This window comes from Salmo trutta, chromosome 34, assembly GCF_901001165.1.
Source record: "Salmo trutta chromosome 34, fSalTru1.1, whole genome shotgun sequence".
Taxonomy (NCBI): domain Eukaryota; kingdom Metazoa; phylum Chordata; class Actinopteri; order Salmoniformes; family Salmonidae; genus Salmo; species Salmo trutta.
Window position 1 is genome coordinate 29,284,613 of NC_042990.1, and position 72,089 is coordinate 29,356,701.

The following is a 72,089-nucleotide window of genomic DNA, read 5'->3' on the forward strand; positions in this document are numbered from 1 at the left end:
GAACACTGCGAAGGCGCTGTATTCTTACCTTAATTCACCAACTTTACGTGCGAGGAAAGGATGGGTAAGGTGGAGCAACCTGTCGGGTTCCAGGTGGAACAACTTCTACTTAATTTTTTCCTGATACAAATAACACCATTCTCCACACACTGTCATTTACAAACGGATGAGGTATTGATTTGGTCTAGGTAAATGAGTAAACCATTTGGATAAGGGGATAGTAAATATATATTACAATTGTTTAGAACTATTTTACCTTGATGATCGCTCCAGATGAATGTACAACCATTCATATGTCAGGTAACTGAAACATATCAACTTTTCCACAGGGAATTTGATGAAATGCTGGCCTTATAACTTGCAGGGATGAAATGTGGAGACTCAAGCTATAGGCTTCTGTAGTTATGCGCAAATAATAGTATAGCGCCAAACCTACCGAGTTGATTTATAGAATGTTTTAATTATATGCCCCGACTTCTCACCGTATTTTTTACAATTTGTATTCTGTTAAATATTAGCCACTATCAGTAGTCACCGTCCATTTTACCCACATACATTTATAACTGTGACTTTAATGTTAGTTTCTTTGTATTTTGCATCATTCCATTCCATTGTTAGTTTACCTTTATTTCCTATGTCACGTTCATGTGGTTGTTCCAGAGGATTGCTAGCAATAGTGGATCATATAAGGCTAAAGTATTACAAGTTGTGCAATAATTTGGGACCTGTAGCCTATTTGAATCATTATGGAACGCAGACCATATGTAGTAGTTTAAACCTGGAACCTGTTTGCACGGTTCACGACCACTGAACTGTTGTCATCACAGTTCCATGACAAATACCAACATAGTCAGTGAGGATTATTAGGGTAGATTTATAGGACTACTGTTCCAACCCCTATTGGGTTTCTCACCTTCCAATATTTAATGAATTGAACAATTGAATATGGCAACTTTCAGGATGAATCAAACCACTATTTTTGATTCACCAATATATTTTGTGCATAAAAGCCATCCAAAAGTATTTTTTTAAATTTTCATAAATACTTTCCTAACCCTAAATGATGTGAGTATTTTTAAAATCTACCAATTGGTGCTGAAAAGGAGACGTGTATTTACATGGCTTTCTTTCATTAATCCCTAATATTCTGAACAGTTCTTTCCATATATTGTCTGCCGAGAAAATTCTAATTAAAAGGTACGCAAAATTTTAAGGGGTGGCTTTAGATAAATGTACTGAAAACGCCACAAGAAAATCGGTTGGTCAGCCAGTGGGAGGGTTTTCAGCTGTGTAATTACATTTATTCAGCACGCTTAAGGGAACCACACCTGCAAAGCCAATTACGCACCTACATAAGGTAAGTCTGAATAACAACTACTGACAAGTGAGTAGGAAAGGGGTGCGTAGGAAAAGTGTACATTTCCTAAGTCTGAATCGGGCCCTATATGCAATGTTTGTTACTCTTGGTTTGTGTTTATTTTGGGGGAAGTGAGGAGAGGGTTTTCAGGGTCATTAAACTATACAGTCCCTTCAGAAAGTATTCACACCCCTTGCTTTTAAAAAAAAATTGTATTACAGCCTCCATTTTAAATTGATTCAATTTAGGACACTACCCATCCTGACAACTTTTATTTATTTTTTTTTATTTCACCTTTATTTAACCAGGTAGGCAAGTTGAGAACAAGTTCTCATTTACAATTGCGACCTGGCCAAGATAAAGCAAAGCAGTTCGACAACATACAAAAACACAGAGTTACACATGGAGTAAAACAACATACAATCAATGATGCAGTAGAAAAAATAAGACTATATACAATGTGAGCAAATGATGTGAGATAATGGAGGTAAAGGCAAAAAAATGCCATGGTGGCAAAGTAAATAAAGTATGGCAAGAAAAAACACTGGAATGGTAGATTTGTAGTTTGAAGAAAGTTAAAAGTTAAAATATAAATAATATGGTGCAAAGGAGCAAAATAAATAAAATAAATAAATACAGTAGGGGAAAAGGTAGTAGTTTGGGCTCAATTAAAGATGGGCTATGTACAGGTGCAGAGATCTGTGAGCTGCTCTGACAGCTGGTGCTTAAAGCTAGTGAGGGAGATAAGTGTTTCCAGTTTTAGAGATTTTTGTAGTTCGTTCCAATCATTGGCAGCTGAGAACTGGAAGGAGAGACGACCAAAGGAGGAGTTGGCTTTAGGGGTGACCAGAGAGATATACCTGCTGGAGCGCGTGCTACAGGTGGGTGCTGCTATGGTGACCAGTGAGCGGAGATAAGGGGGGACTTTACCTAGCAGGGTCTTGTAGATGACCTGGAGCCAATGTGTTTGGCGACGATGATGAAGTGAAGGCCAGCCAACGAGAGCATACAGGTCGCAGTGGTGGGTTGTATATGGGGCTTTGGTGACAAAACGGATGGCACTGTGATAGACTGCATCCAGCTTGTTGAGTAGGGTATTGGAGGCTATTTTGTAAATGACATCGCCGAAGTCGAGGATTGGTAGGATGGTCAGTTTTACGAGGGTATGTTTGGCAGCATGAGTGAAGGATGCTTTGTTGCGAAATAGGAAGCCAATTCTAGATTTCACTTTGGATTGGAGATGATTGATGTGAGTCTGGAAGGAGAGTTTACAGTCTAACCAGACACCTAGGTATTTGTAGTTGTCCACAAATTCTAAGTTAGAACCGTCCAGAGAAGTTATGCTGGATGGGCGGGCAGGTGCAGGCAGCGATCGGTTGAAGAGCATGCATTTAGTTTTACTTGTGTTTAGGAGCAGTTGGAGACCACGGAAGGAGAGTTGAATGGCATTGAAGCTCGTCTGGAGGGTTGTTAACACAGTGTCCAAAGAAGGGCCAGAAGTATACAGAATGGTGTCGTCTGCGTAGAGGTGTGTTATAGTGTGGACACTATATAAATAATTACATGGTTATTATTGGCATTAACCTTGACCTTTCCCCTTTGATGATGTCATCACCAAGAGTGAGTTCTGTGCAATGTGATTCTACCACCGGCTGAGTGGGCTATATAGTTCTGTTATATTTGTACCGTTTGTACCTGGCAATACACCTTTAGGTTTGGGTTGAAAGTAAAGGAAAGTAATATCGAAATGCGTGTGGGCATTCCTTGTCAAGTTACTACACCTTTTTGGCGACGAGGATAAAACTTTATCAACTTGTACAGGGCGAGTTAGCTAGCTAGCTTAATGAGCGACGGAGAGCAGGTGCCACTGGACGGAAACGCCGACGGGGACAATCAGCAGCAAGTGCAAATCGCTAACGAGGATCAAGGACAGGTTGGCGTTATAATGGCAATGTTTGGGACTATCACTGAGTTTGTGGAAGAGAACGAAGACTGGACGGAATATGTGGAAAGGTTGGGACACTTTTTCAGTTGCTCCACAAAGACTGTAAATGGAAGTGGGGGCCAGCACAAGAGAAAGCTTTCAAGGAAGTGAAAGCACTACTACAATCAGCACAACTTCTGGTTCATTTTGACCAAGACAAAGAGATCATCCTGTCATGTGACGCCTCACCCTATGGCGTCGGGGCAGTACTCTCTCATCAGATGGAGGACGGGTCAGAGAGACCCATTGGATTTGCATCACGTACGCTGACGAGTGCTGAGAAGGGTTATTCACAGTTAGACAAGGAAGGTCTGGCCATAGTCTTTGCTGTGAAACGCTTCCATCAGTACCTCTACGGTAGTCATTTCACCATATGCACTGACCACAAACCACTGATGAGCCTTTTTAGTGAATCAAGATGCATTCCGCCCATGGCTTCAGCAAGGTTACAGCGTTGGGCCCTGACACTGTCGGCTTACCAGTATACGATAGTGTATAGAGCGGGGAAGGACAATGCAAATGCAGACGCGCTCAGCCGTCTCCCGCTACCAGAGATGCCTGCCACAACTGTGGTGCCTCCCGAGACAATTTTCCTAATGGAGAGATTGTCAAACTCACCTGTGAATGCCAATCAGATCAAACAGTGGACAGACCGGGATCCTATCCTGTCCCAAGTGAAAAGATTCCTGATGCAGGGTTGGCCTCCTGTCATAGAGGATGATGGACTAGGACCTTACGCAAAGCGCAAAACGGAGCTGAGTGTGCAGGATGGCTGCATACTCTGGGGGTCCAGAGTGGTTGTTCCACCCCCTGGCCGTGCACAAGTCATGGATGAGGTCCATGAGGCTCACCCGGGTGCCTCCCGGATGAAAAGTTTAGCCAGATCTTACATCTGGTGGCCTAACATGGATCAGGAGGTAGAAGACAAAGTTAAATCATGTTCTGAGTGCCAGATCAACCAGAAGATGGCGCCGCCCGCACCACTACATCTGTGGGAGTGGCCTGACCACCCATGGTCTAGGCTGCATATAGATTTTGCAGGCCCTTTCATGGGTCACATGTTCCTTGTCATGGTGGACGCACACTCCAAGTGGCTGGAGGCGCACATCATGAGCAACATCACAGCGACCACAACCATCGAAAAGCTTCGGCAGGTGTTTTCAACCCATGGTCTGCCGGACTCTCTGGTGTCCGACAACGCAACAACGTTTACCTGTGATTTGTTCCAAGAATTCATGCGGAGAAACGGGATCCGCCATGTCCGCAGCGCCCCGTTTCACCCGGCCTCAAACGGCTTAGCGGAGCGGGCGGTGCAGACACTGAAAGAGGGGCTCAAAAGGATGACTGGGGGAACCATCACTACTAAGCTCTCTCGGTTCTTGTTCCAGTACCGCATCACGCCACAAACAACAACAGGACAGGCTCCAGCGGTGATGTTAATGGGCAGAAGGCCAAAAGCTCACCTGGATCTACTGCGTCCGAACATCAGAGCACGAGTGGAACGGAAGCAGGAGAAACAAAAAGAGAGACATGACCACCACGCAAGGGAGAGACAGTTAAAACCCAATGACACTGTCTACATCCGCAACTTCACAAGCAGCCAACGCTGGTTGCCAGGTATCATTCTGAGTCAGAGTGGTCCCGTCTCCTTTGTGGTCAAACTGACTGATGGTCGAGTCATGCGCAGACACCAGGACCATCTCCGCCTGCGCTATGACAAAGACAAGACCATGTTTTCAGACGGAACAGCTGTGGGTGGTAGTATACAAGTTGAAATCCCACAGGAAACAGCATCTGAGGAACAGGGGCATTCAGTGGTTCCAGCAGAGGGTGATGGACATTCTCTCACAAACACCCAACCCGCTCCTGTGCCCTCAGACCCAGCTCCACTGGGACATGCCTTACCTGTGTCTCGTAGCACACCAGGAGTACTGCGCAGATCACAGCGTAGTCACAAGCCTCCTGAAAAACTAACTTTGTAGTTGAGACTGAGAGACTCGTGGTGTTAGTGTTTGTTTGGAGCAGCAGACCTAGTTGAAAAGAAATAAGGACCGTCATTTTATTGTTGTTGTTTTGGTTACATTTACCGTAACACCAGCAGAAGTTCTACAGTGTGGTGTAGTAAAGAGAAGAAAATACTAATGTGGTTTACTTGTTAACCTTATGTTTTCCTTACAGGGGGGGGATTTAAATTGAGGGGGGAGAAGTGTTATAGTGTGGACACTATATAAATAATTACATGGTTATTATTGGCATTAACCTTGACCTTTCCCCTTTGATGATGTCATCACCAAGAGTGAGTTCTGTGCAATGTGATTCTACCACCGGCTGAGTGGGCTATATAGTTCTGTTATATTTGTACCGTTTGTACCTGGCAATACACCTTTAGGTTTGGGTTGAAAGTAAAGGAAAGTAATATCGAAATGCGTGTGGGCATTCCTTGTCAAGTTACTACAAGGTGGATCAGAGATTCACCAGCAGCAAGAGCGACATCATTTATGTATACAGAGAAAAGAGTTGGCCCAAGAATTGAACCCTGTGGTACCCCCATAGAGACTGCCAGAGGTCCAGACAGTAGGCCCTCCGATTTGACACACTGAACTCTGTCAGAGAAGTAGTTGGTGAACCAGGCGACGCAATCGTTTGAGAAACCAAGGCTACTAAGTCTGCCGATGAGGATGTGGTGATTAACAGAGTCAAAAGCTTTGGCCAGGTCAATGAATACGGCAGCACAGTAATGTTTCTTATCGATGGCGGTTACGATGTCGTTTAGGACCTTGAGCGTGGCTGAGGTGCACCCATGACCAGCTCTGAAACCAGATTGCATAGCGGAGAGGGTGCGGTGGGATTCAAAATATTCGGTAATCTGTTTGTTGACTTGGCTTTCGAAGACCTTAGAAAGGCAGGGTAGGATGGATATAGGTCTGTAGCAACTTGGGTCAAGAGTGTCACCTCCTTTGAAGAGGGGGATGACAGCAGCTGCTTTCCAATCTATGGGAATCTCAGACGACACGAAAGAGAGGTTGAACAGGCTAGTAATAGGGGTTGCAATAATTTCGGCAGATAATTTTAGAAAGAAAGGGTCCAGATTGTCAAGCCCAGCTGATTTGTAGGGGTCCAGATTTTGCAGCTCTTTCAGAACATCAGCTGAATGGATTTGGGAGAAGGAGAAATGGGGGAGGCTTGGGCGAGTAGCTGTGGGGGGTGCAGTGCTGTTGAATGCAGTAGGGGTAGTTAGGTGGAAAGCATGGCCAGCCGTAGAAAAATGCTTATTGAAATTCTCAATTATAGTGGGCTTATCGGTGGTGACAGAGTTTCCTATCCTCAGTGCAGTGGGCAGTTGGGAGGAGGTGTTCTTATTCTCCATGGACTTTACAATGTCCCAGAACTTTTTAGAGTTGGAGTTGCACGAAGCAAATTTCTGTTTGAAAAAGCTAGCCTTGGCGTTTCTAACTGCCTGTGTGTATTGGTTTCTAACTTCCCTAAAAAGTTGCATATCGCGGGGGCAGTTCGATGCTAATGCAGAACGCCACAGGATATTTTTGTGTTGGTTAAGGGCAGTCAGGTCTGGGGAGAACCAAGGGCTATATCTGTTCCTGGTTCTAAATTTCTTGAAAGGGGCATGCTTATTTAAGATGGAGAGGAATGCATTTTTAAAAAATAACCAGGCATCCTCTACTGACGGGATGAGGTCAATATCCTTCCAGGATACCAGGGCCAGGTCGATTAGAAAGGCTTGCTCGTTGAAATGTTTCAGGGAGCGTTTGACAGTGATGAGTGGAGGTCGTTTGACCGCTGACCCATTACGGGTGCAGGCAATGAGGCAGTGATCGCTGAGATCTTGGTTGAAAACAGCAGAGGTGTAATTAGAGGGCACATTGGTTAGGATGATATCTATGAGGGTGCCAGTGTTTGCGGCTTTGGGGTTGTACCTGGTGGGTTCATTAATAATTTGTGTGAGATTGAGGGCATCAAGCTTGGATTGTAGAATGGCTGGGGTGTTAAGCATGTCCCAGTTTAGGTCGCCTAGTAGCACGAGCTCTGAAGATAGATGGGGGGCAATCAGTTCACATATGGTGTCCAGAGCACAGCTAGGGGCCGAGGGGGGTCTATAGCAGGCAGCAACGGTGAGAGACTTGTTTTTGGAGAGGTGGATTTTTAAAAGTAGAAGTTCAAATTGTTTGGGTACAGACCTGGATAGCAGGACAGAACTCTGCAAGCTATCTCTGCAGTAGATTGCAACACCGCCCCCTTTGGTTGTTCTATCTTGTCTGAAAACGTTGTAGTTAGGGATGAAGATTTCACAGTTTTTGGTGGACTTCCTAAGCCAAGATTCAGACACAGCTAGGACATCCGGGTTGGCAGAGTGTGCTAAAGCAGTGAATAAAACAAACTTAGGGAGGAGGCTTCTAATGTTAACATGCATGAAACCAAGGCTATTACGGTTACAGAAGTCATCAAAAGAGAGCGCCTGGGGAGTAGGTGTGGAGCCAGGCACTGAAGGGCCTGGATTCACCTCTACATCCCCAGCGGAGCAGAGAAGGATAAGTATGAGGGTACGGCTAAAAGCTATAAGAATTGGTCGTCTGTGACGTCCAGAATAGAGAGAAAAAGGAGCAGGTATCTGGGGGCGATAAAATAGCTTCAAGGTATAATGTACAGACAAAGGTATGGTGGGATGTGAGTACAGAGGAGGTAAACCTAGGCATTTAGTGATTATGAGAGAGATATTGTCTCTAGAAATATCATTGAAACCAGAAGATGTCATAGCATGTGTGGGTGGAGGAACTGAGAGGTTGGATAAGGTATAATGAGCAGGGCTAGAGACTCTACAGTGAAATAAGCCAATAAACACTAACCAGAACAGCAATGGACAAGGCATATTGACATTAAGAAGAGGCATGCTTAGCCGAGTGATCAGAGGGTCCAGTGAGAATCAGACAGCTAGCCGGGCCATAGGTAGCAAGCTGGTGGAAGATGGGAGGGAGGTCTGTTTTTAGCCGCCTCGTGCGTTTCCGTCTGTGGGTTAGTGGGGTTCCGTGTGGAAGGGGGGACCTGTCCAAGTTGGCAAAATAGTTAGTTATAGTGGCCCAAGAAAAGTGTCCGACAGACCTATTCAGATCGCAGCCGAAAAGACAGCTAACGATTAGCTGGCCGCAGATGGGCGATCAGGTTACGTCGCGACGGAGGGGCCAGTTGGACAACTCCCTCGGGCAGATAACGTCGGTGATCCAGTCGTGAAGACCCAATGGGGCTCCGCATCGGCAGTAAAACGGGTCAGGATAGGTGAGTTGTAGCCCAGGAGACACTTCAGCTGGCTAGCTCAGGAGTAGCCCACGAGTGGCTGACGGAATTCTTCAGCTGGCTAGCTAGCTAGCTCCGTAATAGTGTGTGTTAATTCCGAGACCGACGGAAACTTCAGGGCCAACTTGGCCCTGAAGGTTTTGGAAGTTTCATTTCTGTACCTTACTGTGAAATGTGTAGCTTCCAGAAGCTTTAAAATGAGGGCCAGATTGTCAGGATGGGTAGTGTACTGTATGAGTACACATTAATTACAAGTAAGCATCCTTCAAGATACTTCATTCTAACTAGCTAAATCCTGTGTAACAACTGGTAATTACATTGTACTTAGGCAAACATTACATGTACTGTTACTGTATGCAGCTGAGAAGAAGCGAAACACTAAGTTGGTGAATTTAGTGGAAACCTGCCCATTTGTAACATGCATGGTAACAAGTATTCATTGTTACACCCTTGTATTTACATACAATTACACAAACTGTTGTTAGTTAATTACAGTACTTGTTACATTGTAATAAGGACCCCTTCAAACTAAGTTTTACCGGAAAAGGAGGTGTGAATATTTTTTGAAGGCCTGTAGCAAAAAGTGAAACTGATTGACAGAAGTGTGTGTGCTTCAGGAGGCTGATACAGAATGTGTGTGACACTGTGTGAATGCTACTGATATCTAATAATACAATATGCCATTTAGCAGACGCTTTTATCCAAAGCAACTTACAGCAGTGCATACTGAAGTTGCAAATGCCAGCAGTCTACCAACTGAGCCACAGATGTTCTTTCTCAGCATCTCCGGGTACAGTGGAACAGAAAAACGTAGACATGTGTACATAGAATTTGAATGTGTAGAACGGCATCCACCTTCATGTAAATTATACCATAATGGAAGGACTGGCTGGCATTTTGAGTGTCCTCAGAGGGGAGAAAACTTAGGGGACATGGCCGACGTTAAACCCATATTTATTTTCTGAATTGGTTAAAGTTGGGTTAGTTTCAGATTTGGACTAGTTGGGCTGTCAATGGGATGCTGGTCAGAAACGGCACTTAGCTTATTCTCATAGCAGTCAAATTGCTATGGTCAGAAGGGCCAAGCATGTTCTACTCATCCTAACTCTATGGATGTCTATATTGGTGGCATAGGGTTAATGTAACTCAACCAGACAGTGTTAATGATTCAACTCTAACAAAAACAATTGAACAGTATTTCAAGTTCTCCTTCCATGGCACTTTGACCACCGCTTTATGGTGTTGTGTGTCACGTTACAGAATTTAAATATCTGGTTATATCCTGAGTAAAATATTACTGAACTTTTACAAAATGGTAATTTACAATCATTTGTCTTAAGTCAGTGCGACAAATCTGCCTGCACTGAGGGATGAGCATTGCTTAGATGCCACCTGTCGGAAGACAATGGTTGGCGTCTTGAAAACCTTTGTTTTTCACCTGATGTTGTAAGATAAGTTGTCTCTTGATAAATTGACATCAATATCTCCTCCAAACCATATCCATTAGATGTATTACCAGACCCAAACTAGGATGCAGTTGTAAATGAGAACATGTTCTCAACTGGCCTACCTGGTTAAAAAAAGATGAAAAAACTATATGCAAATAAACCAATTAATTTATAAACTGGCTGTGTCTTTAATACCATAAAACAGTGCTTTCAAAATCACACAGCTTTGACCCTGAACTGTTGATATCCACACATGCAAGCAGAGACAAAACCAGGGCCTGACATCAAAGAGAAGCCACAAAGTAATGGACTGGCATTTTCAAATGTCACACACACATCAGTCTGGTCATCACTTTGACTGACAACTCTCCAAACACTGAGGGGTCAGGCTCTATTCAATTTGTACAGCTGAAGAGTTGAGTTGTACTCACAACTCAGCATGTTGCTACAGACTACAATGTCCTGTTGAAAAGCAGTACAAAGCCACAATGACACAGGCATACTTTAGCAAGAGCAATGCTTTTATTGGTCTAGTTAATCTGGGTTATCCCTTGTGTGCAATGCTTTACTTGGCTACCACAGGAAGCAAGATAACTAAATACAAGGACACCGGAAATAATGAAACCTATGTTATTATTCCATAGATAAAAAATTAGAGTTAATTTCTTAAAAAAAAAAACGTTCACCTTGTAATGCAGTGCAGGTTAAAATAGCTTCTAACAACATCAAGGAGAAAGAGAGGGAGTCAGGTAATCTGTCAGAATGGTTTACAGGCACTGGTTAGGAGTACGTAGAAGTTGTCCCTAACAACTGATACAGAATCAGATCTTTTAAAATCCCCCTAATGGTAGGTGAAGGACTAGCGATTGGGAATCTGATCCTAGATCTGTTAAGAGCAACTTCTCTTGAACAGTTAAAGACCAATCAAAGAGATGACTTGTCTTACCGCGTTCATCTTTAGACACAGGCATTAGATGGACAGACAGCTCCCCCACCTGGAGAAGCAGGGTACTACCCTACCCTTCAATTACTACATACAGAGAGAAGGGAAAGGATTCCCCACACTGATAAATGCAGTATGAATTACAGCTCCTGAGGGTAGCCTGTAGTGAACTGTCTAGTTGTGCCATCTCGTGGCAAAATGGGTATTACTATTAAAGACACTTGTCTTGAAGTCAGAGGTGGGGTTGGATAACTGCTAAGTCCCAAGCATACAGGAGGGCAGGCAATAGGCATAGGAGAGATCTATAGTATTCTAGAAGGAATACAGATCAGGTTAGAGAGGGTAATGTGTCAGACATGATGAGGACAGAAAGGAGATTATAAAGTATTGGCTGCCTGACAGTAGGTAGGCTGTCATAGCCTAGTCCACATGTGCAAGTTTGATCCAGCAGTGGCACATTGGTTTCCCCCTGTGAAACAGCATATCCTCCAGGTTGGGATGAAGTAACCTCCTAAAGACTGATCTAAGGTCAGTTTTGCATTTCTCCCCCTAATGGTTAAGGTGGGGATAAGGGGATTGATAAACTGATCCTACATCTCTGGTTAGGGGTAACTCCCACCCAGATCAGTACAGTATAGTCCCTCACAGGTCCTGGGGGTTGACGATGGTGAAGTCATAGTCTTTGCTGTGAGTGCTGCCCTCGTCTGGGCTGGAGGAACCAGACGCTGCGCCCATCAGGGGGTCCTGGAACACCCCCACGCCCTCCGGCTCCACCCTGAGCGAGCCACGGAGCAGTCTGATTGGAGGGGTCCTCTCGGCCCCTCCCTCGGTGGGCTGCAGCTCTCCGTCCTGCGAGACCAGGATGTAGTCGTCCCAGTTCTTCCCCTCCGAACCCACAGACAGAGAGGACTCTGGGGGAGACGCCTGCATGGGGAGACAAGAGGCTTGTTCAACACTGCTGCTGACAGGCTGATCTACAAATCACCTTGTATCATAAATAAAGTCACCATTTACCCACAACGCATCAAAACAAATGATGCATAGGGGATGTATATGAAGTGGTGGGATATCGGAACGGGTGTGAATGGTCTCTATTTGCAAGTACCAAAGTATGCAAGGGCACACTGCAAAGAGTGCATGTATGAATACAACCATGTGTGTGTTCACCTGTTGCTCTGACGCCGTGTGCTCATGCTCTTCCTCCTCCTCTCGGTCCTTCTGTTCTCCATCACGTTCTCCATCACCGTCGCCACGCTGCGGTGTGGCCTGGAAGGGGTGTTTGTCATGATGACGGTTGGCGAGCTGTTCTACGATGGCTGCAGCGGCATTGGAGGCGTGGTCATAGTGGTCATCAGCGATGGTGATCTCCTCGTTCTCCTCAGCCTCCAGCAGGCTCTGGTTGAAACGCAGCGCTCCCTTCAGGATGTCCTTGATCTGACGGATTCATTCATAAACACACAGAGAAAGTCATGATGAACACACACACTACAAAGAACACACGAACTGACAACACATATGGTTAAATGCTAATATATAATGGCGCTGTAAGAATGGCAGCAGTTTTACAGTCTCCTAACCAATTGTGCGATTATGTGTTTTTTTTTACGTTATTTGTAACTTATTTTGTACATAATGTTTCTGCAACCGTATCTTATGGGAGAAAAGAGCTTCTGGATATCAGGACAGCGATCACTCACCTCGTTCTGGAAGAATAAGCAGACCACCGTAATCCCCGTTCACAAGAACACCAAGGTAACCTGCCTAAATGACTACCGACCCGTAGCACTCACGTCTGTAGCCATGAAGTGCTTTGAAAGGCTGGTCATGGCTCACATCACCATTATCCCAGAAACCCTAGACCCACTCCAATTTGCATACCACCCCAAGAGATCCACAGATGATGCACTCCACACTGCCCTAGACAAAAGGAACACCTATGTGAGAATGCTATTCACTGACTACAGCTCAGCGTTCAACACCATAGTGCTCATCATTAAACTAAGGACACTGGGACTAAACACCTCCCTCTGCAACTGGATCGTGGACTTCGACAGGCCGCCCCCAGGTGGTGAGGGTAGGTTACAACACATCTGCCACACTGATCCTCAACACGGGGGCTACTCGGGTGCGTGCTCAGTCCCCTACTGTACTCCCTGTTCACTCATGACTGCATGGTCATACACGACTCTAACACTATCATTAGGTTTGCCGACGACACAACAGGGGTAGGCCTGATCACCAACAACGAGACAGGATATAGGGAGGTCAGAAACCTGGCCATGTGGTGCCAGGACAACAACATCTCCCTCAACGTGATCAAGACAAAGGAGATGATTGTGGACTACAGGAAAAGGAGAACCGAGCACAACCCCATTCTCATCGACGGGGCTGCAGTGGAGAGCTTCAAGTTCCTTGGTGTCCACATCACCAACAAACTATCATGGTCCAAGCACACCAAGACAGTCGTGAAGAGGGCACGACTAAACCTTTTCCCCCTCAGGAGACTGAAAAGATATGGCATGGGTCCTCAGATCTTCAAAAGGTTCTACAGCTGCACCATCGAGAGCATCCTGACTGGTTGCATCACTGCCTGGTATGGCAACTGCTCGGCCTCCGACCACAAAGCACTAAAGAGGGTAGTGTGTGTACGGCCCAGTACATCACCGAGGCCAAGCTTCCTGCCATCCAGGACCTCTATACCATGTGGTGTCAGAGGAAGGCCCTACATTTTTTTTTTTACCAAAGACTCCAGCCACGCTAGTCGTAGACTGTTCTCTCTGCTACTGCAGGGCAAGCTGTACCGGAGTGCCAAGTCTAGGTCCAAGAGGCTTCTAAACAGCTTCTACCCCCAAGCCATAAGACTCCTGAACATCTAGTCAAATAGCTACCCAGACTATGTGCATTGTTCCCCCCCCCCCCCTCTTTACGCTGCTGCTACTCTGTGTATTATCTACGCAGTCACTAACGCTACCTACATATTACCTCGACTAACCAGTGCCCCCGCACAATGACTCTGTACCGATACCCCCTGTATATAGCCCTGCTACTGTTATTTTACTGCTGCTCTTTAATTATTTATTTGTATTTTTTACTTTACATTCATTTTTCTTAAAACTGCGTTGTTGGTTAAGGGCTTTGAAGTTATTATTTCACTGTAAGGTCTACACCTGTTGTATTCGGCACGTGACAAATATAATGTGATTTGTTATGCACAAATGCATACACACACCTGTTTGAGTCCAGCCAGTGACACCAACACCTCATCCTCTTTCTCCAGGTGCTCCTGTAGGATCACCTCCTGGATCTTACCTGAGACAGACAGACAAACATCCGATCACAGATCTAGCAGTAACACCAGCCAACCAGTTAACCAAATAAAGCCTGTTTTAACCACACAGCCAACCAGTTAACCAAATAAAGCCTGTTTTAACCACACAACTGAGTACACGTGTATACTGATTTAAAATCACTAGATTGCTCAAAACATCACTGTGGTTATAGCTTAACTCAGCCATTCTTAACTGGTGGGTCATGACTCAGTCTGAGTAAAAAAAACTCCAGTCTTAACATAAAACTATGTAGATATGGAATGCTGTTTGGGTCTTTGTGTGTCAAAATGTGAAATAAGCTTTTAATTTGACACGTCAAATAACTATATTATAGAATGTTGTGTGCGCTGAATTTGCATGTGCAAGCCAAGCGCCACCACTACGATCAGTAGCACTGTTAAAGCAGAAAAAATGAAGACATCTGCAAACAAGCACATACCGACCACAATGAGTTTTCAATACCACTTTGGTAAGAAGACATTTATTTGTTCGACTGAATGGGAAAACGTCTAAACATTTGAAATAAGATGCAGGATCAACAAGCAGGATAAAAAAAATATTTAAGCAAGGTAGTCCAACATTCTCCCAGACTTGCAACAATCCCAGAGGCTGGGGAGAACGGATGGGGATCCTGCTGCTTCAAGTCCCTACTGCTTCTGCCTGCCAGCCAGCCACATCCCAAGTAATTGCACCCGATTCAACCTAGCTTGTCAATATAAAATACAGAATAATAATGAAGCATTTTGTCAACATTGATAACAGTTTGGAAATTGTAGCCAGGCTGTCACCCTACTATGTTGACTTTGGTTTGCAGTATGATAAAGTCACTCATAAATATCTTTGATACAGATGTTATTAGCAACTTCTGGGATTGCTAGCTAGCTAGCTAGCTTTAGCTTGGTATCTCGCTAGCACCAATGCAACCACCCTGAAAATATTGACCAAAAACTGCAACCATTTTCAACATTCTTAGCAATGATTTAGGAATCCATGTGACTAAGTATTACCCAGGCAGCCACTTGTTCTCCTATTCTAAATCGAACTTCTGTTCATTAAAATAACTAGCTAGATAAGTAAATAAACAAGGTAGCCAGCTACCTAGCCCAGTTACCCCCAAACTAATGTATTAAGACTGGACCCGACACTTATGTGAAGCTAGCCACAATAAGGATTAGTCAAGTGGAATTTGCAATTCGCTTTCTAAATAAAAAGGTCCCTCTTTGAAAGTAATGCAAATGGATACAAATAGTGGAATTAAGCAATATTTGGACTAGATGATACTGAACAAGGTTGAAATGTTATGTAAATTCAACAAAAGACAATTAGTTAATTTGACAAAACAAATCTGTTGAAGTCGCACTGTTGATGTATTAGACTTCAGTATGCATTGGGGCATACTTGTATTTCACTGTCAAGCCTTACCTGTGAATCAATGAAATTGGGTATCAGTCTACTCAGTGACACCCACAGAACACAACTGTAGAGTCCACACATTTTTGCAGCGTAGCTCTTGCGAGACTGACTATGGGAAATCCCCTCCCCAGTCTACCTATTGTGGGTATTGACATTCCTATTGCACTGTACAGCCTTAACTACGAATACAGTATGCCCCCAATGCAATTCTAAAGTCTAACATATCCAGAGTGATTTGAACCGATTTGTCAAATTAACAAATTGTCTTTTGTTGCATTTATATAACATTCCAACCTTGTTTAGCACCAACTATGGCATGATTCTCTATTTGCATCACTTTCAATGAGGGACTTTTATTTTGAAGGCAAACCGCTAGCTTCACATAGGTGGGTCCGACCATCATCAACCAAATACTAAAACGGTCTTGTAAATTATGGGTATAAGTAAATAAAAGGATATTACCCCCTTCTCCCCAATTTTGTGATATCCAATTGCAATCTCGTCTCATCGCTGCAACACCCCAACGGGCTCGGTTGAGTCACGTGTCCTCCGAAACATGACCCGCCAAACCACTCTTCTTAACACCCGCCCACTTAATCCGGAAGCCAGCCACACCAATGTGTCGGAGGAAACACTGGCCACCTGACGACCAAGTCGCCCTGCAGGCACCCGGCCCGCCACAAGGAGTCGCTAGAGCGTGATGAGCCAAGTAAAGCCAACCCGGCCAAACCCTCCCCTGACCCAGACGATGCTGGGCCAATTGTGCGCCGCCCTATGGGACTCCCGGTCACGGCTGGTTGTGACACAGCCTGGGATCGAACCCGGGTCTGTAGTGACGCCTCAAGCACTGATGCACCACTCAGGAGGCCAAATTATGGGTATTTTAAATTATGAAACCTAGGTAGATAGCTAACTATAGCTACTGAAACAGATGATGTCGTTTTGCTATGTTTTTTGGGGAGAACATTGTTTGCATCCATCAGCAAGCCATCTTTGTTTCTGACCAGCACTGTCCCAGAGCTTGGGGAAGTGTGTGTCTGCCTCATGCGGCAGCGTCAGGTATGCGACTCCAAACTTCACCAGCATCATAGCATAAGTATCGGTGAATGTCTATAAAATACGAGTGAGTGTAATCAATGTGTAATAACTACGTTAAAAAAAATGTATGAACGTGTTAAATTATTATGTGACGTGCAGTCATATTCAGGTCCTGATTGGTCAACAACCTTATTTGTCGGGCCAAATGTATGTGTGTAGAAATGATAATGGACCTATATTTTTAAACAACAACCTCTGAACTATTTCCAAAGGAGTTATTAGAAGCACTATTTAGCAGATTTGGTTGATTGTGTGCAACGCTGTCAAGGCAAACGGTGGCTACTTTGAAGAATTTCAAATAACCCTCTGAATCAGAGAGGTGTGGGTAGCTGCCTTACGTCGCCGTCCATGTCGTCGGCGCCGGGGAGCAGTAGCTGTTTTTTTTTTATTTAACTTGGCAAGTCAGTGGGTTAACTGCCTTGTTCAGGGGCAGAACGACAGATTTTACCTTGTCAGCTCGGGGATTTGATCCAGCAACCTTTCGGTTACTGGCCCAACAGTCTAACCGCTAGGCTACCTGCCGTCCCTGTTTGTTGGGTGTTAACTGCTCAAGGGCAGAACAGCTGATTTTTCCACTATTGTATTGGTAGTAGGTAGACTTACCAATATGTGTGTTCATCATCTTGGCACAGTACTTGCTCATGGCCTCCAGGTCGTTGATCTGACCCTGCAGGAAGGACACCTGGGCCTCCAACTCCTCCTCCTGACAACACAGAGGGGACAGAGCGAGAGTTTAGAGGGAGAGTGAAAGAGAGAGGGTGGATCGTTAGAGAGAGGGAGAGCGAGGAGGGAAATGAGATGGCGCAATTAAGATAGGTGAGAGACTTGCAGAGACAGACTTGCAGAGACAGAGAGAGACAGAGCTAGTGAACTCACCGCCTCTTTCTTGCCCATCATGGTCTTGCTGTGGGAGCGGGAGCGAGTGATGTTGAAGAAGGAGTCCTTCTTGGTGGCCGAGAGGGGCGGAGACGAGGTGCTGGTGTCACTTTCCCTAGTGACAGGAAGGGGCGGGGATGCGGTGGTGTGACCCCGCCCTCCAGAGAGGCTCTCTATGCTGGGGGAGGAGCTAGCTGTCCTGGAGATTTGGCCTGAAAGAGAGAAACAGACACGTGGGCTGTGAGTAGCAGAGAGAGAGAAGAACAGATGGACCAGTCCAGTTGTCGACAACCTTGGTCCTGTAGAGCTGCATTTGATTAATCAAATACCTGTACCAGGGAGAACTTCCAGGTAGATACATGCTGGAACACCCGAGACAACGAAATAGATACAAATGTCCCAGCCGTTTAAACGTCTTGCTTAAATTCTACAACATGAGTCAACCATAACTCCTGTACAGAAAAGCCAAATATTACACAAAAACAAGGGAACTCACAGAAAGCAGGACAAGCCAAGAACAGAAAATGCAACACCAGCATCTCTTCAATGCATGAGTACGCTCCCACGCTCCCACCTCCAACACTTAGAGTTGCAGGTAGTTTCAGAGTGGGTGGCAAGGAATAAGTTAGTCCTAAATCTTTCTAAAATTAAAGCCTTGTGTTTAGAACAAATCATTCACTAAATCCTGTAATAAATAATGTGGAAATTGAGAATGTTGAGGTGACTAGACTGCTTGGAGTAACCCTGGATTGTAAACTGTCATGGTAAAAACATGTTGAAACAACAGTGCTAAGATGGGGAGAAGTCTGTCCATAATAAAGCACTGCTCTACCTTCTTAACACTCTCAACAAGGGTTGTCACACCTGGAAAACTGTTCAGTCGTGTGCCACAAAAAGGGACTTGGGAAAATTGCAATTAGGTCAGGACAGAGCAGCACGGCTGGCCCTTGGATGTACACAGAGAGCTAATAATAATATGCATGTCAATCTCTTCTGGCTAAAAGTGGAGGAGAGATTGACTTCACCACTACTTGAATTTAATGAGAGGTATTGACATGTTGAATGCACCGAGCTGTCTGTCTAAACTACTGGCACACAGCTCGGACACCCATGCATACCCCACAAGACATGCCACCAGAGGTCTCTTCAAAGTCCCCAAGTCCAGAACAGACTATGGGAGGTACACAATACTACATAGAGCCAGTACATGGAACTCATCAAGTAACTGACACTAGCAGTAAAATTAGATAGAAAAAATAGATCAAAATACACCTTATGTAACAGCGAGGACTGTGAAGCAACACAAACGATAACATATGCACTATACACATGGATTTATTACTGTAGATGTGTGGTAGTGGTGGAGTAGGGGCCTGAGGGCACACAGTATGTTGTGAAATCTGTCAATTATTGTCATGTTTTTTTTAAATTGTAGAAATGTCCTTAATTTTGCTGGACCCCAGGAAGAGTAGCTGCTGCCTTGGCAGGAACTAATGGGGATCCATAAATACAAAACTCTGGACTGCCACAGTACTGCTGGCTTGTAGCGTTCAGTGATTGATTAAGACAAGGGTGAATGGGTGTTTGAACAATACGGCTGATCAATAATGCCATTTATTGACCGATGAATTAGTTGATTAAGTAACCAGGAGGAAAAGAGTACAGAAAGCCAGCAGTACTGTGACAGTCAGAGATCACTGTTGAAACTAACTGGTCAAAGGGAATGCAAAAACATGCCAGCACGTCACACACACACACACACACAAGCAGGTGCTGTGGTAGCAGTTACCTTTTGTGTCAGGGAAAATGTGGGCAGGGACAGAAACCTGAGAGACTCCTCCTGAAACTACATTGAACAGACAGGAGAGAAGGCTATCGTATCACTCGTGGACACACACAGTCCATAGTTGAGTATTGCCATCATGTGCTTATTGAGTCAACCTTCTCGTGACGCAACTAAGCACCTGTATGTATGGACATGTGAGCTTCAGTGTACCTGTTCAGCGTAAAAGTGTGTGTGCTCGCGCACGTGCCTGTTTCCGACCCTCACCTTTGCTCAGGTGGACAGGCATACTCTCAGACTTGAGTAGGCGGTGGTGCTGGGAATGGGGTGGCGTCTGCAGGGGTGCATGGCCAAACAACAAGGGCTCGGCCTGGGGGTGAGGACCCGCAGTGACGGGGGAGGGGGCAGACAGGACCTCGCTATTAATTGGAGAGATGCCGCTGGAACCACCCCCTGACAGAGCAGGGGCGATGAGCTTCCTACCGAAGCTGAGCAGACTGCTGGAGACCTTGTTGATGTTGAGAGGAGCCATCTTGCCACTGGCACTGAGAGAGGAGAAAAGAGAGAAAGGGTTAGTTAGCAGAATATTGTGAAACAACAGTGTGTGTGTGTGTTGTTTGTTACCATGACTGTTCCTCATGCGTGTGTCTGCTTACCGGGTGTTGTTGACCAGGTCTGCTCCTCTGGTCTTGTAATAGTCCAGATTCTGTTGAAACTGGTAGTTGGCTGGCCGAGGATTGTTCTAAAGGAAAAGGCATCAGTGAATACAGCTCATTAAACAGTGATCAAATCAATACAAACAGTGATAAAATAGAGACGGTGTGAAAAATACTGTTGGGTGGGGGATCCCCCACATAGCCTAGTCCCAGATCTGTGCTTTAGCCAACTACTCTGACTATCATGGTCATGTCCCAACCGCCTTAAATTGATAAATATCATAAAAACACGTGATTCAGCCACTTTTCTGTTTTTCCCTTCTCCACCCATCCTCTTTTCCCTAACCCTCATCTCTTCCGCCTCGAATGTCACCCATCTCCCCCTGTACCACCCCAGGGGGAGATGGGGACGTGTCTGGACAATGCAGTCCGACCCGGGGCGGTTCTGTCACACCGGATCAGACCTCCACGTCTGTCAGGAACACCACACCATGATGGGACCAAGCAGTCACAATTTATATGGGTCAGTGGTCAAATGGAGGAGACTGGACAGGACAGCTTGTGTGTGTTCTTACCTTGGGATCTCTGAGGAACAGAGCCTTGTGTAGTAGGGTGTGGATGTCTCCTATAGGTGGGTAGTGCATTAGAAGGCCCAGACAGGTCTGGAAGTTACTCGCTATCACTGAGACACAGGAAAAAAAACAAAAAGTTAGCAAGGCTCCGTGACAGACACACTAGTTAGCAGACCGACACGCTAGCAGACAGACAGGTAGGCTAGCAGGCAGGCTGGCTGAATAGCTGGTTGACTATAGCTGACTGTCTACGGCTGACTGTCTGACAATGGATGGCAGACGACGGCTGAACGGCCGGCTGGCTGAACGACGACGGCAGGCTGGCAACGGCAGGCTGAATACAACTGGCTGAATACAACTGGCTGAATACAACTGGCTGAATAGCTGACTATGACTGGGAAACCAACCATCTATGTGACTGACATGTATTGATGTGCAGTGAGGGAGGTCCTTACAGGCGTCTCTGATGTAGAGCAGCATGGCTACGAAGACATAGTCCACCAGGTCTAGAGTGATGCTGTCAGCAAACAGGGCATCCCAGACCACCAGCAGGTCCTGCAGGGGGAACTCACGGCCAAACAGCAGACGCACCCAGCGACTAGGGACGCAAACACACACGCGTTTAAAACAGACGCAGGCAGACACACACACGCGTTTTAAAACAGACGCAGGCAGACACACACACACGCGTTTTAAAACAGACGCAGGCAGACACACACACACACGCGTTTTAAAACAGACGCAGGCAGACACACACGCGTTTTAAAACAGACGCAGGCAGACACACACACGCGTATTAAAACAGACGCAGGCAGACACACACGCGTTTTAAAACAGACGCAGGCAGACACACACGCGTACGCAGGCAGACACACACGCGTTTTAAAACAGACGCAGGCAGACACACACGCGTTTTAAAACAGACGCAGGCAGACACACACGCGTTTTAAAACAGACGCAGGCAGACACACACACACATTTAAACAGACGCAGGCAGACACACACACACACATTTAAACAGACGCAGGCAGACACACACACACACATTTAAACAGACGCAGGCAGACAGACACACACACATTTAAACAGACGCAGGCAGACACACACACACACACACACATTTAAACAGACGCAGGCAGACACACACACATTTAAACAGACGCAGGCAGACACACACACATTTAAACAGACGCAGGCAGACACACACACATTTAAACAGACGCAGGCAGACACACACACATTTAAACAGACGCAGGCAGACACACACACATTTAAACAGACGCAGGCAGACACACACACACATTTAAACAGACACTGGCAGACACACACACATTTAAACAGACGCAGGCAGACACACACATTTAAACAGACGCAGGCAGACACACACACATTTAAACAGACGCAGGCAGACACACACACATTTAAACAGACGCAGGCAGACACACACACATTTAAACAGACGCAGGCAGACACACACATTTAAACAGACGCAGGCAGACACACATTTAAACAGACGCAGGCAGACACACACATTTAAACAGACGCAGGCAGACACACACATTTAAACAGACGCAGGCAGACACACATTTAAACAGACGCAGGCAGACACACACACACACACAGACACACACACATTTAAACAGACACAGGCAGACACACACACACATTTAAAAAGACGCAGGCAGACACGCACACATTTAAACAGACGCAGGCAGACACACACTACAGAGACAATACACTACAGAGACAATACACAGACAGGTGGCAGTCCTCACATGCCGTATATCTGCGGGGCGATCTCCAGGCGGTTGACGTGCATGTGCAGCTCCACGTCGTGCTTCTTCACCAGCTGGTCCTGGATGCGGTTCACTTTGGTCACTATGGCAACGGACGGCCCCAAGTCCTGCGGACGGGCGAACGGCATGCTGGTCAGCATCTCGTCCTTCCCCTGAGGAGAACGTTCACACAACATCAACAGTGGAATAACATGAACATAATATACAACGCTGATATACGTTAGAATAGCAGCAGCAGCAGCAGCTACAATGGAGCTTCAGTAGCCAGTGAGTGTTACAACTTTTCACTTAAAGAGAATATTAACAAGAGCACTGACCCTTCTGACTTCTCTCTCGAAGCTGGAGAACCAGGGTTCTGCTGTCTCCATCAGCTGGGAGAACATGGCACTGCAGAACACAGACACAGAGGAGAACGGAGTCACATGGACTGGGTCTCAACAAGAACATGTTAATAGTCTCTGACCTGTCCATATGATTTCCACGTTTAGAATGTATTAGTATGTCAAATGCATATTTCACTCACTAGGCGTCATGTTCATGGAACATAGGATTCAGTAGAGACAGCATCTCCTCACTGTGGACCAAAGACAAAAGCATTAGATCAACACAGAAACCAATTTGGAGGAATGGACAGCATAGGGTGTAACTGAAGGGTAGGAGATAGATGTGAAGTAGGGGTGCCGGTGTGACTGACCTGGGGTAGGCGGTCTCGCTGGCATGCTGAAAGGCCTGATGGTCACAGTGCAGGACGAACACGATAGGAGCCAACAACTCATGCATTCCCTGCAGACAGAGACAGAGAGTCAGCGAGGTCAGAGTCAGCGAGAGACAGAAAGAGAACATGATTCAGCATGGCCTGTGTTTCTCTCAGCGCGATGCACGAGTTGTGTTATCAGTATTGACAGAGCATCATTAAACTTAATTAACCAGTGGCCAGCCATATGTCACTTCCTGTTAGAACATTGAGTGGGCATCAATGCTCTCTCCCTGTGTAGCACAATGTGGACAGTACACGGTCTATTCTAGGAGTTGCAACAGCATGCCTGGTGGCCCTGTCATGGTGTGCAAATCTAACATTGTGTGTAGTGGTACCTGCTTGTACAGTAACTGTTCATTCTCTCTGGCGTAACAGAACAAGATGTCTGTCAGCTTGGTCCTGACGGCCTCGTCTTGGAAGTAACGCATCTCAGGAAAGCTACAGACAGAAAAGAGGAACAAGAGAGAGGATAGAGGGAGCGAAAGAAACAAAAAAAAGAGGGGAGAGGAGAGAGAAGTGAATGGAAAGAAAAGATGGTGTTTAGATGAGAGGCATACAGTAGAAGGACATTAGTGCCATTACTTGATAACCAGAGCTGTATTTAAAGGTGTAGCAGACTCACGTTCTCATCACGTCCTGTTTGATCATCCCTCTCAGCTCTTTGTCCTGGAAGAACTTGTTCCACAGGCTCTGGACAGGAGGGAGGAGAGCACAGGGACATATGAACCAGGAAATACACCATAAACCCATTCACCATACTTATGTTACAATACATTATAACACAATATAGGGACATACAGGTAACTGCCAAAATAATGGAAACACTTAAGTACATTTGAGTACACTGTATACTGAAAGCAGGTGCTTCCACACAGGTTGGGTTCCAGAGTTAAATAAGCAATTAACATCTCATGATTAGGATCATGTATAAAAATGCTGGGCAGGCCACTATTTTGGCTACCATGGCTATGCCCTCATAGGATGACAATGCCCCGTCCACAGGGCAAGAGTGTTTACTGAATGGTTTGATGAGCATGAAAATGATGTAAACCACATGCGATGGCCCTCTCATTAATCAGATCTCAACCCAATTAAACACCTATGGGAGATTCTGGAGACGGTGCCTAAGACAGTGTTTTCAACCACCAACAAAACATTAAATTATGGAATTTCTTGTGGAAGAAGGTGTCGAATCTATGCCAAGGTGTATTGAAGCTGTTCTGGCTCGTGGTGGCCCAACACCCTATTAAGAGATTTTATGTTGGTGTTTCCTTTATTTTGGCAGTTACCTGTACATCATAATGAAGGTATGATATACGTTGATATTTACAACTGGGATACCCCCTTAGTCCTGTGATAGAGGGATATTTAGACATCCATATACCCCATTATGGATAAGGTGTATTCAGAGACACTCACGCTACACTACACTTACCCCCTCGTCCTGTGAGAGTGGATTGTTGACCACCAGGTCCTGCTGGCCTGCAGCTTTACGGGGATTGGTGATATGCTGAGACGAGAGGGGAAACAGTCAGTGACTGGCGCGCGCACGCACACACACACACACACACACACACACACACAGAAATACTTACAGTCTCTTTGATCTTCTCATACTGGGCTCGCAGCTCCTTGGTCTTGTTGAGCCATTGGCTCTTATCCTCAGGAAGGACCTCCAGGTACAACTAGAGGACAACAAACATGCTACAACTTCCTTCAGACGCAAACAAAACATTTAACACCATAGATAACACCTTTCACACAACAGAGTCATATCAGTGTTAACTTTTAATCCATTGGGCCTCCCGAATGGCGCAGCGCGTTACTACAGATCCTGGTTCGATACCGGGCTGTGTCACAGCCGGCCGCGACCAGGAGACCCATGAGGCAACGCACAATTGGCCCAGCGTCGTCCGGGTTAGGGGAGGGTTTGGCCGGCCGGGATGTCTTGTCCCATCACGCTCTAGTGACACCTGTGGCGGGCCCGGCGCAGTGCATGCTGACACGGCCAGCTGTACAGTGTTTCCTCCGACACATTGGTGCGGCTGGATTCCATGTTAAGCGTGCATTGTGTCAAGAAGCAGTGCGGCTTGGCAGGGTTTTGTTTCGGGGGACGCAGGGCTCTTGACCTTCGCCTCTCCTGAGTGCGTACGGGAGTTGCAGCGATGATACAAGACTAACTACCAATTGGATATGACAAAAATCAGGGAGAAAAAGGGGTTATAAAAATTGTATTAAAACCTTTCAATCCATTACCTAGGTCTAGATAATCAGATAAGACACAGCCATACACAGAGTATTCTGAAGAGAGAGAAACCTGAGAGCCATCTTTGTGAGTGGTTTACCTTCCAGCACACACTGCGGAATCGGCTGCTCCGCAATCGGCCGCTGATGCCCGCCTGCCGAATCCTGGCCAGATAATTACTGTTCAGGAACAAGTCATCCCATTCTTTCCTTCGGAGGGAGGGCGGGAGGGAGGAAGGTAACGGGAGAGATGAGAAGAGGTTTTAGTGAGTTTGTGCAATTTTGTTTAATCTAATGTGCAATAGGCAGAGAATTAGATCTGCATGTGACATGGACCAAAATATAAATCACACGCACACATTAAGCATGAACACACACAGCAACATGAGTTCTTACCTGTAGGAAAGGAAGGTGGACTCAGACTCTGAGTAAGACAACGTGCTACTATCCAGAGATCCTCCTGTAAAACAAACAAAGCAGTTCACACACGCAGCCACTAGAAGGCGGCATAGACACCAATTACATGGCTCAGTGAGGCTCATCTTCCACCTAATGGATGTTTGAATGCATCCTTTTCTCTGACAGATTTCAATAGGCATGTTCAATAGCATGGTTTCTACCACATTACATTTACCAATGAAATCATGTCATGGGGAAAAGGACAGGTATGTCTCAGGGTATTTCTCAAGCGTGAGTAAGACGCAGAGAAGTCACAAACCTAAATCATCATCAGAAATAATAACTAATTTGCCCTGCAGGTTCACACACACACACACACACACACACACACACTCCTGGGACCTGTCAATCAACATTAGTTACAGAAGTGTATCATGTGACGTTGCTCTGGGGACACTCACTATGAAAATTCATTAGCTAAACACGCTAACCCTTCTTTCGTCCGCAGGCGTCTTCAGTTGTGTTCATAAATCACCGTTATACAATCCACTACACTCCATACCTTTCTCCAGCAATATTTCCTTTTCTCTGTCACAGTCTTTCGTTAGCCCCACATTCAACTACCCCCCCCCCCCCCCCCCAACTCTCCTTCACTCGTCATTAAATGGCGTTTGGTTATGAATATGAAGTGTTAACTGCTTAATTAAGGCTCAAATAGTTGTTATAAAGGGTTAACATGTAACTATAGCTGTAATGAACATGTATTTGGGTTGACTCACCACGGCTGCGGTTCTTGTTGAAGTTGTGGAGAGGGTCGATGCCAGTCTCCTGCTCTCCCTCAGGCTGGAGAGGGTGGTGGGTCTCAAAGTTAGGGTGCTGCATGACCACCACACAACAGAACCTGGGATGAGAACAACAGGAGGGGTTAAAACTACCTGTGTACCACCACAGAACAAGAATTAAACGCAACACCACAGAACAAGAGTAGGATGACTGCAGCCGTAAACACCATAGAGTAAGAACAAAACTGAACACCACAGAGCAAGAGGACTCATCTGATAAAAGATACCTTAATAGAAAATGACTCAAAAGTTCAGTAAAAATTCTACTTGAGTAAAAGTATTTGGTTTAAAATATACTTAAGTATCAAATGTAACTACAAAATATACTTAAGTATCAAAAGAAAATATAAATAATTTCAAATTAATTATATTAAGCAACCCAGAGAGCAACAGTCTTGTTTATAAAATCCCCAGATAGCCAGAGGCACACTCCAACATTCAGACATCATTTACAAACGAAGGATGTATGTTTAGTGAGTCCACCAGATCAGAGGCAGGAGAGATGACTAGGGATGTTCTGTGAAGTGGACCATTTCCTGTCCTGCTAAACATTCAAAATGTAACGAGTACTTTTGGGTGTCAAGGAAAACGTTAAGTAAAAAGTACAAATACTTTAAGGAATGTAGTGAAGTAAAAGTTGTCAAATATAAAATAGTAAAGTACAGATACGCCCAAAAAACTACTTAAGCAGTATTTTAAAGTACTTTAAGTATTTTACACCACTGGGACTAAGTTGAGTAGAGCAATTAAAAACAGAACAAATATACATGTTATGTACCCAGTAGGTCCCTCAGGTCCTCTGGAACTGGCCTTTTAACTCTCCCAAAGCCTAAGACCAAGAGGCATGGAGAGGCAGCCTATAGTTATTTTGCAAGCCTATAGTACATTTTTTAGTTTTTATTTTCCTTAGTGTGCTTTTTAGTCGTTAGTTTTTATTGTTATCATTTCGTTTTTTATCCTCTTAAGCATATTGTGCAGTAAATATTTAAGTTTTTATTTTAATTCGTTTTTTCCCCCTGTGAAGCACATTGAGTTACATTCCCTGTCGGAAATGTGCTGTATAAATAAAGCTTGATTTGATCTACTAATAATATTATCCAGTTCAGCTTTAGGCCTGTGCTTTTTGTCTTTGTTCCATGTCAGTACTTACAGTCACAATGTTGTGTTTCTTCTCAGCCGATACTCAGGAAAGATGAGAGTTTGGGATATCTGAGAGAAACAAAGAGACATTCAGGACAAAAAGAGAAACGAAAAAAGCGAAGGCTTGGTATTTTTCCTCTGTATAAATAGGATCACTTGGGGGAATTCAACACAAGACAACAAGGCAACATAAGGCTAGGCAGTATAGGCTAGGCAGTATAGGCTAGGCAGTATAGGCTAGGCAGTATAGGCTAGGCAGTATAGGCTAGGCAGTATAGGCTAGGCAGTATAGGCTAGGCAGTATAGGCTAGGCAGTATAGGCTAGGCAGTATAGGCTAGGCAGTATAGGCTAGGCAGTATAGGCTAGGCAGTATAGGCTAGGCAGTATAGGCTAGGCAGTATAGGCTAGGCTTGTGCGGTATACCGTACACAACTGCTTATACAAGTTAACTATCAAAGATATGCCAAATAAACTACTCCATCTCAGGTCTCCAACTATCCACATGGTTTGCTAACCAAATGGCTAGCTTGCAAGATCAAGCTTCTTGGTTCCGACAGATACGATCAATTCCCTCCTGGATCAAGATCCCTGCTGCCTAAATGGGTTTTGTGCGTCAAATGCATGTTTGGAAAGTAATAGCGCCCCTTGTGTGCATTGCCAGTAATACCGAATACCTCATTACGGTACAGGAACGGTATGAAAGTGTGGGCACCGGCCAACCCTAGTGTAGGCTACTCAAATGTCTGTTGAGTGGCTTTGGAACATCACTGACATAGGATACACTGATTTAATAAGACAGAATGGACAAGATTTGAAAAATAACTCACGTCTCAATGTACAAAGGAAAACATTCTAATCACATACAGAGACAGTCAAGTAGCTTGTGCATAAAAACAACCTCTTCCATAGAAGAGCAGGGATAGCCCAGGGAATTCTTACCCAATATTCACTATGGCATTTCAGAGAGCTCTGTGGGAGATCTGTGACAAATGAAACATTGACACTACATGGTCCTACCAAAAGAAAATGACCAATCAAGACGTTTCACATAGCAGTACAATGACACAGACATTGAACTAGTCGACAACATGCCGTTCATCAAAAAAAGCCAATGTTTTAAAATTGTCCTCAAACCATGTTGATTTAATTAAGGTTAAACCCGTGGGCCTCCCGAGAGGCATAGCGGTCTAAGCCACTGCATCGCAGTGCTAGAGACGTCACTACAGACCCGGGTTCGACACCCAGGGATGTCCTTGTCCCGTCGCACTCTAGCGACTTCGGTCGCCAGCTGTAGTGTTTCCTCCGACACATTGGTGCGGCTGTCTTCCAGGTTAAGCGAGCAGCGTGTCATGAAACAGTGCGGCTGGGCGGGGTCTTGTTTCGGGGGACGCATGGCTCCCGACCTTCGCCTCTCCAGAGTCCGTACGGGAGTTGCAGGGATGGGACAAGACTGTAAATACCAATTGGGTATGACCAAATTGGGGAGAAAAAAAAAAAAGAGGGGTAAAAAGTACCTCCCAAAATAAAAATAACTACAAAAAAATATTTAATAACCCCGCCACCTCTCCATTACTTATCCTGGATGGGCATCTTCCATGGTTATGTATGTGTGTGTACACGTACTTGGGTTGTCACAGTACCAGTATCACAATACGACAATACCTGATTTTCCATGGCAAAAAGGAAAGCAAAGACATTTCCTTGCCATGATACCTCGGAGTATTGCGATGCTGGTATCGTGACAACCCTTGTGCGTACACATAGGCTTAGCCTACATAACACACAATTCCTTCCACCGCAGCAGCGAGAGCATTAAGCATTTTCCTTTATTAATTATGGAAATCACCCAACAAAGGCATCTCCTTAAACCCATTAACGAGGCGCATGGAACCCGGCTTTGATAAATCAACCGCGCACACGATCAAAATAGAAATCATTTTATATGCGTACTCTATGCTCCTGTTTGGCTCTGCAACATCTGTTCCTCAAAGACTAATGTCTTCAAGTCATCTGAGTTTTTTCCCTCTTTTAAAAGACAATATCCCATTAAATAATTAAAACTAATCTCCAATAATAGCTAGAGACATGCTGTGAATAGGTCAATAATAATGCACTGCATTTCATCAGGTTGAAGTGGAACAGATTCTTTTCAGAGTTAGGCATGTTTCAGAAGTGTCTGAAGGGCTCGAAACTCAGAACTACAGGTGAGGATTCTTATAGAGGAATTCTTCTTTACCGTAGTTGAATAGTTTCATTCATTATGCCTCTACTCCCAGAATCCAGAGGCTATTCCAACATTCTGAATTCCAGGAAGAGGAAACCTAAGGAATAACTGATTAATCCCTCAATCTTGTAATTCTGAACAGGATGTGAACCTCATATATAAATCACTCACTACTCAGGCTAAGGGAATGTAACAGAGTGTCTGTACTACTGAGAAGTGCTGTGTGTTGCATGTTCACGGCCATGCATGGTGGAAGGTTTCACTTCCATTCTAAAAGTTATCCTCCAGAGAGTAATCTTCTGCTCTGCAACAATGACAAACTTCTCAGCGCAATAAACACATTAAGTACTGCATAATGTATTACATATCACCGGGAGATACGTCAATAAGTCACTGAATTAATTTTTGATGATGTAATCAAATAAATACATAATGGAAGGCATTAATGAACCAATAGGTAAATTGCTTGCACTGCTATCTACAAACTTACATTCGGATGAGAAGATACTTCTGTGTATATATAGTATGTGGACATCCCTTCAAATAAGTGGATTTGGCCATTTCAGCCACACCCGCTCCTGACAGGTGTATAAAAAAAAAAAAAAAAAAAAAAAATAGAAATAAAAATTGAGCACACAGCCATGCTATCTCCATAGACAAAGATTGGCACTAGAATGGCCTTACGAAAGAGCTCAGTGACTTAGCACTGTCACAGATTGCCCCCTTTCCAACAATTCCATTTTTCTAGGAGCAACAAAGGCACAGCTGCGAAGTGGTAGGCCACACAAGCTCACAGAACGGGACCGCAGAGTGCTGAAGCGGGAGCAGGTAAAAATCGTCTTTCCTCGGTTGCAACACTCACTACCGAGTTCCAAACTGCCTCTGGAAGCAAAGTCAGCACAATAACTGTTTGTCCCGGGGACGAGCAGCCGCACACAAGCCTAAGATCACCATGTGCAATGCCAAGCGTCGGCTGGAGTGGTGTAAAGCTCGCCGCCATTTGACTCTGGAGCAGCGGAAAAGCGTTCTATGGCATGATGCTTCACCATCTGGCAGTCCAACAAACTAATCTCCACATACGTTTGGTCATGTAGTGTACTTGCCTGTGATTTAGCCTACTGTAACAAGGTCCACTGAATCCCACCTCTGTGTGGAAAAAAGGGTCCACTGGGTACCAAACGGAACAAAACAGGGAGGGACCTACCTTAACTTGTCCAATAAGAAAAGCTTGTTTTCATATTAATTTGCTGAACATTTTGCTACGTGTGCAGTAATGAATACAACCCAGGCATTTGAAGAATGCCTAGTCTGTAAGCCATTAACACAAATCATCATGACACATTTGAGTCCTCCTGCCCTGACCTGTACATGACCCCAGCCAGTAGCCTAGAAACATTATCCTAGTTGACTGAAGAGGGTACGATGAGAACACAAAGAAACAGAAGGCTAAATTAGACAAACACCTGACAAAATAAAATGAGAAATGCAAGGGAAATACATATAGCTACACCTTCATACTATCAGGGATGACTCACTTCCTCTTTACTATAAACAGATGGAGAACATCCCTTGCTGTGAAGAGGTGAAGTTAGGAGAGAGTGTGTGTGTGTGTGTGTGTGTGTGAGAGAGCGAGACGTAGGACTTGGAAGGCCCAAAACGGTTGAAAACCAATTGGGTATAAACTGAGCTAGACAGAGAGGCTGTGTAGCTTCTGCCCAGAGCCATAAAGCTCTTCTGCTTTCTGTGAGGCTTTGATTATACTGTTTTAGAACAACAGATCAGCTGAGAGGCCCTGGGCATTCTGGGTTCGGACAACAACACTGGAGACAACAGCAGTATAGCAGAATATACTGAGGAATAACAAACAGAGAAGGGTACTTCCGTGCCAGTAGAGAGGACGAGCCTGACGGCTTTCATGTGACTGAGGGTCCATTCTAGTGGATGCAGTACACTATACAGATTGCTATCAAGATGACTCCGAAACAATGAAATGGAACTTTCATGTGCATTAATAAACTTGTATTCCATACGTAAATATGAATAAAACTGTCAAATTACATGCCTAGTTGGTTTAGCAAGGGAAAAAGACAGGAACATTCCAGCTAGCCATGATTGGCTGAGATTATGGATGGGCTGGACATGCTGGGAGATGAGTTTGGATTGGTCTGCCATGCTTCTGTCTATAACATGAGCTGTTCAGCATGTATTGGCAGCCCTTTTTACTGCACTGTTTTTGAAAGATATAATGTTAGCTATTGAGAATAACAAAAGTCTTGCTACTTTTCTCAACAACATTGATGCCCTTATTTTAACAGGCGCTGTCGACAGATCAGCTGGAAAAAAGTGATGGGCTACTTTCTGCACGCGCCACAGTCAGTGTGAACCGCAGTGACTTAACAACGCTGGCCAAACAAGATGTACCTACAAACAAAAAAATAGTTCAATGGTTCCAGTCTGCCATGAAGTGTTCATCCATGTATGCTGGTAAGAGTCTAGCTACATTTTCAAAGATAAGTTTCAAATTTAGTTTAAAAAGTAATTTTCTTTCCAAGATAAAGCGTACTGTTAGCTAGCGAACATTAGCATGCTAGCTAAGGTTACTTGTATGATTTGTGTAGTAATATTATTATTCGAATCAGAAAATCACTTTTAATTACTAGTTATAGCCTAATGTTAGCTAGCTAACATTGAACCTGGTTGGTTTGCTTTCGCTACCTGCAGATTCATACTACAGCTATGACAATGTTTGTATTGGTACAGTGCCTTCAGAAAGTATTCAGACCCCTTGATATTTATTGCGCCTTATTCTAAAATGTATTAAATCGTCCCCCCCCATCAATCTACACAATCTATTCACTATCCAGGGAGTTGTTTCTGAGACTGTCATCTCCGCTTGCTCTATAGAGGTTAGGCTGAGGTTTCTGATAAGCAATTTGTGACGAATGTATTGGTAAACAAGTCCTACACTAGCTAATATCAGTCATTGTTCGGTGACTGAACAGTGAAGGATCAAAACAACATGACACTGACATAGGTCACCCGTTTCAGGAAACTAGGCGTATGTCGCAGGTCACTACATCACAGAAGAACCGTTTGAACGTAAACTTTTTTTAAATCAAAATCAGTGTATCGCGCAGTTAAAAGTGCATAAGAGTTGTTCTCCACTTTCTGGAGGATCAAGTTTTGAAATCAGTGGAATTCAAGTATGATAGCTAAGGAGATGGAGAAAACACCAGTCTCTGGATTACATCTTCAAACTAAGGGCAACCATGGCATCCGTGACAGGAGACACGTCCATCTATGATATATACGGGTAAGATAGTCTAGCTAGCTACATTTTCAGATATTACACGTTTCTAATTTGGAGAGAAAGTAGCTTCATTTCAAGTTAAAGTGTACTGTTAGCTAGCTAACGTTAGCTGGCTGGCTAGCTAGCTAATGTTACATGTATGATCTTATTATTCATATCTCAGAGCCATTTGCTTGGCTAGTTAAAGCCTAATGTTAGCTAGCTAACATTTAACCTGGTTGGTTAGCTACCTGCAGATTCATGCAGGGTAGTAACATCATGATTTGGGATTATGGCTCATTGTTTAGCTAGCTAGCTAAATGTCTTAACAAAAGACTCCACTATTCAAATAACCATTTCTGGTGCGTTCGTAAATTCAGTCTGACAATCTACTCCGATTTCAGAGCACTCTCGTCTGAGTGTGCCAGAGCGCAGAATAACTAATGAATTTACGATCACTAAACACCCGTTGAATATGACCACTGTCAGTAAACATCAGCAAAAAAGCAGAACTAAATTGTTGCCAGCAGCATGCTTACAGTCACTAACGCTCTGGATAACATGAAAACAGCCTAACCACCTCTGCTAGGGCGAGTAAAATGGTCAGAGTTTGGGTGGGAGCTAAAGCTTAACTTCTCTAGGGTAGGGGGCAGTATTTTCACGGCAGGATGAAAAACGTACCCAAATTAAACGGCCTACTACTCGGGCCCAGGAACTAGAATATGCATATTATTAGTAGATTTGGATAGAAAACACTGAAGTTTCTAAAACTGTTTGAATGATGTCTGAGTATAACAGAACTCATATGGCAGGCAAAAACCTGAGAAAAATCTAACCAGGAAGTGGGAAATCTGGTGCTTGTAGTCCTTTCAAGTCATTGCCTATCCAACACACAGTGACTTAGGGTTCATTTTGCACTTCCTAAGGCTTCCACTAGATGTCAACAGTCTTTAGAACCTAGTTTCAGGCTTTTGCAGTGAACAGAGAGCGAACAAGAAGGCCGGGAAGTTGGTGACTCAGGAAAGGACATGAGTTCATTAGCGCGCAATCACATGATGAGGTAGCTGTGTTCCAAAATGTTTTTCAAGACTGAATCGTCCGGTTGGAATATTATTGAAGTTCTAAGTTAAAAAGGCCCTAAAGATTGATGCTATACAACGTTTGACATGTTTCAACGAACGTAAATATAACTTTTTTTAAACTTTTCGTCGTGAACTTTTGGGCGCGCTTCCTACATTTGGAGTAGCTTACTGAACGCGCAAACAACAAGGAGGTATTTGGACATAAATCATGGACTTTATCAAACAAAACATTTATTGTGGACCTGGGATCCCTGGAAGTGCCTTCTGATGAAGATCAAAGGTAAGTGAATATTTATAATGCTATTTATGATGGCGGGTATCTGTATTGCCTTGTGTATGTTTCTGAGCACCGTACTCAGATTATTGCAAAGTGTGCTTTCCCCGTGAAACTTTTTTGAAATCTGTCACAGCGGTTGCATAAAGGAGATGGTTATCTAAAGTTCTTTGAATAACAGTTTAATATTTTATCAACGTTTATGATGAGTATTTTTGTAAATTGTTGTGCTGATTCACCGGCAGTATTGGAGGCAAAATATTTTCTTAACATCACGCGCCAATGTAAAATGCTGTTTTTGGATATAAATATGAACTTTATCGAACAAAACATACATGTATTGTCTAACATTGAGTCCTAGGAGTGTCATCTGGTGAAGATCGTCAAAGGTTAGTGCTTAACTTTAGCTGAATTGCTGGTATTTGTGACCCCTCTCCTGCTTGGAAAATGGCTGCGTGGTTTTTCTTGTGTTGTACCTGTCCTAACATAATCTAACTTTATGCTTTCGCGTAAAGCCTTTTTGAAATCGGACAATGTGGTTACATTAAGGAGAAGTGTACCTTTTAAAATGGTGTAAAATAGTCGTATGTTTGAAAACTTTGAATTCCGACATTTTGTTGTTTTGAATTTGGCGCTCTGATTTTTCACTGGCTGTTGAATAGTGCACCCGTGGGTGGGACGGTAGCGTCCCACCTCCCCAAGAGAGGTTAACAGGGTGTGAATGATGCTGAATGGTGTAGACAAAGAAGAGCTCTCCAGTAGGTACCAAAACATTCAAAGGCCATTTTCTCAAAAGTGAGGTTATAAGTTTATCAACATTCAAAGCAAAATTACTTTTTCATTGTTCCTCAAATGCAGTGTATGATATACCATTTTGTAGCTCTGCAACTCTGCTTTTATCCAATGTAAAAAAAAAAAACAATTTCATATGTTGCTACATAAGACCGAATCAAGGCGGTTGGTCACATATTATTGCAGTTTCTCATAAGTGTTTTGCCTCACAATACACAGATCGTTTCGTTTGAGTAGGTTATGTGCTGGCTGGCTGCTCATTTCAGTCCCTGCAGTCAGTGCACCTCGCTCAGAGATCAAAGGTTCGATACTGACAGAACGGTTCTCTCATGGTACAGACCTCTCCTGTCTGGGCGGCCTCTGGCCAAAACAACTCTTATACAACCTGACTTTGGTACTGTCACTGCACTATGCTGGGTCACGATAGTGCTGTTGGCACCTGTAACTTGGACATAATAAAAACAGGTAGACATAGGCTAGCTAGTGCTTGCCATTGTTTAAAATAAGAAGAAACATAGTTAGCAAACAGCTTTGGGACAACATCGGGAGTCTATTGTTTGGACTCCCTGATTTGTGAATCTTTCTGGTGGTTGGAGAAGGAAAATATCCCCAACCATAAAGTAGCCTGCTACACAAAAAAATCGTTGTCAACAAAGGCATATTTATAATCTCTAGGAACTCTATTTACCAGGCGTAAAGTGAAATATGATCCTCGCTATTAAATAAACGGCTGAATCAAACTGCACCGTAAAATACAGTTTTCTTTATAGAAAAGGTGATCAGACCAATTTTCACCGCAATGACTTGTCGATGTACAATATATTGGCATGATATAGCTAGCAACTAGCTCTACTAGTTAGATGTCCAGCATGGTGGTAGAAAAACAAACGTCTTTAACTAGGTAGCAACACCATGCATATTTACAATCGCTAGAAAATACTTACGTTGCTGACGTCTAGCTAGCTATATAATCTAGTCGTCAAACTGTTTTGCAGGCTTTTTGCGGGTTAGCGTTCAGGCTAGCTGCACGAGCTTGCACATAGGCCTAGCGCTACACTTCCGACATACAGCTCGGTGGCTAAAGACAAATCAATATAGCAACTTCATACAAACGCACGGGTTATTTCCAGTTATTAAAAATTCCATTGCATATTCTGTCGTTTAATGTGAGTGTGCATTTTACCTGTTCTGCTCATGCGGGGCTCCCCATTCTGTGCTGTCTTCTGATTGTAAACAGTCGCGAGTCAAGTGGATGTGTGTTGAGGCACAGTTGACAGAACATGTGACTAGGGAGATTAAGTGATTATAGCGCGTGCGCGAGATGCATAATAATCCCCAAAATAATAAATCATTAAAAAGGCAAGACGGGCTTGCAAAATAGTAACCTTGTGATATGTTTCATTTATATAATCTAACATATCCTACATCAAAACATAGCATGCATCAAATGGGCTTCACTATATTTCCTCTGTCATGTAGTGAATATGCCCATGATGATGAAGATGATGAGTGTGTGGTGGTGAACTAATGAATGAATCAATCCAATGTATTTATAAAGCCCTTTTTACATCAGCAGATGTCACAAAGTGCTATACAGAAAGCCAGCCTAAAACCCCAAACAGCAAGCAATGCAGACTAGAAGCACTCCTTAGAAAGGCAGGAACATAGGAAGAAACCTAGAGAGGAACCAGGCTCAGCGGGGTGGCCAGTTCTCTCTGGCTGTGCCGGGTGGAGATTATAAGAGTACATAGCCATTAAGGTCAGATTGTTCTTCAAGATGTTCAAACGTTCATAGATGACCAGCAGGTCAGTACCTCAGGAGTAAATGTCAGTTGGCTTTTCATAGCAGAGCATTCAGAGGTCAAGACAGCAGGTGCAGTGGGGGGGTCCGGGTCCGGGTCAAGGTAGCATGCTCGGTGAACAGGTCAGGGTTCCGTAGCCGCAGGCAGGGCAGTTAAAACTGGAGCAGCAGCACGACCAGTTGGATTGGAGACAGCCAGGAGTCATCAGGCCAGGTAGTCCTGAGGCATGGTCCTAGGGCTCAGATCCTCCGGGAGGGGAGGGAGAGAGGGGGAGAGAGAGAATCAGAGGGAGCATACATAAATTCAAACAGGACAACAAATAAGACAGGAGAATTACACCAGATATAACAGACTGACCCTAGCTCCCGGCACATAAACTATTGCAGCATAAATACGGGAGGCTGAGAAATGAGGGGGTCGGACAGGGCCAACTAGGCAGGATATAACTCCACCTACTTTGCCAAAGCACAGCCCCCACACCACTAGAGGGATATCAACAGACCACCAACTTACTACCCTGAGACACCCCTGGGCCAGACTACACTCAATCATAGGACCTACTGAAGAGAGGATTCTTCAGTAAAGTCTTATAGGTAGAGACCAAGTCTGCGTCTCTCACATGGATAGGCAGACCATTCCATAAAAATGTAGCTCTATAGGAGAAAGCTCTGCCTCGAGCTGTTTGCTTAGAAATTCTAGGGACAATAAGGAGGCCTGCGTCTTGTGACCGTAGCGTACTGTAGGTTTGTACGGCAGCACCAAATCGGAGAGATACTGTAGGTAGGAGCAAACCCATGTAATGCTTTGTAGGTTAGCAGTAAAACCTTGAAATCAGCCCTAGCCTTAACAGGAAACCAGTGTAGGGAGGCTAGCGCTGGAGTAATATGATCATATTTTGGGGTTCTAGTCAAGATTCTAGCTGAAGTTTATTTAGTGCTTTTTCCAGGTAGCCGGAGAGTAGAGCATTGCAGTAGTCTAATCTAGAAGTGACAAAAGCATGGATTAGCATTAGCATTTTTGGACAAAACTTTTCTGATTTTTGCAATGTTACAAAAATGGAAAAAAGCTGTCCTTGAAATATTCTTGATATCTTCGTCAAAAGAGAGATCAGGGTCCAGAGTAACACTGAGGTCCTTCCGTTTTATTTGAGACGACTGTACAACCATCAAGATTAATTGTCAGATCCAACAGCAGATCTTTGTTCTTGGGACCCAGAACTAGCATCTCTGTTTTATCTGAGTTTAAAAGTAAAAATTGGCCGCCATCCACTTCCTTATGTCTGAAATACAAGCTTCCAGGGTAGGCAATTTTAGGGTTTCACCATGTTTCATCAAAATGTACAGCTGTGTGTCATCCACATAGCAGTGAAAGTTGACATTGTGTTTCTGAATGACATCACTAAGAGGTAGAATATATAGTGAAAACAATAGTGGTCCTAAAACGGAACCTTGAGGTATGCCGAAATGTACAATTGATTTGTCAGAGGACAAACCATCCACAGAGACAAACTGATATCTTTCCGACAGATAAGATCTAAACCAGGCAAGAACTTGTCCGTGTAGACCAATTAGGGTTTCCAATCGCTCCAAAAGATTGTGGTGATCGATAGTGTCAAAAGCAGCACTAAGGTCTAGGAGCACGAGGACAGATGCAGAGCCTTGGTCTGACGCCATTAAAATGTAATTTACCACTTTCACGAGTGCAGTCTCAGTGATGTGGTCTAAAACCAGACGAAAGCATTTCGTATACATTATTTGTCTTCAGGAAGGCAGTTTTTCAAAAATATTTGAGAGGAATGGGAGATTCGATATAGGCTGATAGTTTTTTACATTTTCCAGGTCAAGGTTTGGCTTTTCAAGAGAGGCTTTCTTACTGCCACCTTTGGTGAGTTTGTCTCATCATGAGCTTTCTTTAAAATACTTCATTTCAAATGACAGTGTGAAGTGGCAGTGGAGGCCTGTTGGTAGGGTTAGGGTTAGTTGGTAAGCCTATGGTGCAAAACTCAGGGTGTTTATTTGCAGGAGGTGAAATCAACTCCATGAGAACTGTATACTATGTAGGCTACATACTGTATGTACAACAATAATAAAAAACAGGAAGTAGACTCCTTACTATACACAAACTCAGATAAAATGAAACAAATAATCAATAACACAAAATACAGAGCTCTAATTAACACAGGCCTCAATCATGACAGAAAGCGCAACTGTCACACCCTGATCTGTTTCACCTGTCTTGTGCTTGTCTCCACCCCCCACCAGGAGGCTCCCATTTTCCCCATTATCCCCTGTGTATTTATACCTGGGTTTTCTGTTTGTCTGTTGCCAGTTCGTCTTGTTTTGTCAGATCTTAACAGTGTGTTTCCCATTTCTCCTGTTCTCAAGTTTTTGTTTTCTAGTCTTCCCAGTTCTGACCTTTCTGCTTGTCCTGACCCTGCCTGCCATTTTGTCCCTGATTGACTCTGCCTTGGATTACGAACCTCTGCCTGCGCTCCACCTGCCCTTTGCCTGCCGCTTTGTTGTAATACATTTTCTGAGAACCAAACTATCTGCACCTTGTGTCTGTGTCTGGGTCATATCCTGAGTAGTGATAGCAACACCAGTATGGCAACCTTACCCCTGTCTGGCCACGGCAGGTGTGACAGAGTTTACACCTTCCATCAAGGCCTCACCTTGGAAGATAGCATTATGCACCAATCAACAATTAGGCTAGTATACAGTGCATTCGGAAAGTATTCAGACCACTTCACTTTTTCCACATTTTGTTATGTTCCAGCCTTATCCTAACTTGGATTTATTTATTTTTAAATCCTCATCAATCTACACACAATACCCCATAATGACAAAGTGAAAACAGGTTTTTAGAAATTTTTGCAAATGTATTCAAAATTGAAACAGAAACACCTTATTTACGTATGTATTCAGACCCTTTCAGACCCCTATAAGACTCAAAATTGAGCTCAGGTGCATCCTGTTTCCATTGATCATCCTTGAGATGTTTCTACAAGATTGGAGTCAACCTTAGGGGTGGCAGATAGCCTAGTGGTTAGAGTGTTGGACTAGTAACCGAAAGGTTGCAAGATCGAATCCCAGAGCTGACAAGGTAAAAATCTGTCGTTCTACTCCTGAACAAGGCAGTTAACCCACTGTTCCTAGGCCATCATTGAAAATAAGAATTTGTTCTTAACTGACTTGCCTAGTAAAATTGATTGAACATGATTTGGAAAGGCACACACTTGTCTATATAAAGTCCAACAGTTGACAGCATGTCAGAGCAAAAAAACAAGCCATGAGGTCGAAGGAATTGTCCGCAGAGCTTTGAGACAGGATTGTGCACAGATCTGGGGGAGGGTACCAAAACATTTCTGCAGCATTGTAGGTCCCCAAGAACACACATTCTTAAATGGAAGAAGTTTGGAATCACCAAGAATCTTCTGAGAGCTGGCCACCTGGCCAAAATGAGTAATCGGGGGAGAAGGGCCTTGGTCAAGGAGGTGACCAAGAACCTGATGAGCTCCAGAGTTTCTCTGCAGAGATGGGAAAACCTTCCAGAAGGACAACCATCTCTGCAGCACTCCATCAATCAGGCCTTTATGGTAGAGTGGCCAGACGGAAGTCACTCCTCAGTACAAGGCACATGACAGCACACTTGGAGTTTGCCAAAAGGCACTTAAAGGACTCTCAGACCATGAGAAACAGGATTATCTGGTCTGATGAAACCAAGATTGAACTCTGTAGGCCCTAATGCTAAGTGTCACATCTGGAGGAAACCTGGCACCGCTCATCATCTGGTCAATACCATCCCCACGGTAAAGCATGGTGGTGGCATCATCATGGGGATGATTTTCAGTGGCAGGGACTGGGAGACAAGTCAGGATCGAGGGAAAGATGAAAAGAGGAAAGTACTGAGAGATCCTTGATGAAAACCTGCTCCAGAGCGCTCAAGACTGACTGGGGCGAAGGTTCACTTTCCAACAGGACAACGACCCTAAGCACACAGCCAAGTCAACGCAAGAGTGGTCTCTGAATGTCCTTGAGTGGCCCGGACTTGAACCCGATCGAACATCTCTGGAGAGACCTGAAAATAGCTGTGCAGTGACGCGACACTCCCCATCCAATCTGACAGAGCTTGAGAAGATCTGCAGAGAAGAATGGGTGAAACTCCACAAATACAGGAGACTCGAGGCTGTAATCACTGCCAAAGGTGCTTCAACAAAGTACTGAGTAAAGGGTCTGAATATAAATGTAAATGTTATATTTCTGGGGGTTTTTTGTTATATAAATTTGCAAAAGTTTCTAAAAACCTGTTTTTGCTTTGTCATTACTGAGTGTACACAACATTAAGAACACCTTTCTAATATTGAGTTGTACCCTCAGTGTAGAATCCTGCATTAAGCAGAAGTACTCCAGGGGTAGGGTATTCATTACTCTGCTCCTTGGGATTTGCAATATGGGCATTACCCAACACCACAGGATAATTGGCGCTCCTGAACACAGCTCCGAAGGAACAAACATTTTACCTTTTCAATTACAAGGATATACAGGTAAGTCCTAAACATTTTGCAATATGGAAATAGCGATCTCATTAGGTTAACTACGTGCACATTGTAATGGTAACTTCAATTGTGGGAGTAGGCTTGGCCTTTTACCTTTTACCAGATTTATCTACTCAATAGAAAGATCAAAGACCGATGATTCAAAGGACTTTAAATAATCGGAAACAGACACTTACAGTTATCTTGGGATGCGTGACAACTTGAGGCCTTCGTTTTGGAAAAGCACCCAGGTATGGATATCAAATCAAGTCAAATTGTATTTGTCACATCTGCCGAATACAACAGGTGTAGACCTTACCGTGAAATGCTTACTTACAAGCCCTTAACCAACAATGCAGTTCAAGAAATAGAGTTAAGAAAATATTTACTAAATTAACTAAAGTAAAAATTAAAATAAAAAATAACATAATAAAGGCAATAACGAGGTCCTATACAGGGGGTACCGGTACAGAGTCAGTGTGTGAGGGTACAGGTTAGTCGAGGTAATTTGTACATGTAGGTATGGGTAAACTGTGCATAGATAATAAACAACTAGTAGCAGCCATGTGGGCCTAGACTTGGCGCTCCGGTACCACTTGCCGTGCAGCAGCAGAGAGAACAGTCTATAACTTGGGAGACTGGAGTCTTTGACAATTTTCGTGCCTTCCTCTGACACCCCCTGGTATATAGGTCCTGGATGGTAGGAAGCTTGGCCCCAGTGATGTACTGGACCGTACGCACTACCCTCTGTAGCGCCTTAAGGTCTAATGCCGAGCACTTGCCGTACCAGGCGGTGATGCAACCTGTCAGGATCCTCTCAATGGTGCAGCTGTAGACATTTTTGAGGATCTAGGGACCCATGCCAAATCTTTTCAGTCTCCTGAGGGGGAAAAGGTGTTGTCGTTCCCTCTTCACGACTGTCTTGGTGTGTTTGGACCATGATAGTTTGTTGGTGATGTTGACATTAAGGAACTTGAAACTTTCGACCCGCTCCACTACAGCCCCGTCGATGTGAATGGGGGCATGTTCGGCCCTGCTTTTCCTATAGTCCACGATCATCTCCTTTGTCTTTCTCACGTTGAGGGAGAGGTTGTAGGTCTCTGACCTACTCCATATAGGCTGTCTCATCGTTGTCGGTGTTGTGTCATCAGCAAACTTAATGATGGTGTTGGAGTCGTGCTTGGCCACGCAGTCATGGGTGAACAGGGAGTACAGGAGGTGACAAAGCACGCACCCCTGAGGGGCCCCCATGTTGAGGATCAGCATGGCAGATGTGTTGTTACCTACCCTTACCACTTGGGGGTGGCCCGTCAGGAAGTCCAGGGTCCAGTTGCAGAGGGAGGTGTTTAGTCCCAGGGTCCTTAGCTTAGTGATGAGTTTTGTGGTAACTATGGTGTTGAACGCTTAGATGTAGGCAATTAACAGCATTGTCACATAGGTGTTATTTTTGTCCAGGTGGGAAAGAGTAGTGTGGAGTGCGATTGAGATTGCGTCAATTGTGGATCTGTTGGGGTGGTATGCGAATTGGAGTGGGTGTTGATGTGAACCATGACCTGCCTTTCAAAGCACTTCATGAAGATGGATTATTTTAAATATGTGTAACGATATGTGCTGAGAGTCGGGAAGGATGTTCAGGGAGTGAGTGTTTTAATAAAATTATCAGAACATAATACAAAACAAGAAACACTAACAGCACACAGACATGAAACTGAAACAGAAACAATGACTCCTGGGGAAGGAACCAAAGGGAGTGACATATATAGGGCAGGTAATCAGGGAAGTGATGGAGTCCAGGTGAGTCTGACGACGCGTAGGTGTGTGTAATGATGGTAACAGGTGTGCGCCATAACAAGCAGCCTGGTGACTTAGAGGCCGGAAAGGGGGTACACGTGACAATATGCTGTTGAACCAGATCTGGCTAATTCATCTTTATGGGCCAAATAATGATGATCCACACTTTTTCGAAAATATATATAATAATCTATTGAGCTCACAAGCAATGAAAGAATGTATTATTATGGTGGGAGATTATAATATGGTTTTAAGTACCTCAATGGATCGTAAAGGAAATCACTCTACAAACTATAACCCTCAAGCACTAAAGGAGATCACAAAGATCATGGATACTTTAGAACTAGTGGATATATGGAGGTTGAAAAACCCTGACCTAGTGAGATATACATGGAGGAGGCTTAATCAAGCTAGCCATCTTGATTACTTCCTAGTCTCGTTCTTGCTGGCATCAAAAGTAAAACAAGTATTAATAGGAGACTGAATGAGATCGAACCACCATCTAATTGGCTTCCATATAACTCTTACAGAATTTCGACATGGACAGGGATATTGGAAATTTAATCAAAGCCTATTGGATGAAAATTTGTTCTTAACTAAGACAAAATAATTCATCACTGACTTTTTCTAGAATCGTCAACATAGAAATTCTACCAACAATAGTTTACAGAAACTCGTTACAAATTATGGAGTTATCCATTATTCACCAAATTATATTTTCAAAGAGGAAGCAAAATGTATTGTTTTCTTTTCAGTCTCCTCCTTTTTCACTGAAAAGGATTTCTTTCGTAATAATAATGTAAAATTAACACATTTACAGTATGAAGGACAATTTACAGAAGAGGAACTTTTTGAAGGAATAAAATCTTTTCAGTCTGGAAAAACACCAGGGCTTGACGGTATACCAGTAGAGGTATACCAGACCTTTTTTGATGTACTCAAAGATAAAAAAAATCCTTAAGTCCGCAATCTGGATCCCTGTACAGTCTCATTGAAGATCTTGATCACTTGTCTAGCCTATCCGGATTAAAACCTAATTATCACAAGTGTGCCATATTACGTGTTGGATCGTTAAAAAATACAGTATTTACACTACCTTGTAGTTTATCAATACAATGGGCGGATGGTGAAGTAGACATACTTGGCATTCACATCTCAAACATTTTTTATTAATTAACTTACCACAAATAATTTCAATAGAAAGTTAGCAAAAATACATAAGATTCTGCAACCATGGAGAGGTACAGTTGAAGTCGGAAGTTTACATACACTTATGTTGGAGTCATTAAAACTCGTTTCTCAACCACTCCACACATTTCTTGTTAACAAACTATAGTTTTGGCAAGTCGGTTAGGACATCTACTTTGTGCATGACAAGTCATTTTTCCAACAATTGTTTCCAGACAGATTATTTCACGTATAATTTACTGTATCACAATTCCAGTGGGTCAGAAGTTTACATACACTAAGTTGACTGTGCCTTTAAACAGCTTGGAAAATTCCAGAAAATTATGTAATGGCTTTAAAAGCTTCTGATAGGCTAATTGACATCATTTGAGTCAATTGGAGGTGTACCTGTGGATGTATTTCAAGGCCTACCTTCAAACTCAGTGCCTTTTTGCTTGACATCATGGGAAAATCAAAAGAAATCAGCCAAGACCTCAAAAAATAATTGTGGACCTCCACAAGTCTGGTTCATCCTTGGGAGCAATTTCCAAATACCTGAAGGTACCACGTTCATCTGTACAAACAATAGTACGCAAGTATAAACACCATGGGACCATGCAGCCGTCATACCGCTCAGGAAGGAGACGCGCTCTGTCTCCTAGAGATGAACGTTCTTTGGTGCGAAAAGAGCAAATCAATCCCAGAACAACAGCAAAGGTCCTTGTGAAGATGCTGGAAGAAACAGGTACAAAAGTATCTATATCCACAGTAAAACAAGTCCTATATTGACATAACCTGAAAGGCCACTCAGCAAGGAAGAAGCCATTGCTCCAAAACCGCCATAAAAAAAGCCAGACTACGGTTTGCAACTGCACATAGGGACAAAGATCGCACTTTTTGGAGAAATGTCCTCTGGTCTGATGAAAGAAAAATAGAACTGTTTGGCCATAATGACCATCGTTATGTTTGGAGGAAAAAGGGGGAAGCTTGCCGCCGAAGAACACCATCCCAACCATGAAGCACGGGGGTGGCAGCATCATGTTGTGGGGGTGCTTTGCTGCAGGAGGGACTGGTGCACTTCACAAAATAGATGAGGTAGGAACATTTTGGAAATATTGAAGCAACATTTGAAGACATCAGTCAGGAAGTTAAAGCTTGGTCGCAAATGGGTCTTCCAATTGGACAATGACCCCAAGCATACTTCCAAAGTTGTGGCAAAATGGCTTAAGGACAACAAAGTCAAGGTATTGGAGTGGCCATCACAAATCCCTGACCTCAATCCCATAGAAAATTTGTGGGCAGAAATGAAAAAGTGTGTGTGAGAAAGGAGGCCTACAAACCTGACTGAGTTACCCCAGCTCTGTCAGGAGGAATGGGACAAAATTCACCCAACTTATTGTGGGAAGCTTGTGGAAGGCTTCACGAAATGCTTGACCCAAGTTAAACAATTTAAAGGCAATGCTAACAAATACTAATTGAGTGTATGTAAACATTAATTTAAATGTCAGGAATTGTGAAAAACTAAGTTTAAATGTATTTGGCTAAGGTGTATGTAAACTTCAACTGTAAATACTTGTCTATTTGTCATGCTGGTATATATGATTCGGGAGACAGACGCAGGAATGCGTTATAGTTGTTTTTTTATTAAGCCCCAAATTACGGTGTGCAGTGTAAAGGCACGGGGACGAAGATCAAACAAACACATAGGATTGAAACCCAAACAAAAGAGCGAGGACTACCTCTAATAAATAACACTAGCGCACAATAATTTTCACACGGGACGAGACCCGTAATCATCTGCGCAATCCACAACCGCACAAAATCCCCAAACACACAGCACAGGTACTCACACGCACCAACGGACATTGTAGCAATAATCGACAGCACCATGGTGAACAAAGAGCACATATATAAACATACAATCTGTGGGAATAGGGACCAGGTGTGTGCAATGAAAGTTCCAGAGGGATCCGTGACACTATTTATGGAAAAATCACACTGATAAAATCTTTGGTCCTATCACAGTTTAGTTACTTACTAATGGCACTGCCTACTCTAGATGACTCGTTTTTTAAATCATATGAGCAAAAAATATTTCATTTTATTTGGAATGCTAAACCAGACAAAATGAAACGTGCCTATTTATCTAATGAATATGTCACGCCCTGACCTGAGAGAGCCTTTTTATGTCTCTATTTAGGTTTGGTCAGGCTGTGATTTGGGTGGGCATTCTATGTCCGTGTTTCTATGTTTGGGATTTCAGCCGGGTATGGCTCTCAACCAGGAACAGCTGTATATCGTTGTTGCTGATTGGGAGTCCTACTTAGGCAGCCTTTTTTTCCTTTGGGTTTTTTGGGTAGATGTTTTCTGTATAGCTACTTTGCCTTATTGAACTGTGTAGTCGTTGTTTTGTTTATTTCGTAAGTGTTCACTTTTCTTAATATTAAAAATATGAGCATTCATATTCCCGCTGCGATTTGGTCCTGTGTTCACGACGACCGTTACAGATCTACCCACCATAAGAGGACCAAGCAGCGTGGGAACAAGGAGCAGAGGGTTCAGGATTCGTGGACTTGGGAGGAAATTCTGTACGGAAAGGGACCATGGAGACAAGCTGGGGAATATCGCTGCCCGAAAGAGGAACTGGAGGCAGCGAAAGCTGAGAGGCGGTGGTATGAGGCAAGGGAGCGCAGCAGGCACGAGAGGCAGCCCCCACATTTTTTGGGGGGGGGCACACGAGAAGTTGGCATGAGTCAGGAAGGAATTCGGAGCCAACTTCCCGTGCTTACAGGAGGCAGCGTGGTACTGGTCAGGTACCGTGTTATGCGGCAGAGCGCACGGTGTCAGAGTGCACGGTGTCCCCAGTACGCGTTGAACGCCCGGTGCGCTACATCCCAGCTCCTAACATCTGCCGGGCGAGAGTGGGCATCGAGACAGGACGGGTTGTGCAGGCCGTGCGATCCAGACCTCCAGTACGTCTCCAGGACCCGGTCTATCCTGTGCCTGCTCCCAGAGCCAGGCCTCCTGCATGTCTCCCCAGCCTGGTGAGTCCTGTGCCTGCGCCCAGAGCCAGGCTTCCTGCTTGTCTCCCCAGCCTGGTGAAGCCTGTGCCTGCTCCCAGAGCCAGGCCTCCTGCATGTCTCCCCAGCCTGGTGAGTCCTGTGCCTGCACCCAGAGCCAGGCCTCCTGCATGTCTCCCCAGCCTGGTGAGTCCTGTGCCTGCGCCCAGAGCCAGGCCTCCTGCATGTCTCCCCAGCCTGGTGAGTCCTGTGCCTGCACCCAGAGCCAGGCCTCCTGCATGTCTCCCCAGCCTGGTGAATCCTGTGCCTGCGCCCAGAGCCAGTCCGGAGCCGCCAGAGCCGCCCGCCAGTCCGGAGCCGCCAGAGTCGCCCGCCTGTCCGGAGCCGCCAGAGTCGCCCGCCTGTCCGGAGCCGCCAGAGTCGCCCGCCTGTCCGGAGCCGCCAGAGTCGCCCGCCTGTCCGGAGCCGCCAGAGTCGCCCGCCTGTCCGGAGCCGCCAGAGTCGCCCGCCTGTCCGGAGCCGCCAGAGTCGCCCGCCTGTCCGGAGCCGCCAGAGTCGCCCGCCTGTCCGGAGCCGCCAGAGTCGCCCGCCTGTCCGGAGCCGCCAGAGTCGCCCGCCTGTCCGGAGCAGCCAGAGTCGCCCGCCTGTCCGGAGCAGCCAGAGTCGCCCGCCTGTCCGGAGCAGCCAGAGTCGCCCGCCTGTCCGGAGCAGCCAGAGTCGCCCGCCTGTCCGGAGCAGCCAGAGTCGCCCGCCTGTCCGGAGCAGCCAGAGTCGCCCGCCTGTCCGGAGCAGCCAGAGTCACCCGCCTGTCCGGAGCCGCCAGAGTCGCCCGCCTGTCCGGAGCCGCCAGAGTCGCCCGCCAGCCGGGCGCAGCCAGAGTCGCCCGCCAGCCGGGCGCAGCCAGAGTCGCCCGCCAGCCGGGCGCAGCCAGAGTCGCCCGCCAGTCCTCCGGCGCAGCCAGAGTTGCCCTCCAGTCCGGGGCCCGCTGCGAGGGTCCCCAGTCCGTGGTCGGCGGCAGGAGATCACGCTCTAAGGGAGCCATTTAAGTGGGGTGAGCCAGTGGTGGAGCGGGGTCTACGTCCCGCTCCAGAGCCTCCACCGCGGAGAAATGCCCACCCAGACCCTCCCCTATAGGTTCAGGTTTTGCGGCCGGAGTCCGCACCTTTGGGGGGGGAGGGGGTACTGTCACGCCCTGACCTGAGAGAGCCTTTTTATGTCTCTATTTAGGTTTGGTCAGGGTGTGATTTGGTTGGGCATTCTATGTCCGTGTTTCTATGTTTGGGATTTCTTTGTTTTGGCCGGGTATGGCTCTCAATCAGGAACAGCTGTATATCGTTGTTGCTGATTGGGAGTCATACTTAGGCAGCCTGTTTTTCCTTTGGGTTTTGTGGGTAGATGTTTTCTGTATAGCTACTTTGCCTTATGGAACTGTGTAGTCGTTGTTTTGTTTATTTCGTAAGTGTTCACTTTTCTTAATATTAAAAAGATGAGCATTCATATTCCCGCTGCGATTTGGTCCTGTGTTCACGACGACCGTTACAGAATATGAGTTTGGGTGGCTAAAATGATTAAATATTAAAGCTTAAAACCTTTCACTAAAAGCTTCACTCACACATAAATTATACTTAAACCCAAAATGGTTCTCCAGTAGATTATTAAGATAGGCTCACCGTTAGTTCAAAAATTGCCTTTTTGCCTTTATACAGATCACAACTTCTCATTTCCGACTAATTGAAAAATACATTTTGTTTAAAGTATCGCCCTTTCTTAAACAAGTCATACAAAGCTGGTTACATTGTCAGTTTTATCCTCCAGAAAAGATAGAACAAATATTACAACATATGTTATGGTTAAATTCAAATATACCGATTAATTAAAAAAAACATTCTTTATGGAAAAAATGTTTAAAAACTGTATATATGTTAATGATATTATGAATAGAAACGGAGGAGTTATGTCACATATGCAGTTATCAAAAAGATATGGGAATATCTGCTCAATCCAAATTTACAACCAACTGATTGCAGCATTACCACAAAAATGGAGGAGGCAAGTGGAAAAGGGAGAAGGTTGGGAACTTGTTTGCCTGCCATATATGAAAGATACAAATTGGCTGAAAGGAACTGGCATAAATAGAAAAATATACCAGTTTCATCTGATGACAAAAATGTTGACAGCTGCGCCATATAGGTTGCAAAATAAATGGGAGGAGCTTTTCGATGTACCAATTCCATGGGATATGGTTAATGAGCTGGTACAAAAAACTACACTTGATTCAACAGTTAGAGTTTTTCAATTTAAGTTATTATATAAAATTCTTGCCACCAATAGAATGCTATATATATATGGGGCATACATCAATCTCAGCTCTGTAGATTTTGCTGCGAAGAGACAGAATCAAGAGATAATTTATTCTGGTATTGCCCCTATGGAGCATGTTTCGGTTCACAGGTTCAGGAATGGTTAAAAAATCACAACATGCAATTCAAATTAACCTTACAAATAGCAGTGTTGGGTGATTTGGAAAGTCATAGTCAGTCAATAAATAATATAATAATACTCATAGGAAAGGTTTTCATCTTTAGCTCACAACCTGTGGATAAAATACGATTAGAAAGCTTCAAACATTTTGTAAAACATCATATTTGTCCTCCGAAGAGGGGGGTGGTGGAGGGGTTAATAAAAAATAACAAAAATAAAGAAGCACTTCATGGCTATCGACGTGAGTGCTACTGGGCACTAGTCATTTAGGCAGGTTATCTTTGCTTTTTTGGGCATAGGGACTATGGTGGTCTGCTTGAAACATGTAGGTATTATAGACTCGGTCAGGGAGAGGTTTAACATGTTAGTGAAGACACTTGCAAGTTGATCCGCGCATGCTCTGAGTACACGTCTTGGTAATTGGTCTGGCCCTGCGGCCTTGTGAATGTTGACCTGTTTAAAGGTCTTGCTCACATCAGCTATTGAGAGCATGATCACACAGTCGCTGGTGCTCTCATGCATGCTTCAGTGTTGCTTGCCTCGAAGTGAGCATAAAATTAATGTAGCTTGTCTGATAGGCTTGCGTCACTGGGCTGGGTTTCCCTTTGTAGTCCGTAATAGTTTGCAAGACCTATCACATCCAACGACTTCGTAATTGTTGTTGTTCCAGTTTATTCTCCGGTGATTGCACGTTGGCCAATAGAAAGGATGGGCAAGGCATCCTGATCTCCTCCCCGTGTTTACATATTTTCTTCACGCGAATGATGGGGATATGGGCCTGGTTTGGAGAAGCAGTATATTTTTTGCGTCGGACTCATTAAAGAAAAAATCTTCGAACAGTTTGAGGTGAGTAATTGCTGTTCTTATAACCAGAAGCTCTTTTCGGTCATAAGAGACGGAAGCAGCAACATTATGTACAAAATAAGTTACAAACAATGCAAAAAACCCCACAATAAAACACAGTTTTATTACCTTTTAAGAGATTCACATAATCTTTGGATGAATAGGCCTACATGTCCTGACTCCAGGCTTTCTGCACTTCTGTTGCCAACTCACTGATAGACATAGGCCTACTGGTACCAAGTATCTGAATAGTGTGTTTAAGCAACAAATCCTCGCTGCTGGTGCTCTGTGGAGATTCACTGAATGTTCCTCTGTAGATTAGATCGGATGGATGTAGGCCTAATTCCCTCAAGGTCACTTCTACCTCTCTTCCTTCCCCTTAGCACATTTACATTTCAGTCATTTCAGTCAACAGGGGCAGCAGGTAGCCTAGAGCTTAGTGCTTTGGACTAGTAACCGAAAGCTGGCAAGATCAAATCCCCGATCTGACAAGGTAAAAGTCTGTTGTTCTGTTCCTGAACAAGGCAGTTAACCCACTGTTCCTAGGCCGTCAATGAAAATAAGATTTTGTTCATAACTGACTTGCCTAGTTAAACAAAGGTTAAAAAAAGTGTGTATATAAATATCTATATATCTTTTCTTTCATACTGGTCCCCCAGGGGAATCGAGCCCACAACCTTGGCATTGCAAGCGCCACGCTATACCAGCTGAGCTACACAGGACTTCCTCTCATAATGAGGGAGGAGAAGGGAAGTAATGGCAAAGAGAGAGAAGAAGTAGATGGATTAGGGCATTAGACATCGATTTATTGAAGTAGAGAAAGAGGTAGGAGATAAAGAGAGGAGACAAGAGACTGAGGGAGGCTGAGGTTGAGAGAGACAGAGAGATACAGAGAACAGACAGACAAGTGGATTGAGAAAAACAATTAGTCTATTAGTTGTATGCATGGGATATGCATGATATACAGCGCATTCAGGAATTATTCAGACCCCTTGACTTTTTCCACATTTTGCTATGTTACAGCCTTATTCCAAAATTGTTTTTTTCCCTCATCAATCTACACACAATAACCCATAATGACAAAGCAAGAACAGGTTTTTAGAAATGTTTGCAAATATAAAAAAAATTATTAAAGTATTCAGACCATTTACTCAGTATTTTGTTGAAGCACCTTTGGCAGAGATTACAGCCTCATGTCTTCTTGAGTATGACGCTACAAGCTTGGCACACCTGTATTTGGGGAGTTTCTCCCATTCTTCTCTGCAGATCCTCTCAAGCTCGGTCAGGTTGGATGGGGAGCGTTGCTGCACAGCTATTTTCAGGTCTCTCCAGAGATGTTCGATATGGTTCACGTCCGGGCTCTGACTGTGCCACTCAAGCACATTCAGAGACTTTTCCTGAAGCCACTCCTGCATTGTCTTGGCTGTGTGCTTAGGGTCATTGTCATGTTGGAAGGTGAACCTTCGCCCCATTTGGAGGTCCTGAGTGCTCTGGAGCAGGTTTTCATCAAGGACCTCTCTGTACTTTGCTCCATTCATCTTTCCCTCAAGCCTCACAAGTCTCCCAGTCACTGCCTCTGAAATACATCCACACAGCATGATGCTGCCACTGTTATGTAAAATCTTACCAAGGGACACTCGAAGTCAATTTTAATTGAATCATTGTTTATTATTAGAGTGCTGGAGAGCTTCCACCTAACTCAATGCACCAAGTACACCTGTCGATTAGGAGCTCTAACAGGGCAGTCTTGTTAGTTCCCTTATACTGTATATCATCGAACAAAATGCCTACTTACAGGTTCCTTCTCAACAATGCAACAACAATAAGAAATAGCACTAAAATAACAATACGAACATAAAGTAAATGGCAGTAGAATACAATAAAGATTTTAGCATAAGTATAATACAGGAAGGCACAATTTATAGTATTATTGGGTAATAACTGAGTTATGATACTGTAGGTAGGTAAAGTATATATACATGTACGTCGCTAAGAGCCTTGTAGGGTTCTGGTGAGCACCTGAAACACTGATAGAGAAGCAGACACTGATTATTAAGAGCAGCGAGGCGGTTCTCAGAACAATCAAACTCATTAGTGCTGATTAAGATAAAGTTAACGAGATAATTAGAGACAATTGATGATAATTGTTGGAGTAGTCACTAAGAAAATATATATAAAGTACAAAGTACGACGGAAGTTTATATGAGAAAAAGTGTGTGTGTGTGTGTGTGTGTGTGTGTGTGTGTGTGTGTGTGAGAGAGAGAGAGTGTACAAGAGAGAAACCATCTGTACTGGGGTCTCTTTTTAAGATTGCTTTTGACCAGTATTGATGATACTTCAATGCTCATGGTGCTTCATACTTCTCAGAGTTGACTTCTTGGTCACAGCCAGGAAGGTCATCACAGTAAAAGGCAATAAGTCTACAGCCCCTTTCAGAACCTCAGTAATGTCTGATGGGAGAGAGGGGGGAGAGAGGGGAGGGGGGAGAGAGTGGGGGTATAAGGGGTCATTAACCTGTCCTGCATTAAAGGCCCAGTGCAGTCAAAAACGTGATTTACCAACTGTTGTATATTTATTTCCAAACTATGAGGTTGAAATAATACTGTGAAATTGTGAAAATTATGATAATGCCTTTTCAGTGTAAGAGCTGTTCTTTGCTTGAGAAAGTGCTCTTAGGTAATTAGCTATTTTTGTTTCTTTTTGACCATTTTAATTTCAAACAATCACAGTAAGGTACTTAGTTGTTAACCAGAAATGATGTGATATTGAGGTAAAAACACATCCATTGGACCTTTAAAGAGTAATGTAGAAGGATGTTGATATGGGTGGTGGGGGGGGGGGCAGAGTAACGAAACAACAATAATGTCTAATCATCATCATCATTACCATCGTCATCATCATCATAATACTCAGAAGCGCTGCATTTTCAGAAACACCATTATCATTATTATCGCTAATATTACCGATGACGAGGATTCCACGGCCCCTGATTGGCCCCGGCAGAGACGTCGTCATGCTAGCAGATGACAGAATGCCACAAATCTTTATTGAATTACGCTAAAAGCCATTCAGAGCAAATGGGGCTTGAACGCTTCTGATGAAGAGTAGCAATGGGCAACAGCATTGAGCAGAGACACACACACACACAGAGAGAGAGAGAGAGAGAGAGAGAGAGAGAGAGAGAAAAAGAGCAATTAAGTTTTGGAAACATCTAAAATACAGTGACCCCCTCTCATATCATTACCAAGCCCTGCAATGCCAAGAGCTGAGCAAAGAAAAGAGTCTCCTCATCCAGCTGGTCCTGGGGCTGAGTTCACAAACCTGTTCTACTAACACACTGAAGCCTCAGGACCAGAACATTCAATCAATCAGAATAAACCAAATTACAACACAGTCAAAACAAAACTACATTGCTTATTGGGAAACACAAGCACAAACACAAAGCAAAATGCAGTGCTATCTGGCCCTAAATCGACAGTACACTATGGCTAAATATTTGACCATGGTTACTGATCAAAACCTTAGAAAAACCTTGACAAAGTACAGGCTCAGTGAGCACAGCCTTGCCATTGAGAAGGGTAGACACAGGAAAACCTGGCTCCCTGTAGAGGAAAGGCTGTGCAACCACTGCACAACAGCAGAACCTGAGACGGAGCTGCATTTCCTGACAAAATGTCAAAAATATAAAACAATTAGAGAGTGTCATTTCCCCAAATGTGAAATCCTTATTCAAGGTTTTAAAGACCTCTCTGATGAGGATAGGCTACCCATCCTGTTGGGGGAGGACGCAGAGAGCTGTGGGTTGGCAGCGCACTACATTGCTGCCTGCCATAAGATGAGGTACAGTGTCTGACAGACCAATCAACCTGCACATGTCCTCTACTGTATGCTTATTGTTATTGTTGAATGTATGGTTATATTGACCGTTGGTTATTGTTGTTACTGTTGTCCCGTTGACAATTTTTGATTCTCATTTTTATTTATTTTTTATATTGTAAATATCCAAAGTAAGCTTTGGCAATATGTACATTGTTACGTCATGCCAATAAAGCGAATTGAATTGAATTGAATTGAGAGAGAGAGAGAGAGAGAGAGAATGACAGAGAGAGAGAGAGAGAGAGAGAGAGAGAGAGAGAGAGAGAGAATGACAGAGAGAGAGAGAGAGAATGACAGAGAGAGAGAGAGAATGACAGAGAGAGATCGACAGCAGCCAGACAGAGCACTGAGAGGCCCTAGCCTATGTCTGACAAGACACAGATTCACTCGGACAGATAAACTTTTTGTTGTTGTTGCAATGTTACACAATACACATTAGAACTAGATAAAGCCACTAAACTGTGCATGCCACCTCTCTTCAATAAAACACCTGTTTCTATCAATGCCCTGTGTCTGAGAGTTACAGGTTGGTTGAGCATTCATTGAAGTAGTTAAACGTGCATGATGGGAAAACGTGTTTATCGGTTGAAATCATCCATCAACTCAACACTTCTGATCTATCTGGTCTGATCTATCAAAGTAGTCAGGCACGGTGGGAAAGTACATTGTGGTAAATCACAATGTACAACAGGAAGTTGTAGCGGCTGGTATCGTCACCCCTTCCCAGCTACACTATATATACAAAAGTATATGGACACCCCTTAAAATTAGTGGATTTAGCTATTTCAGCCAAACACATTGCTGACGGGTGTATGAAACCGAGCACACAGCCATGCAATATCCATAGACAAACCTTGGCAGTAGAATGCCCTTACTGAAGAGCTCAGTAACTTTCAACGTGGCACCGTCATAGAATGCCACCTTTCCAACAAGTCAGTTCATAAAAGTTTTGCCCTGCTAGAGCTGCCCCAGTCAACTGTAAGTGCTGTTATTGTGAAGTGGATGTCTAAGAGCAAAAACGACTCAGCCACGAGGTGGTAGGCCACACAAGCTCACGGAATAGGGCCGCCGAATGCTGAAGCGCGTAGCGTGTAAAAATAGCCTGTCTTTCGGTTGCAACACTCACTACCGAGTTCCAAACTGCCTCTGGAAGCAACGTCAGCACAAGAACCGTTCGCCGGGAGCTTCATGAAATGGGTTTCCATGGCCGAGCAGCCACACACAAGCCTAAGATCCCCATGCGCCATCCCAAGCATTGGCTGGAGTGGTGTAAAGCTCGCTGTCATTGGACTCTGGAGCAGTGGACACGGGTTCTCTAGAGTGATGAATCACGCTTCACCGGCTGACAGTCCGACGGACTAATCTGGGTTTGACGAATGCCAGGAGAACGCTACCTGGTGGAGGAGGAATAATGATCTGGGGCTGTTTTTCAGGGTTTGGGTTAGGCCCCTTAGTTCCAGTGAAGGGAAATCTTAACACTACAGCATGCAATGACATTCTAGATGATTCTTTGCTTCCAACTTTGTGGCAACAGTTTGGGGAAGGCCCTTTCCTGTTTCAGCATGACAATGCCCCCGTGCACAAAGCGAGGTTCATACAGAACTGGTTTGTCGAGATCGATGTGGAAGAACTTGACTGGCCTGCACAGAGCCCTCACCTCAACCCCATCGAACACCTTTGGCCACCGTTACTAACCCTAACCCTACAACCCTGCTGCACCACTGCACCTTAATGATGTTGGCCACCGTTACTAACCCTAACCCTACAACCCTGCTGCACCACTGCACCTTAATGATGTTGGCCACCGTTACTAACCCTAACCCTACAGCCCTGCTGCACCACTGCACCTTAATGATGTTGGCTAATTTAACACATTTTCAATCAACTAATGTTGACTGAGATGTTGGCTAGTTGGCACTCAATGCTATCAAAGGGAACATTATTGTTTTATGAACTATTCAGAGTAAAAACTAAATGTGTGTGTGTGTGTGTGTGTGTGTGTGTGTGTGTGTGTGTGTGTGTGTGTGTGTGTGTGTGTGTGTGTGTGTGTGTGTGTGTGTGTGTGTGTGTGTGTGTGTGTTCAGACAGAGGGCTGGACTGGAGTTTAGTAGACAATGGGGGAAAAACCGAAACGTTCTGGGCTGCTCACAGGCAGCTACACAAAAACAAGATCCCACAATCACAGGTGGGAAAAGGGCTGCCTAAGTATGATTCCCAATCAGAGACAACGATAGACAGCTGCCTCTGATTAGGAACCATACTCGGCCAAAAACAAAGAAATAAACAACATAGAATGCCCACCCCACATCACACCCTGACCTAACCACATAGAGAAATAAAACGGCTCTCTAAGGTCAGGGCGTGACAGCTATACATTTGTGCTGCTGCTAATGTTGATCACTAGTAGGCCTACTGTATATATTTGTATTGATGGCTGTCAGACCTATGACTTGATCAACTAGCTCATTGTATTCACTATAACTGTGTGTCATTGTGATCCATATAGATTGTATATGTTCAATGTTCTTTTTTGCTGCAAAACCAATTGCCCTCTGGGACAAATACAGTTTAAACTTGAACTTGAAGTGAGCTTTTAACGTCCTCAGAGAATGATCTAGAATACAAATATGTTATTAGATATATATATATATATATTAAGTCAGCTGTATGCTAATGTGTGTCTAATGAAAGCCTTTTGATCTATGAACTGTCATGTGCCCGTGTTCTACTTCTCGCTCTTCTACAGCAGAGTATAAATTAAGGAATTAGAGGCAGTTTGTCTCATAGTCTCTCTGCGCACAACGCATAAATCCTGTCCCCGCATTAATATGTGAGAAATGATCTTTGAAAACAATGATTTTTTTGTCTTGAGAGATGATTTTTTTTTAATAAACTAAAAATAATCTAAAGAGAGAAAATGTGCAGTTGATTAAAAAGTCCTCGCCTTGAACAACAATAAAGAATAATTAAGATGATTTCACTTTGTATGCATCGCCGGTTACTGTGTGGAGGTGCTTTTAAAAATATAAAAATAGCTTCTCTGAAGGATTTAATCTTCTTTGAATGGTGTTTATGACTTGTGTTTATGACCTGCCTTCAGCATGGACAACAGTTTATGGTTAGATGCACCTGACACTAGGGCTAACATTGATACCAAATTATAACGTTTCTGGCCATCATCTACTAATGTGTCATGTCCGCAACGGTCATGTGAGGTGACATGTGTATATTTTGGGATGTGACCACTCAGTTTGTTTGTTTGACCTGACGAAGATCTGTTTGGGATGGAAACATTGTCAATAAATCAGTGAATTGGGAGCTTTTTACAGTTATCTTGTACCCCAGAACATGTGTGTCTGTGAGGGGTGGATGTACAGCAGGAGGTAAACACAGAACAACATTTGATGAGACCACAGGAAGTTGGTGGCACCTTAAGTGGGGAGGATGGGCTCGTGGTAATGGCTGGAGCGGAGTCGGTGGAATGGTATCAAATACATGGTTTCTTTGTGTTTGATGCCATTCCATCTGCTCCGTTCCAGACATTATTATGAGCTGTCCTCCCCTCAGCAGCCTCCACTGGATGAAACTGAACCTGTGTGGCTGGACTTTTTAGTGACCAAAAAGAGGTTGTCACGTCCTGACCAATATTTAGGTATTATTTGTATTATATTTTGGTCAGGACGTGGCAGAGGTATATTTGTTTTGTATTTTGGGGTTTTGTGTGTGGTGTAGTGGGGTGTTAGTTGTTGGTATAGGTTCTAGGTTTGTTTTTCTATGTATAGTTAATTGGGGTTGGACTCCCAATTGAAGGCAGGTGTGTTGAGTTGCCTTTGATTGGGAGTCCTATATAATAGGGTGTGTTTGTCTTTGTGTTTTGTGGGTAGTTGTATTTTGCACTGCGTTTATTTAAGCCTGTAAAACTGTCACTAGTCTTATTTCATTTTCTTGTTTTTCCGTGGTCAACGTCCTTTAATAAATATGTTGTTGAACACGCAACCCGCTGCGTATTGGTCTACTTTCTCCGACGATGATTTCGCTATATCGTCTGACGACGAAGAAATCCGTGACAGAGGTAGAACATACAAACAAAGGACAAATCAGTAAGAGATATTACATACAGTACAACACACATACAAATGACATGCATACAAAATAAAATTGAAATACAGACATTTTTATATAGGTAACATTATAGTGACCAAATGATCTTGAATCATAAGGGACTCACACAGTGAAAAGCAGGAAGCCACTAAATGTACTTTTGCGTTGTGAATCATCAAAGATGTGTTTGTTGGCCTCAAGACGCGTGTACACCTGATCTCCCCTGTTCAGCTGAAGGGTAGCTCCATTCACCACTGTGTCAGCAATGTCTGCTCTACTGGAATGATCCATAGCAGTGACCACTCTATGTCCATTTTTTAACAAGGCACACACTATTCTCCATTCACCCCCTGCATGGCTGTAGAAAGTGAAGAAGTATACTCCTCTCACTGGTGCTGTGAATAATCCTGAATCAAGAGAGAGGGTGTATTACAAGCAGAGCTTGTACAGTAGATTACCGTACTTCAGATGCATCAACACAAACACACACACACACACGTACACACACACACACACACACATACACACACGTATGTTCACACACGTACACACACACATTATTGCTCCTCCCTCGCAGCGGTCTAAGGCACTGCATCTCAGTGCTTGAGGCGTCACTACAGACACCCTGGTTCGAATCCAGGCTGTATCACAACCGGCCATGATTGGGAGTCCCATAGGGCGGCGCACAATTGTCCCAGCGTCATCCGGGTTTGTCCAGTGTAGGCCTTTATTGTAAATAATAATTTGTTCTTAGCTGACTTGCCTAGTTACAGTTGAAGTCGGAAGTTTACATACTTAGGTTGTCATTAAAACTCGTTTCTCAACCACTCCACACATTTCTTGTTAACAAACTATAGTTTTGGCAAGTCGGTTAGGACATTACTTTGTGCATGACACAAGTAATTCTTCCAACAATTGTTTACAGACAGATTATTTCACTTATCATTCACTGTATCACAATTCCAGTGGGTCAGAAGTTTACATACACTAAGTTGACTGTGCCTTTAAACAGCTTGGAAAATTCCAGAAAATTATGTCATGGCTTTAGAAGCTTCTGATAGGCTAATTGACATCATTTGTGTCAATTGGAGGTGTACCTGTGGATGTATTTCAAGGCCTACCTTCAAACTCAGTGCCTCTTTGCTTGACATCATGGGAAAATCAAAAGAAATCAGCCAATACCTCAGAAAAAGAATTGTAGACCTTCACAAGTCTGGTTCATCCTTGGGAGCAATTTCCAAACGCCTGAAGGTACCATGTTCATCTGTACAAACAATAGTACGCAAGTATAAACACCATGGGACCACGCAGACGTCATACAGCTTAGGAAGGAGACACGTTCTGTCTCCTAGAGATAAACGTATTTTGGTGCGAAAGTGCAAATCAATCCCAGAACAACAGCAAAGGACCTTGTGAAGATGCTGGAGGAAACAGGTACAAAAGTATCTATGTCGAAATAACCTGAAAGGCTGCTCAGCAAGGAAGAAGCCACTGCTCCAAAACCGCCATAAAAAAAGCCAGACTACGGTTTGCAACTGCACATGGGGACAAAGATCGTACTTTTGGAGAAATGTCCTCTGGTCTGATGAAACAAAGATATAATTGTTTGGCCATAATGACCATTGTTATGTTTGGAGGAAAAGGGGGGAGGCTTGCAAGCTGAAGAACACCATCCCAACCGTGAAGCACGGGGGTGGCAGCATCATGTTGTGGGGGTGCTTTGCTGCAGGAGGGACTAGTGTACTTCACAAAATAGATGGCATCATGAGGAAGGAAAATTATGTGGATATATTGAAGCAACAAAGTCAAGGTATTGGAGTGGCCATCACAAAGCCCTGACCACAATCCCATAGAAAATGTGTGGGCAGAACTGAAAAAGTGTGTGCGAGCAAGGAGGTCTACAAACCTGACTCAGTTACACCAGCTCTGTCAGGAGGAATGGGCCAAAATTCACCCAATTTATTGTGGGAATCAAGAGGAAGGCTACCCGAAACGTTTGACCCAAGTTAAACAATTTAAAGGCAATTATACCAAATACTAATTGAGTCTATGTAAACTTCTGACCCACTGGGAATGTGATGAAAGAAATGAAAGCTGAAATAAATCATTCTCTCTACTATTATTCGGACATTTCACATTCTTAAAATAAAGTGGTGATCCTAACTGACGTAAGACATGGAATTTTTACTAGGATTAAATGTCAGGAATTGTGAAAAACTGAGTTTAAATGTGCTTGGCTAAGGTGTATGTAAACTTCCTGACTTCAACTGTAAATAAAGGTAATTTTTTTTTAAAAGAATTATGAAATATCCCTTACATCTAACAGGGCTGTGTGCACTGCCATAATTTGAGATGTCATCATTATAGACCAATCTGACATCAATACTGACAGGTCCAAAATGATTCAAACTTCCCAGTGAAGCGGAGAATGCCAATTTTGGTTGGCCTATAAAGAAGATAATAGTATTCTGTTTTTATTATATCAAGTTACATTTCCAGTAACGTTTTGTCATGCTGTGAGAAATCAAGCCTCATGAAAGTCTCCTCTGTTACAAAAGAACAACCGCAGTATAGAACATCACTGGTATGGTAAAATAGTGTACCTCTTCTCTGCATGCTCAGCCTCTGCAGCATGATGCTCTGTTTCTCCATTGTAGCTCTCAGCTCAGACACCAGGACTCTCTCCTCTTCTAAGAGACCCTCAGCAGCTGTCAGCCTGGCCTCCAGTGACACCTCCTCTACCCTCTTCCTCTCAGCCTGAATGGTATTCATCCTCATCCTCTGGCACCCACTCTCTCTCTCCCACCGCCTCTCCCTCTCTCTTACTCCACTCCCTCTCTTTCACCATCTCTCCTTCTCTCTGACCCTCACCCCACTCCCTCTTTTTTTCTTTTTCCTATGAGGATCTGTTTCTCCATGGCACCGTTAGTGAGACCCTGTTCTCCAAGCAGGCACAGAAACACTAGAGCCAGAGTTAGAGTTGCTCTCTCTATCATTCTTCTGTGCTGTATTGCTTTTCTTCTGTAGGCTACAGTTAAGTCAGTCTTCTGTTTCTACTCCTCTGTCCCACTGCCTTTTATACATGTTGCACTAAACCAAATGTTAAATACTAGCAGCAGGTACTGATTTGGTAATGTAAATGTTGTAAAACTGTTATAAAACTAAGGTCAAAGTGTTTGTTTATGGGCATAGATCGGTCTTCATTTGCCCATAAACATACACTTTGACCTTAGTTTTATAACAGTTTCATAACATTTACATTACCTGCTGCTATTAACATGTGGTTTAGTACAACATTTATAAATCTTAATTTGTTTTCAATAGTAAAACGTGTCTGATAAATACCTCTGTGCATCGTGGGTCGTTCTACCAATTCGGTGCCTTTTGAGATGTGTAAATTGGTGAAAAATATTTTGGATTTCACCTCTTTTTAACATTCTGTCATAAGAACACATGTTCAACTTAATTAAAAAAAAATCCCATCTCAAGAGGTTAAATAAAAAAAATACTATAGTAAGTACCAATTAAGTTTTGTTTTATTACAGCCTTATTCTAAAATGGATTAAATAAAAAAAATCCTCATCAATCTACACACAATAACCCATAATGACAAAGTGAAAACAGGTTTTTAGAAATGTTTTCTAATTTATTAAACCTTCAAAACCGAAATACCTTATCTGCGTAGTGTAAGTAGTCAGACCCTTTGCTATGAGACTTGAAATTGAGCTCAGGTGCATCCTGTTTCCCTTGATCATCCTTGAGATGTTTCTACAACTTGATTGGAGTCCACCCGTGGTAAATTCAATTGATTGGACATGATTTGGAAAGGCACACCTGTCTATATAAGGTCCCACAGTTGTCAGTGCATGTCAGAGCAAAAACCAAGCCATGAGGTCGAAGGAATTGTCTATAGAGCTCCGAGACGGGATTGTGTCGAGGCACAAATCTGTGGAAGGGTACCAAAACATTTCTGCAGCATTGAAGGTCCCCAAGAACACATTGGCCTCCATCATTCTTAAATGGAAGAAGTTTGGAACCACCAAGACTCTTCCTAGAGCTGGCCACCTGGCCAAACTGAGCAATAGGGGGAGAAGGGTCTTGATCAGGGAGGTGACCAAGAACCCGATGGTCACTCTGGCAGAGCTCCAGAGTTCCTCTGTGGAGATGGGAGAATCGGAATCAGGCCTTAATGGTAGAGTGGCCAGACAGAAGCCTATCCTCAGTGCAAGGCACATGACAGCTCGCATGGAGTTTGCCAAAAGGCACCTAAAGGACTCTCGGACCATGAGAATGATTAAACCAAGATTGAACTCTTTTGCCAGAATGCCAAGTGTCATGTCTGGAGGAAACCTGGCACCCTCCCTACAGTGAAGCATGGTGGTGGCAGCAACATGCTGTGGGGATGTTTTTCAGCGGCAGGGACTGGGAGACTAGTCAGGATCGAGGGAAAGATGAACGGAGCAAAGTACAGAGAGATCCTTGATGAAAACCTGCTCCAGAGCACTCAGGACCTCAGACTGGGGTGAAGGTTCACCTTCCAACAGGACAACGACCCTATGTACGTACACAGCCAAGACAACACAGGAGTGGCTTCGGGACAAGTCTCTGAATGTCCTTGAGTGGCCCAGCCAGAGCCTGGACTTGAACCCAATCAAACATCTCTGGAGAGACCTGAAAATAGCTGTGCATCGACGCTCCCCATCCAACCTGATAGGCTTGAGAGGATCTGCAGAGAAGAATGGGAGGAACGGTGCTACGGCAAAGTACTGTTTAAAGGATCTGAATACTTATGTAAATGTTTTATTTCCATTTTTTATTTTAAATACATTTGGAAACAATTCTAAAAACCTGTTTTTGCTTTGTCATTATGGGGTATTGTGTGTAGATTGATGAGGAAAAAACAATCTAATCCATTTTAGAATAAGGCTGTAATGTAAGAAAAGGTGGAATGCACTGTAAATCAGCCATAAATCCCCTTGTGACAGGCGAAATGGAAGCTGGGTGCAACAGGGTGGGGCAATTGAATGCAATCTTCACCCCGAAAATGTAACAATTCAAACATTCCTAGCCTGTCCATCTATGAGTAACAGGGCTGACGTGTTGTGCTCAACACACAATGATATTACTATTAGATGTTCTATGTTCTATACTTTCACCATATTAAAATGAATGTTCAGTCCACGTACCAGGGTTGACCTTAAAATGAGAAACAGGTTGTTGTTTTTTACCTTACAATTAACCACTAAACACATAAAATAAATTATATCTTCAGAAATGACTTTGTGAAAACTTTTGGGGTTAAGTGAGTTAAACTCTTCTTGGAAGTTGTCATGTCCTGACCAGCAGGTGGAGTAGGTGTATAAGTGTTGGTCAGGGCGTGGCAGAAGAAGTTGGGTTTTCTTTGTTCTGTCTAGGTTGGGTGTTTCTATGTAGAGGTAATTGGGGTGGACTTCCAATTGAAGGCAGCTGTGTGGTGTTGCCTTTGATTGGAAGTCCTATATTAGTTGGGTGTGTTTGTCTGTGTGTTTGTGGGGAATTGTGTTTTGCACTGCGTTTTTTTAAGCCTGCAAACTGTTGTTGCTGCTGCTGTCGTGGGTTTTTTTGTTTTCCGGTGGATGCTTTACTCCTTTTGTTGGGGAAATAAAATATGGATATCCACACTTCCGCTGCGCCTTGGTCCTCCTTCACCGACGACAATCGTGACAGAAGTCACAGTGTGTGCACGGAGGGACATGTCAAAATGCTGAATATTGGCACATTCGCAAGTCTTTATTCATATACAAAATCTGATGTATTTAGTTCTCCATGTTGTCTATATTAAAGGGCACTTCATTAAATATAAAAGGCTTTTAAAATTCAATATTGATGCCCAATTTCTACTTAAAATATCAAAGTGGACGGAAAAGGCACTCATTTCTTGGAATTACCCATCTATCAATAGATTTGCTGATGAGTTATAAACTAAGGTCAAAGTGTATGTTTATGGGCATAGGTCAGTCTTAATTTGTATACAATTAACGTTCATTTGTTTTCAATAGTAAAACGTGTCTGATAAATAACTCTGATTGACTGTGCATGTGACCATGTGGGTGTGTGTTTATGCGTCAGTGTTTGTGTAAGTGTGCACGTGAGCAGACACACACACACACACACACACACACACACACACACACACACACATACCTCCAGTCATGTCTGATAAGAAGTTTTATGATTCCATGGTATTGGAAAACTTTTGCTTGTAATTACAGTAAGCTGTAGCTGCCATTCAAGCCATTAACACTGACCCCCCACGACCTTGGATCTTACAGGTCACTAATATGTGAAATGTTATTTACCATTTCCCCATGTTACATTCATTGTGAAATGACAAGATTGACTTCTAATCAAAACAACTTTTAACAGTAGTTCATTTCTTTTCAATGGAATAATAACTGAGCAGGAGAGAACATGCCTATCTACCTAGCTTAGTCTGTCTGGTAAAAGTCAAGTTGACTGATCAGGAAGTTTGTGGTTCAGCATGGAGACAGGAGATTTGTACCATATTACAGAAACACTCATCATCAGCAGCTCCATTTTAGAACTGTTTAATGTGTAATGAAACAAATAGTAAATCACAGCTTTAATGTCATTCTGCATCCAATGCATTGCTGTTTAAAACGACCACTTCAAATATAACTCATGCATCAATGGAATGAACTCTTAAAACAAATACTACATTTTATTTTCAACAAAAACAGATTGAAAGATGGTAGAGTTAATCAAAAGAAGACAAGGCAGGAACTAATTAATGCTCACACACACACACACACACACACACACACACACACACACACACACACACACACACACCCTTTGCATATTTAGCCTTTTCTTCTACAATTAGGCAATTGACCTACACTACATTTGCTAGAGTGAAATAATTTGCATACAAAATTTGAGTGATGTCCCTCAACTATGTTGATCAGCAATGACTTTAAGACACTTTTACATTTTACTGTCAGTCAAAGAGACAAGTAAGTGGACATTATGACAGATCGATGTAAGAAAGCATAGTTGTCAGAGTTTTGTAAAGGAGAAAGAAACCAAAACACTATACTGTATCATGTGTCTATAATACAGCTGTTGCCAGTGGATCAATATAAATATTCACATTTCAATGTCTTTTAAATCCAGAGAGGATGATCTAGGCATAAAACAGATGGGTAGTGCCACATACAACAAGGCATTTGTTGGCATAATGTCTTTAAAATTGGATACTCAACAGTAAAAGGTCCAATGCAGCCATTTTTATCTCAATATCAAAGAATTTCTAGGTAACAATTAAGTACCTTACTGTGATTGTTTTTAGTTAAAATGGTCAAAAAGAAACAAAAATAGCTTCTTAGCAAAGAGCAATTTCTCAAGCTAAAATTTTGCTGGGACTGTCTGGGAGTGGTCTGAGTGAGGAGGGGAAACCTGAAAATTAGCTGTTATTGGCAGAGGTTTGGAACTCTCTTTCTTATTGGTGTATTAACAAATTTAGTGTCTGGTGATGTCACCAGGCAGGCCAAAACTCCACCCCACCCAAACAGGCAAACTAAAAACTAAAAGGGCATTATCATACTTTTCACAATGTCACTGTTTTATTCCAACCTCAGTGTGGAAATGTATCCAAAACACAGGTAAATCTCGTTTTTGACTGCACTGGGCATTTAAAATAACTCTGCATACATGTAGAACTACATTATTTCATTTATTTTCACAATTAGTCTTTAATTTAAATGTTTCATTACAAATAAGGGAAACGCCTATAACACCACATCATAAATTACTACAGTTCTTCAGAAAAGGCTAATGTTATTTTCTGCAGAGCTAGATGAGTCTATCAAATTGATGCCTTCTCATTGGGTTAAAGGGGACAACTAGTGGATGGAGTCATGTTATTCATCAGAGTCATGTGGTTGGGCAGTCTCAGATTGGTTAGAATCATGTTGCTCCTCCTCTAGGGTGGCGACGGCGTTAGTCTGACTGCTCACATCCAACTCTTTCAAAATGGCGTCCTCCTCCCCCTTCCCCTCTATTTCCTCTTCCCGCTCCATATCCTCCCCTCCTCCCCCCATTTGTCCAGTGAGATCTACGGTCCACTCCTCCCCTGTAGTTCTCTTAGGCTGGGTTGGGCCTGCTCCATTATAGAAGAGCTGGTCCTGGTCCGTGGGGTGTTGGTTGTGATTCTCTCTGTGGTTGTGGTCCTGGCTCAGATGTTGGTTGTGGTTTTGGTGGATCTCACTGTAGTGCTGTCTATGGTTCTGGTGAGTGTAGCTGTGGTGCTGGGTGTGGAAGAAGCTGAGGATGGTGTGTTTGGGCAGGCCCAGCTGCGCTGACAGGGTGTGGACAGCCTCCTCGTCAGGGTTCAGACCAACGTCCTCGATGAAGCTCTGCAGGATCCCCTGCGCTTCCCGGGACACCCGAAACCCCTCGCCATCACTCCCACCATCGCCCTCGCCGTTAGTCTGTCTGCCCCCCGCCCACCGTCCCTCTGCCCCTTTCTTGTCATTGTTACACACCCCCCTAACCCTGCCCTGGCCCCAACCCCTACAGCCCCTGCCAGTAATGTCCTCGTCCCTCCCATCACCCTGACTACTCCCCCACCAGGTCCTCAGTTGCCCCCTACCCCCCTCAGTCTCGGCCGGTGATGCTGTGGATGGTTGTCGTGGTGGCAGGCGAGGCTCCGCCTGGGGCTGCAAGGGCAGCTGGGACAGAGCGGTCAGTGTTCGTTGATGGTGTTGTTGTTGCAATGGGGAGTGGCGTTGGAGCTGGTGGAGACAGATGGATGTTAAGTTACAAACAAACCAATGGGAGCTGATGATATACACATTTGAGTGTGCATATATGCATGTACATTTACACTGTAGAATTGTGTTTGTGTTGTGTGCGTGTGTGTGTGCTTCCATGCATGTACGTGTGTATGTAGGCTATCCAGAGTAGACTGACCAGTGTGTTGTTGTTGACTAGCTGTGTGAGTCTGTCTGTACAGTGTTGTTGCAGAGTGTTGCTCTCCTGTTCATAGATGGCGTCTCGTTCCATCTGGGCCAGACTCAGGAAGCGCCGGATCATACACAGGTTCTCCCACAGGGTTCGGTTCTCCGGGGACGGATCCTCCTTCCAGCGCAGCAGCTCACACAGCCAGCCCTGCAGAACAAACACACAGAACCCACATCAGAATCCGGTCAGAGAACCCATAGAATAGAAATACAAACCTTCCCAGAACCCATTCAAGTAAGATACTAAAATATACTATCTTTTGTAGATATTGAAACACAGCTTCTGTTTTTATGACCAGAAAACAACATTGTTATTGATGTTTTATATAAAATAACTACAGTTCAAACTACTAGTCAACATCAAGCAGAACACTTCTCTCTCTCAGGAGCCAGAGGAGAGGAGGAGGCAGAGAGGGAGAAGAGGAGGCAGAGAGGGAGAAGAGGAGGCAGAGAGGGAGAGGAGGAGGCAGAGAGGGAGAGGAGGAGGCAGCGAGGGAGAGGAGGAGGCAGCGAGGGAGAGGAGGAGGCAGCGAGGGAGAGGAAGAGGCAGCGAGGGAGCGGAGGGGGCAGCGAGGGAGCGGAGGGGGCAGCGAGGGAGCGGAGGGGGCAGCGAGGGAGAGGAGGGGGCAGCGAGGGAGAGGAGGAAGCAGCGAGGGAGAGGAGGGGATAGCGAGGGAAAGGAGGGGATAACGAGGGAGAGGAGGAGGCAGCGAGGGAGAGGAGGGGATAGCGAGGGAGAGGAGGCAGCGAGGGAGAGGAGGAGGCAGCGAGGGAGAGGAGGGGATAACGAGGGAGAGGAGGAGGCAGCGAGGGAGAGGAGGGGATAGCGAGGGAGAGGAGGCAGCGAGGGAGAGGAGGGGATGGCAAGGGAGAGGAGGGGATAGCGAGGGAGAGGAGGGGATAGCGAGAGAGAGGAGGAGGCAGCAAGGGAGAGGAGGGGATAACGAGGGAGAGGAGGAGGCAGCGAGGGAGAGGAGGGGATAACGAGGGAGAGGAGGAGGCAGCGAGGGAGAGGAGGGGATAACGAGGGAGAGGAGGAGGCAGCGAGGGAGAGGAGGGGATAACGAGGGAGAGGAGGAGGCAGCGAGGGAGAGGAGGGGACAGCGAGGGAGAGGAGGGGGCAGCGAGGGAGAGGAGGAGGCAGCGAGGGAGAGGAGGAGGCAGCGAGGGAGAGGAGGAGGCAGCGAGGGAGCGGAGGGGGCAGCGAGGGAGCGGAGGGGGCAGTGAGGGAGAGGAGGGGGCAGCGAGGGAGAGGAGGGGGCAGCGAGGGAGAGGAGGACACAGCGAGGGAGAGGAGGGGATAGCAAGGGAGAGGAGGGGATAGCGAGGGAGAGGAGGGGATAGCGAGAGAGAGGAGGAGGCAGCGAGGGAGAGGAGGGGATAATGAGGGAGAGGAGGAGGCAGCGAGGGAGAGGAGGGGATAACGAGGGAGAGGAGGAGGCAGCGAGGGAGAGGAGGGGATAACGAGGGAGAGGAGGAGGCAGCGAGGGAGAGGAGGGGACAGTGAGGGAGAGGAGGGGGCAGCGAGGGAGAGGAGGAGGCAGCGAGGGAGAGGAGGAGGCAGCGAGGGAGAGGAGGAGGCAGCGAGGGAGAGGAGGTGGCAGCGAGGGAGCGGAGGGGGCAGCGAGGGAGCGGAGGGGGCAGTGAGGGAGAGGAGGGTACAGCGAGGGAGAGGAGGGGGCAGCGAGGGAGAGGAGGGGATAACGAGGGAGAGGAGGAGGCAGCGAGGGAGAGGAGGGGATAGCGAGGGAGAGGAAGAGGCAGCGAGGGAGAGGAGGGGATAGCGAGAGAGAGGAGGAGGCAGCGAGGGAGAGGAGGGGATAATGAGGGAGAGTAGGAGGCAGCGAGGGAGAGGAGGGGATAACGAGGGAGAGGAGGAGGCAGCGAGGGAGAGGAGGGGATAGCGAGGGAGAGGAGGAGGCAGCAAGGGAGAGGAGGGGATAGCGAGGGAGAGGAGGAGGCAGCGAGGGAGAGGAGGGGATAGCGAGGGAGAGGAGGGGATAGCGAGGGAGAGGAGGAGGCAGCAAGGGAGAGGAGGGGATAGCGAGGGAGAGGAGGAGGCAGCGAGGGAGAGGAGGGGATAGCGAGGGAGAGGAGGGGATAGCGAGGGAGAGGAGGCAGCGCGGGAAAGCAGCGACAGTACCAAGCTCTTGTCCTCTACACAATTACTGTGGCACACACACACCTGGCCGTAGCCCAGCAATACCACACAAAGCCATGCAGATGCAGTGAGAAGATACAATAAAGAGCTCCAACATGGTGCTGCCTGCCAAACAACCCTACAATAACGTGAGCTCCAACATGGTGCTGCCTGCCAAACAGCCCTACAATAACGTGAGCTCCAACATGGTGCTGCCTGCCAAACAGCCCTACAATAACGTGAGCTCCAACATGGTGTTGCCTGCCAAACAGGCAAGACGTGAAGCAAGAAAGAGAGTGAAAGAAAGGCAGAGAGAGAAAGACAGAAATCACTCCATTCTACAGAGGGAAATTATCCCAAAACAAAAGGCAATAATAAGCTTATGGTTCTGCCTGGAAAACTAGCACAATGGAAGCACCAGTGTGTCTGTGTTGGCACGCATTTGGTGTGTGTTCAAGTGTGTGTGTGTGTGTTTGTGTATAAGTGTGTGCGCATGTGTGTGACATGTGCGTGTTTATGTGTGTGTAAAGTGGTGATTTATAGAACAATAACGGTCTGATGTAGTGATCAGAGACTACAGATGCTAGTGGATCCTTTCCTACACAACCGGTTACTGCCCAACGTGGCTCTGTGTAAAGATGTTTTCACAAATTCATACATCACATACCAAATCTCATATTATAGGGACTTGCGGAAATGTGTGTGTGTGTTACACACTTACTAATATCAGTCTGTAATAAACGTTTTCTTCTGTTTCAGTCCAAGATTAGCATTGTTTCCATAGGCATCCCTCAGTCAGTGAGTACCATACTCTCTTTCGTGTGTGTGTGTGTGTGTGTGTGTGTGTGTGTGTGTGTGTGTGTGTGTGTGTGTGTGTGTGTGCGTACACATGCTTGTGTGTGTTGTGTGTGCGTGTCTGTGTGTACCTGACTCTTGGATGCGGCCATCTTGGCAAACATGGCCTGAGAAACCTTGGCTCTCTTCATCTCCTGTTGGATCTCCTCATAGATAGAACTGTTGATGTTAAGAACACATCCCTCGTTCTTTACCCCTCTGTTTAGAACACATCCCTCGTTCTTCACCCCTCTGTTTAGAACACATCCCTCGCTCTTCACCCCTCTGTTTAGAACACATCCCTCGTTCTTCACCCCTCTGTTTAGAACACATCCCTCGTTCTTCACCCCTCTGTCTAGAACACATCCCTCGTTCTTCACCCCTCTGTTTAGAACACATCCCTCGCTCTTCACCCCTCTGTTTACTACTGCTACTGGAGACAGCCTCACCTGCAGAGGGGAGAGAGGGGGATGAGGGGAGAGAGGGGAGAGAGGGGAGAGACGGGAGAGAGGGGAGAGAGGGGAGAGAGGCGTTGATGTGGTTACTAAAACAGCTGTATCGTTTGATTAGTAAAGATATTTCTGTTCTGATTTCAGTTCGATTAGCAGAGATGTTGCCATTGTCACTTTGGCTATAAAGCATTTACAATTTGAGAGAGAGAGAGAGAGAGCTTACTTTAGGAAATACAATGGAAACCTGGGAGTGAGAGAGAGAGAGAGAGAGAGAGAGAGAGAGAGAGAGAGAGAGAGAGAGAGAGAGAGAGAGAGAGAGAGAGAGAGAGAGAGAGAGAGAGAGAGAGAGAGAGAGAGAGAGAGAGAGAGAGAGAGAGAGAGAGAGAGAGAGAGAGAGAGAGAGAGAGAGAGAGAGAGAGAGA

At 44.5% G+C, this 72,089-nt stretch overlaps 2 protein-coding genes across 3 annotated transcripts in view; both read right to left on the reverse strand.

Moving 5' to 3' along the window:
- Window positions 1–10,593: 10,593 nt before the first annotated feature.
- tbc1d5 (TBC1 domain family, member 5) lies at window positions 10,594–36,882 on the reverse strand. 2 transcript variants are annotated; one of them, XM_029732514.1, is made up of 23 exons: window positions 36,787–36,882; window positions 27,952–28,010; window positions 26,739–26,860; window positions 25,957–26,020; window positions 25,662–25,770; window positions 24,912–25,001; window positions 24,752–24,826; window positions 23,939–24,006; window positions 23,652–23,754; window positions 23,254–23,342; window positions 23,083–23,133; window positions 22,877–22,946; window positions 22,539–22,711; window positions 21,219–21,361; window positions 20,767–20,873; window positions 20,192–20,277; window positions 19,803–20,080; window positions 19,542–19,598; window positions 17,753–17,964; window positions 17,480–17,579; window positions 14,266–14,345; window positions 12,204–12,470; window positions 10,594–11,960 (listed from the first exon to the last, which is right to left on the reverse strand). In XM_029732514.1, exons 3-23 carry the CDS (start codon window positions 26,839–26,841, stop codon window positions 11,679–11,681), a joined length of 2,607 nt encoding a protein of 868 aa, XP_029588374.1. In that variant the 5' UTR covers window positions 26,842–26,860; window positions 27,952–28,010; window positions 36,787–36,882; the 3' UTR covers window positions 10,594–11,678. The 2 variants fall into 2 exon arrangements, with proteins under 2 accessions (XP_029588374.1, XP_029588375.1); XM_029732515.1 differs by lacking the exon at window positions 19,542–19,598.
- Window positions 36,883–66,828: 29,946 nt separating this feature from the next.
- Window positions 66,829–72,089, reverse strand: part of LOC115173241 (DNA-binding protein SATB1-like) — a 9,908-nt gene continuing 4,647 nt past the window's right edge. Inside the window, exons 5-7 of the mRNA XM_029731156.1 lie at window positions 71,308–71,664; window positions 68,192–68,389; window positions 66,829–68,013 (exon numbers count right to left, since the gene is read on the reverse strand). Coding sequence (XP_029587016.1) covers window positions 67,141–68,013; window positions 68,192–68,389; window positions 71,308–71,664 — 1,428 coding nt within the window. The 3' untranslated portion in view covers window positions 66,829–67,140. The remainder of the gene's footprint in view (window positions 68,014–68,191; window positions 68,390–71,307; window positions 71,665–72,089) is intronic.

Coding starts and splice junctions, on each gene's coding strand:
- tbc1d5 (XM_029732514.1), bottom strand. CDS start 26,841: ATGCAGCACCCTAACTTTGAGACCCACCACCCTCTCCAGCCTGAGGGA. Junction 24,007..24,751: donor CACTCTCACAGGACGAGGGG/GTAAGTGTAGTG, acceptor CCTCCTGTCCAG/AGCCTGTGGAACAAGTTCTT. Junction 20,278..20,766: donor TGTTCCTCAGAGATCCCAAG/GTAAGAACACAC, acceptor CTTTTCCTTTAG/AACAATCCTCGGCCAGCCAA.